Source organism: Oncorhynchus tshawytscha, linkage group LG31 (genome assembly GCF_018296145.1).
Source record: "Oncorhynchus tshawytscha isolate Ot180627B linkage group LG31, Otsh_v2.0, whole genome shotgun sequence".
Taxonomy (NCBI): Eukaryota; Metazoa; Chordata; class Actinopteri; order Salmoniformes; family Salmonidae; genus Oncorhynchus; species Oncorhynchus tshawytscha.
Window position 1 is genome coordinate 1,642,083 of NC_056459.1, and position 70,196 is coordinate 1,712,278.

Consider the following 70,196-nt stretch of genomic DNA (forward strand, 5'->3'; position numbering starts at 1 on the left):
CTCTCCTCTCTCTTGTAATGACTGCAGTGCTAACAGTACCTGCCAATATAATGCCAGCAGATCACATTCCATGCGGCTTTGCACTGTTCGTCTACATCACCATCTTCCAGATCGAGGTACCTGCCAAAACCCATCGAGATTCTGCTACCCAGCCTGACCATCTCCGATCTCATCTTCCTCGCCTTCCTGTCCTTCAAGATGAAGGAGGCTGTTGATGATTTGAACTGGACCCTCCCTTACTTCCTGTGTCCAGTCACTGGCTACCTGTTCTTCTCCACTATCTATAACAGCACTCTCCTCCTGACCCCGGCAAGTGTGGAGCACTTCCTCAGTGTGGCGTATCCCGTAAGATTTAGAGCACCAGGTAGGGTTGTCCACACAGTGGGCCTGTGTAGTTTTCTGGATCCTTTCCCTTGCCCACTGCAGATGCCAACAACACAACCTGCTATGGGAATTTCACAGATGTCCATCTTATTACCTGTCTGCTGGTACATTTAGAGATGTCCCTGGTTCTCTTTTTATTTATTTAACCTTTATTTAACTAGGCAAGTCAGATAAGAACAAATTCTTATTTACAATGACGGCCTACCCTGGACAAACCCTAACCCGGACGACACTTTGCCAATTGTGCGCCATCCTATGGGACTCCCAATCACTTTGGTTATGATACAACCTGGAATCAAACCAGGGTCTGCAGGGACGCCTCTAGCACTGAGATGTATTGCCTTAGACCGCTGCGTCACTCGGGAGCTCTTCTGTGTCCACTTCCTGATCAGCAACTTCTGCTACGTCAACTTCATCCGTATTCTGTCTTGGTTGCGCAACATCGGCCGGAAACCGGCGCCTGCGTGCCATCGGGCTGGAGTTGAGGACTCTGATGGTTTTTGCCTTCTTCTTTGGGCCATACAACACGTCCCATGTAGTGGAGATCATGCAGAAAAAAGTCTCTATTTGGCACAAGGCCATCCTGCTCACCACCTTCAATGCCTGTCTGGACCCCATTTTTTTCTACTCCTCAGCTGTTAGGAGCAGCCTCTACCTGAAGAGAATCAAGGCTAAGATCAATCCGAAGGCCACAGCCGTCCATGCTGGTAATACACCAGACCCTATGGACACCACCCACTCGTCCAGCCAGAGGTTTGGCGCTGCTGCTGCAAAGGGGACAAATGACACCTCACAGTGAATCAGTGAATAGTAAAACAGTGTTGTCCATCTGTACAATGTAAACATGAAGCATTGTTGTGTATTTTCACAATGTGATATAGAATTCTGATATCATTATTCAAATAAAATAAAATAAAATACATTTATAAAGCCCTTCTTACATCAGCTGATATCTCATAGTGCTGTACAGAAACCCAGCTTAAAACACCAAACAACAAGCAATGCAGCTGTAGAAGCACGGTGGCTAGGAAAAACTCCCTAGAAAGGCCAGAACCTAGGAAGAAACCTAGAGAGGAACCAGGCTATGAGTGGTGGCCAGTCCTCTTCTGGCTGTGCCGGGTGGAGATTATAACAGAACATGGCCAAGATGTTAAAATGTTCATAGATGACCAGCAGGGTCAAATAATAATAATCACAGTGGTTGTTGAGGGTGCAACAGGTCAACACCTCAGGAGTAAATGTCAGTTGGCTTTTCATAGCCAATCATTGAGAGTATCTCTACCGCTCCTGCTGTCTCTAGAGAATTGAAAACAGCAGGTCTGGGACAGGTAGCACGTCCTGTGAACAGGTCAGGGTTCATAGCCGCAGGCAGAATAGTTGAAACTGGAGCAGCAGCACGGCCAGGTGGACTGGGGACAGCAAGGAGTCACCATGCCAGGTAGTCCTGAGGCAATGTCCTAAGGCTCAAGTCCCCCGAGAGAGAGAAAGAAAGAATTAGAGAGAGCATACTTAAATTCACACAGGACAACGGATAAGACAGGAGAAATACCCCAGATATAACAGACTGACCTTAGCCCCCGACACATAAACTACTGCAGCATAAATACTGGCTGAGACAGGAGGGGTCGGGAGACACTGTGGCCCCGTCCGACAATACCACCAGACAGGGCCAAACAGGCAGGATATAACCCCACCCACTCTGCCCAAGCACAGCCCCCACACCACTAGAGGGATATCTTCAACCACCAAATTAACATCCTGAGACAAGGCCGAGTATAGCCCACAAAGATCTCCGCCACGGCACAACCCAAGGGGGGCGCCAACCCAGACAGGAAGATCACATCAGTGACTCAACCCCCTCAAGTGACGCACCCCTCCTAGGGACGGCATGGAAGAGCGCCAGTGACTCAGCCCCTGTAATAGGATTAGAGGCAGAGAATCCCAGTGGAGAGAGGGGAACCGGCCAGGCAGAGACAGCAAGGGCGGTTCGTTGCTCCAGTGCCTTTCCGTTCACCTTCACACTCCTGGGCCAGACTACACTCAATCATAGGACCTACTGAAGAGATGAGTCTTCAATAAAGACTTAAAGGTTGAGACCGAGTCTGTGTCTCTCACATGGGTAGGCAGACCATTCCATAAAAATTGAGCTCTATAGGAGAAAGCCCTGCCTCCAGCTGTTTGCTTAGAAATTCTAGGGACAGTTCGGAGTAATATTATCAATTTTTTGTGTTCTAGTCAAGATTCTAGCAGCCGTGTTTAGCACTAACTGAAGTCTATGTAGTGCTTTATGCAGGTATCTGGAAAGTAGAGCATTGCAGTAGTCTAACTTAGAAGTGACAACAGCATCGATTCATTTTTCTGCATCATTTTTGGACAGAAAGTTTCTGATTTTTGCAATGTTACGTAGATGGAAAAAAGCTGTCCTTGAAACAGTCTTGATATGTTCGTCAAAAGAGAGATCAGGATCCAGAGTAACGCCGAGGTCCTTCACAGTTTTATTTGAGACGACTGACGATTGTCAGTTTCTTGGGACCTAGAACAAGCATCTCTGTTTTGTTCGAGTTTAATAATAGAACATTTGCAGCCATCCACTTCCTTATGTCTGAAACACAGGCTTCCAGCAAGGGCAATTTCGGTGTTTCACCATGTTTCATCGAAATGTACAGCTGTGTGTCATCTGCATAGCAGTGAAAGTTAACATTATGTTTCTGAATGACATCACCAAGTGGTAAAATATATAGTGAAAACAATAGTGGTCCTAAAAACTTGAGGTACACCGAAATTTAGGAGGACAAACCATCCACAGAGACAAACTGATATCTTTCCAACAGATAACCAGGCCAGAACTTGTCCATGTTGACCAATTTGGGTTTTCAATCTCTCCAAAAGAATGTGGTGATCGATGGTATCAAAAGCAGCACTAAGGTCTAGGAGCACGAGGACAGATGCAGAGCCTCGGTCTGACGCAATTAAAAGATAATTTACTACCTTCACAAGTGCAGTCTCAGTGCTATGATGGGGTCTAAAACCAGACTGAAGCGTTTTGTATACATTGTTTGTCTTCAGGAAGGCAGTGAGTTGCTACGCAACAGCTTTTTCAATTTTTTTTGAGAGGAATGGGAGATTTGATATAGGCCGATAGTTTTTTATATTTTCTGGGTCAAGGTTTGGCTTTTTCAAGAGAGGCTTTATTACTGCCACTTTTAGTGAGTTTGGTGTATAGATATCCGTTTATTATGTTCAACATAGGAGGGCCAAGCACAGGAAGCAGCTCTTTCAGTAGTTTAGTTGGAATAGGGTCCAGTATGCAGCTTGAAGGTTTAGAGGCCATGATTATTTTCATCATTGTGTCAAGAGATATAGTACTAAAACACTTGAGTGTCTCCCTTGTTCCTAGGTCCTGGCAGAGTTGTGCAGACTCAGGACAACTGAGCTTTGGAAGAATACACAGATTTAAAGAGGAGTCCGTAATTTGCTTTTTAATGATCATGATCTTTTCCTCAAAGAAGTTCATTACCTTATCACTGCTGAAGTGAAAGCCATCCTCTCTTGGGGAATGCTGCTTTTTAGTTAGCTTTGCGACAGTATCGAAAATACATTTTGGATTGTTCTTATTTTCCTCAATGAAGTTGGAAAAATAGGATGATCGAGCAGCAGTGTGTCACGACTCCCGCCGAAGTTGGCTCCCCCGCCTGTTCGGGTGGTGCTCGGTGGTCGTCTTCACCGGCCTACTAGCCGCCACCGATCCCTTTTTCCTTTCGGTTAGTTTTGTTTCATTAGTTACACCTGTTCCTATTTTGTGTGTTCTTGATTTGCTTCCCAATTTAGCGTGGGGAACCCGCCCCTTTGTTGTTGTGCGGGATTATTTTGGTGTTCACATTTGTGTCGTTGGTGTTGTTTGTGCTCCGGACCGTTGTTACCCTGTGTTTTGGGTTGGTCAGTGTTTTGCATCCTGTGTGTTTGGGCATTTACTTTTGGTGCCGGATTAAAGTGCATCTTTCCCCTGGAACTCTCTGCGCCTGATTCCTATCTACACACCTAGTCAGCCGTGACAGAATCCCGCACCTCAACAATGGGATCAGCAGGAGCAGCCACACCTCCTCTCCCATCGATGGAGGAGAGGGTCCTCCATAACACCACTGTTCTTCACCGGATTTGGTCAGCCATGGATCAGATGATGGAGAGGATGGACCGATGGGAGAGGAGTGGCCTTCCCACCTCATTTCCAGCGCCCCCTCCACCAGTACCACCTACCCCTGCTTCAGCATCCAGCTCCGGGGCCCTGCGTTATTTAATTTAGGTTATTTCCGGACCTCTTAATGACTAAGTTTCAAGTCAGCAAAGAACAATACCACAACACACTTGTATGTATTGGTGTTCGTGTACGAGTTAAATGTGACACTGAAACCAAACATGTATGTAAGGGAGAGTGGGGTAAATTGAGCCACCCTTGTTTCTAGGAAACCATACACAAAATTATAATTTTACCAAATATTTAGGAAGACGTTTCATGGAGTCTGTGAAGGAAGAAACCACATGGAAAAAATGGTAAGCAAGTTAGGTCCAAAAAAACAGATTTTCACCATGTAAAACAAATTTATTGTGTTAGAAGTTTCATAATGCGGCTCAACTAACCCTGTCCCGTGGCTTAACTTACCCCATACCCAGGGTAAGTTGTGCCAAGAGGCCACAAGCTATGTTCTGAAAAGTGTAATGTTCACATGAATTCTGTTTATTTCCATGCATACACAACATCCTGAAATAGAGTATATCTAGATATCTTTGTTAGAAAGAATACTATACTTCCTATGATGGAGTGATGCTGAATGTAAAAACTGGCTCAACTTAACAAATAGTAGACGGCCAATAGAATAAGGTAGACGGGTGAGTTATGATTGACAGGAGTTTTAAGGTCCTATAACTAGGCCCAAAGAGAGCTAGTAGAGAGGGAAAGGGTTCCTTTTTGGTTTGGATTTTGATACTTTGCATTTCGTGACTAATTTGCTCTCACTTTCCACCTCCTTGAGCAAAACCACTTCCAACTCCCTAGACCAGGGTAAAACAGATTACTGTTTCATTTGATCTGATTGTCTGGTTACCATAATGTCTTAGTGACCCTGGGATACTGAATAGGTGACTTTGAAGAAAATTGCGAAAGGGACTGTATCCTGTCTAATTATTGATACCTCAGGTTAGTATATTCAGAATGTTACGTTTGAGTATTCTAATGACAAACTCACCTCCATGGATCTTAAAAATATATAGCCACAAAGACCCCAAAGTCATCCGACTGATCCTCAAACGTACTGGCAGCACAAATGATGCTGATAGTCAGACTGACAAGTGCCTGTGATGTGGTATGCTGCGAAATACTTATTAAGACTTATAAATATCATTATGTAATTTCATTGCTTTTCTCTATTTTCATTAGTTGAAAATGCTGGTTCCAGTCATTTATGAGCCTGTATAGTGAATGCAGTGTAAATGTGATTGACTCACATCACCAACCCTTTGTTATTAATAGCCAGTCAGTCACTTAGAATATCATCAGGACTAGAGTATGCGAGACTTGACTCTTGAATAACTTTTATTGATGGGAGTTTAAAAAAAATGTTGTAGTGTGAATGAGAGACATTTGTCTTCACAAAATGTAACAAACATTTTTGTGTCTCGTGTTTTCTTTTAAGCATACCACATGATCAAATGAGTCCCTAACATTGGTGCAACTCTTTAACGATTGACTCTGCCATCTGGTGGGCAGAAACGGATGATTCCCAAATGATTTCTATATCTAATATTTTCACAATCAAAGCACAATGATTTAATGGCTGACCAACTGTATCTGCCATGTCTTTTTATACTGATCTTAAGGATCCACCCCTTTAAAAAAATATAATCGCCTAAAATGACATACCCAAATCTAACAGGACCTGAAGCAAGGATATGCATATTATTGATACCATTTGAAAGGAAACGCTTTGAAGTTTGTGGAAATGTGAAATTAATGTAGGAGAATATAACACATTAGATCTGGTAAAAGATAATACAAAGAAAAAAACATGTTTTTGTTTTTTTGTCCATCATCTTTGAAATGCAAGAGAAAGGCCATAATATATTATTCCAGCCCAGGTGCAATTTAGACTGACCAGCAGAGCAGTGTATGCACAGCAGTGTATGTGCAAAGTTTTAGACTGATCCAATGAACCATTGCATATCTGTTCAAAATGCTGTATCAAGACTGTCCAAATGTGCCTAATTGGTTTATTCATAGATTCGTACTGCAATAAAATAGGAAAAACGCCAAGGGGGATGAATACTTTTGCAAGGCGCTGTATGTAAAATGGCAGCGGGGCAGAAAATGGCGCCGGAGCAGAAGGCAGACGTTTACGTGCCCCCAACCGATTGTGTTTTTTTTGTTTATCTGCATTGTTTGTAACTTATTTTTGTACTATTTTTGTACATAATGTTGCCGCTAACCATCTCTTATGACCGAAAATAACTTCTAGACATCAGGACTGAGATTACTCACCACTGACTAGCAGAATCCTTTTTCTTCTTTCACGACTCTGACGAGCCTACCGGACGAGCTAAACTACTTGTATGCTCGCTTCGAGGCAATTAACACTGAAACATGCATGAGAGCACCAGCTGTACCAAAAGACTGTGTGATTAATCTCTCCACAACCGATGTGAGTAAGACCTTTAGACAGGTCAACATTCACAAGGCCGCAGGGCCAGACGGATTACCAGGACGTGTACTGTGAGCATGCGCTGGACCAACCACGTGTCTTCACTGACATTTTCAACCTCTCCCTGACCGACTCTGTAGTACCAACATGCTTAAGCAGACCACCATAGTGCCTTTGCCCAAGAACACTAAGGTAACCTGCCTAAATGACTACCGACCCGTAGCACTCACGTCTGTAGCCATGAAGTGCTTTGAAAAGGCTGGTCATGGCTCACATCAACACCATCATCCCAGAAACCCTAGACCCACACCAATTTGCATACCGCCACAACAGATCCACAGATGACGCAGTCCCTATTGCAATCCACAATCCCCTTTCACACCTTGACAAAACTAATACCTACAGTTGAAGTTGAAAGTTTATAAATATTTTCTGGAATTTTCCAAGCTGTTTAAAGGCACAGTCAACTTAGTGTATGTAAACTTCTGACCCACTGGAATTGTGATACAGGGAATTATAAGTGAAATAATCTGTCTGTAAACAATTGTTGGAAAAATTACTTGTGTCATGCACAAAGTAGGTGTCCTAACCGACTTGCCAAAACTATAGTTTGTTAACAAGAAATTTGTGGAGTCGTTGAAAAATGTGTTTTAATGAGTCTAACCTCAGTGTATGTAAACTTCCGACTTAAACTGTATGTGAGAATGCTATTAATTGACTACACCTCAGCGTTCAACACCATAGTGCCCCTCAAGCTCATAAATAAGCTAAGGACCCTGGGACTAAACACCTCCCTTTGCAACTGGATCCTGGACTTCCTGACGGGCCGATCCCAGGTGGTAAGGGTCGGTAACAACACATCCGCCACGCTGATCCTCAACACAGGGGCCCCTCAAGGGTGTGTGCTCAGCCCACTCCTGTACTCCCTGTTCACTCATGACTGCATGGCCAGGCACGACTCCAACACCAACATTAAATTTGCAGATGACAACAGTGGTAGGCCTGATCACCGACAACAACGAGACAGCCTATAGGGAGGAGGACAGAGACCTGGCCGTGTGGTGCCAGGACAACATCCTCTCCCTCAACGTGATCAAGACAAAGGAGATGATTGTGGACTACAGGAAAAAGAGGACCAAGCATGCCCCCATTCTCATCAACGGGGCTGCAGTGGAGCAGGTTGAGAGCTTCAAGTTCCTTGGTGTCCACAGCACCAACAAACTAACATGGTCCAAGCACACCATGACAGTTGTGAAGCGGGCACGACAAAACCTATTCCCCCTCAGGAGACTGAAAAGATTTGGAATGGGTCCTCAGATTCTCAAAAGGTTATACAGCTGCACCATTGAGAGCATCACTGCCTGGTATGGCAACTGCTCGGCCTCCGACCGCAAGAGACTACAGAGTGTAGTGCGAATGGCCCTGTACATCACTGGAGCCAAGCTTCCTGCCATCCAGGACTTCTATACCATGTGGTGTCAGAGGTAGGCCCTTTTAATTGTCAAAGACTCCAGCCACCCTAGTCATAGACTATTCTCCCTGCTACCACACGGCAAGTGGTACCGGAGCGCCAAGTCTCGGTCCAAGAGGCATCTATAAACAGCTTCTACCCCCAAGCCATAAGACTCCTGAACATCTAGTCAAATGGCTACCCAGACTATTCACATTGCACCCCCCCCCCTCTCCACACCACTGCCACTCTATGTTGTCATCTACGCATACTCACTGTAATTAACTCTACCTACATGTACATACTACATCAACTAACCGGTGCCCCTGCACATTGATTCTGTACTGGCACCCCTGTATATATTGTTATTTTTTACTGCTCCTCTTTAATTACTTGTTACCTTTATCTCTTATTCTTATCCATATTTTTTTAAACTGCACTGTTAGGGGCTGGTAACTAAGGATTTCACTGTAAGGTCTACACCTGTTGTATTCGGCGCATGTGACAAATAAAATTTGATTTGATTTGGTAGTAGAGTAGGGGCCTTGGCAGCAGCTAATGGGGATCCATAATAAATAAAAAAAATACACTGATGATGAATATTGCTGTAGGGACTTGTTATGCAACCTAGGAAAGATGAGTTTTAAGCGCTACATGCTTTAGCACTCGGTGGTCGTGTTCTGTGAGCTTGTGTGTCCTACCACTTCGAGGCTGAGCCATTGTTGCTCCTAGACGTTTCCACTTCACAATGACAGCACTTAAATTTGACCGGGACATCTCTAGCAGTGCAGAAATTTGAGGTGGCATCATTGAAAAGGTGGCATCATATGACAGTGCCATGTTGAAAGTCACTGAGCTCTTCAGTATAGCCATTGCCAATGTTTGTCTATGGAGATTGCATGACTGTGTGCTTGGTTTTATACACCTGTTAGTAATGGGTGTGGCTGAAATAGCCTAACTTGAAGGGGTGTCCACACTTAATTACAGTGCATTCAGAAAGTATTCAAACCCCTTGACGTTTTCTACATTTTGTGACGTTACAGCCTTATTCTAAAATTGATTAAATAGTTATTTTTCCTTCATCAATCTACACACAATACCCCATAATAACAAAGCAAAAACATGATTTTAGAAATGTTTGCAAATGTATTAAAAATACAAAAATTAAATATTACATTTACATAAGTTTTCAGAACCTTTACTCAGTACTTTGTTGAAGCACCTTTGGCAGTGATTACAGCCTTGAGTCTTCTTGGGTATGATGCTACAAGCTAGGCACACCTGTATTTGGGGAGTTTCTCCCATTCTTCTCTGCAGATCCTTTCAAGCTCTGTCAGGTTGGAATGGGAGTGCCGCTACATAGCTATTTTCAGGTCTCTTCAGAGATTTTCGATCGGGTTTAAGTCCGAGCTCTGGCTGGGCCACTTAAGGACATTCAGAGACTTGTCCCGAAGCCACTCCTGCGTCCTCCTGTGTACTTAGGGTTGTTGTCCTGTTGGAAGGTGAACTCTCACCCCAGTCTGAGGTCCTGAGCTCTCTGGAGCAGGTTTTCATCAAGGATCTCTTTACTTTTCTCCGTTCATCTTTCCCTCGATCCTGACTAGTCTCCCAGTCCCTGATTCTGCCACCACCATGCTTAACCATAGGGATGGTGCCAGGTTTCATCCAGACGTGACGGTTAGCATTCAGGCCAAAAAGTTTAATCTTGGTTTCATCAGACCAGAGAATCATGTTCTATTGGTGCCTTTTGGAAAACTCCAAAAAGGTTGTCATGTGCCCTTTTACTGACTTCTGTCTGGCCACTGTACAATAAAGGCCTGATTTGGTGGAGTGTTGTAGAGATGGTTGTCCTTCTGGAAGGTTCTCCCATCTCTACAGAGGAACTCTGGAGCTCTGTCAGAGTGACCATTGTGTTGTTGGTCACCTTCCTGACCAAGGCCTTGCTCAGTTTGGCCAGACTGACAGCTCTAGGAAGAGTCTTGGTGGTTCCAAACTCCTTTCATTTAAGAATGATGGAGGCCACTATGTTCTTGGGGACCTTCAATGGTGCAGACCTTTTTTGGTATCCTTCCCCAAATCTGTGCCTCGACACAATCCTGTCTCGGAGCTCTACGGATAATTATTTCAACCTCATGGCCTGGTTTTTGCTCTGACATGCACTGCCAACTGTGGGCCCTTGTATAAACTGGTGTGTGCTTTTCCAAATCATGTCAAATCAATTGAAGTTACCACAGCTGGACTACAATTGTCACGCCCTGACCATAGAGAGCCCTTGTTTCTCTATGGTGTAGTAGGTCAGGGCGTGACTAGGGGGTATTCTAGTTTATAATTTCTGTGTTCTAGATACATTTTTCTATGTTGGTGTTTTGTATGATTCCCAATTAGAGGCAGCTGGTAATCGTTGTCTCTAATTGGGGATCATATTTAAGTAGCTATTTTTCCCACCTGTGTTTGTGGGATATTGTTTTGTGTTTGTGCCTGTGCACCACGTTGTCACGTTTAGTTTCACTTTTCAATAAATATGTGGAACTCAACATCTGCTGCGCCTTGGTCCCGTTCTTACGACAACCGTGACACCAATCAAGTTGCAGAAACATCTCAAGGATGATCAATGGAAACCGGATGCACCTAAGCTCAATTTCGACGGTCATAGCAAAGGGTCTGAATACTTATGCAAATAAGGTATTTCTAAAAAACTGTTTTTGCTTTGTATTAGTACAAAATAGGGGTTATTCATAAAACTTCACCACAACAAACAATACACTGCTCTTTCCATGACATGGACTGACCAGGTGAATCCAGATGAAAGCTATGATCCCTTATTGATGTCACTTGTTAAATCCACTTCAATCACTGTAAATGAAGGGAAGGAGACAGGTTAAATAAGGATTTTAAAGCCTTGAGACAATTGAGACATGGATTGTGTGGGTTAGACAAAAGATGTAAGTTCCTTTGAACGGATTATGGTCATAGGTGCCAGGCAGACCAGTTTTAGTTTGTCAAGAACTGCAACGTTGCTGGGTTTTTAATGCTCAACAGTTTCCTTTGTCTCAAGAATGGTCCACCACCCAAAAGACATCCAGCCAACTTGAGATAACTGTGGGAAGCACTGGAGTCAACATAGGCCAGCATCCCTGTGGAATACTTTTGACACCTTGTTGAGTCCATGCCCTGACGAATTTAGGCTGTTCTGATAGTAAAAGGGGGTGCAACTCTATATTAGGAAGGTGTTCATAATGTTTTGTACGCTCAGTTTATTTATTTATTTTGTATATTGTTAACATTGAGTTAATTCTGAATTTATGCATCAATCCAATCTCTACTAATGATTTTACTTATTCAGAACACAGGTAATACATTTACATTAACCAAAGTTTTATAAAAAGTCAAGTTGAGGCTTATATATTTTTATACAGGTGAACAATCAAACACAAAATATGGCTAACGAGTAGTGTTACCTACTGAAATGCTGACAGATAATGTCTGAAAATTAGTATCTCATGGGACATCACATGGGATATTGTTATGGGACATCTGTTTGGTAACACATTGCTGCAACAGTCCCAAAAGAGATATTACACATTCCAACTCAACACTCAGCTGTGTTGAGCCTCCAAGTGTCAATAACTGATGGAGTAGGCTAATCGCCATGCCAATCATTAATCTGTTGCTGTCCGTTTACATTGTCACCTTCGTGATTGGAGAACCTGCCAACATCCTGGCATTCTGCAACTTTTGCCAAAAACGTGCACCACAAACCTGCCTACATTGACATCCTGCTGCTCAACTTGACCATCTTGGACCTCATCTTCCTGCCCCTCAAGATGAAGGATGATATGAACTGGAACCTCCCCTTCATCCTGTGTCCAGTCACTAGTTTCCTGTTCTACTCCACCATCTACGACAGCACCCTCCTCCAGGCCGCGGTGAGTGTGGAGCGCAAGCTTGATGTGGCCTTCCCTATCAGATACGCATCGTATGTTGGGTGGTGTCTTCACTGAACCTCAGCATCATGAACATTGTGCTATGCTCCCAGTGGATATACAATAATGGGATCGTAATGGATAATCCCCAGACAACGTTTTACCTGAACTTCACCCAAGACCAGCTCAGCATCCTTCTCCCAGTGCGTCTGGAGCTATTCCTGGTACCTTTTCCTCATCTGCCTCTTTTGCTAGGTCACCTCTACAACACCTCTACTCTCCAAGTGGTGGGGTTCGTTTGGAAAGAGAGCGAGAGTTGGAGTGATGTAGCGTTGCTCTCCAGTACCATCAATGCCTGCCTGGACCCCATCATCTTCTACTTATCTGTGTCTGTCAGAGGCATGCTCAGTCAAAGCTTCAGGAGCTTCACTGCTGCCCCCCATTGGTAGCCTTCAAGACTGATAAATACAGAGAAACATGACACCCTTGAGTGTGAATGAAGGTTTATGTATGTTTTTAGTGCAATTATGTATTCTATACAATATGTATTAGGTGTATTATGTTATGTTATGAAACTGTTGGAAAACAGTTACGCTACCAAAAGGAGTGCCACAATTATGGTACAACCATTACCCACGCCTCAACAAACCACTGTATGTACAGTTCGATTTATTTGATCTCCCTTATCACTTAAATTTTGCTCTGACCAGTAGGCAACACCCATAAAAAAATATACTTGCTCTATGGGGCTTGGAAGAAATAAATTAGAACCAGAGGCTGTAAGAGCCCAGAAGTGGGTGTGAAAGATGTCTAATATTGAGTTAATTTCATGTAACAAGCATGTAAAGCAGGATGTGCAAACATGGGGAGATTATACAGCAGTGTCACAGTGTACCAGGCTCCTCTTTCCAGTGATAGGAACTGTAAACAAGACAGGGGTTCAGTGATGCAAAAGAACTGATAAGGACCGTTTGACATCCGTTCAGCAATCATGAGCTCCCTCTCCAAACTGTAATCCACGCCAATAGACACCTGCACTCCTATGTGCTGGTCTAGATAAAATGCTCTTTTTGAGTCCTGTATATTCAGTGAACTATGTGTTGGTTATTAGTTTACCAGTTGTACATTCTAACATTATAGATACAATGGGATTGAATTCAGTTTAGTGCCTTGTTTGACGCAGCGGATCGGCAATTAGGGCTGACCCCATTTAATCAGTCAAATGGTCAATTGTTTGGTCAATAGGCTGTTGGTCGGCAGATCATTTTTTGGTTGAGCTGTCGCGTATTTATAATTTTCTTCACGGTACACAAGACACCCGTCTGATTCGTGCCCATCTCAGTGGACCAATCCAGTGTGATGGAGTTTGCCATCTTAGTGTGACGTCAAAGTCCATACAGTGCCTTCAGAAAGTATTCACACTCCTTGACCTTTTCCACATTTTGTGACTGGCCTACACACAATACCCTATGTGAAAGTGAATGATGTTTTTCCAAAACGTTTACATTAAAAGCTGAAATGCCTTGAGTCAGTAAGTATTCAACCCCATTGTTATGGTAAACCTAAATAAGTTCAGGAGTAAAGATGTTTAACAAGTCACATAATAACTTGCAAGTATTCACTCTGTGCAATAGTGTTTAAAATGATTTTTGAATGACTACCTCATCTCTGTACCCCACACATACAGATAATTGTAAGGTCCCTCAGTCGAGCAGTGAATTTCAAACACAGATTCAACCAAAGGGAGGTTTCCAATGCTTTGCAAAGGGCACTTATTGGTAGATGGGTAAAAATAATAAAAGCAGACATTGAATATCCCTTTGAGCATTATGAAGTTATTAATTACACTTTAGATGGTGTATAAATACACCCAGTCACTACAAAGATATAGGCGTCCTTCCTAATTCAGTTGCCGGAGAGGAAGGAAACCAGTTTTCACCATGAGGCCAATGGTGACTTAAAAACAGTTAGAGTTTAATGGCTGTAATAGGAGAAAACTGAGGATGGATCAACAACATTGTAGTAACTACACAATACTAACCTAATTGACAGAGTGAAAAGAAGGAAGCCTGCAGAGAATACACATATTCCAAAATATGCATCCTATTTGCTACAAAGCACTACAGTAATACAGCAAAAAAATGTGGCAAAGTAATTCACTTTTTTGTCGAGAATAAAGTGTTATGCTTGGGGCGAATCCAATACAACACATTACTGAGTACCACACTCCATATTTTCAAAAATAATGGTGGCGACATCATGTTATGTGTATGCTTGTAATCGTTAAGGACTGGTGAGTTTTTCAGGATAAAAAAATAAACAGAATGGAGCTAAGCACAGGACAAATCCTAGAGGAAAACCTGGTTGAGTCTGCTTTCCACCAGATACTGGGAGATGTATTCATCTCTCAGCAGGACAATAATCTAAAACACAAGGCTAGATCTACACTGGAGTTGCTTATCAAGAAGACAGTGAGTGGACGAATTACAGTTGACTTAAATCTACTTGAAAACCTATGGCAAATCCTGAGAATGGCAATGATCAAGAACCAATTTGACAAAGTATGAAGACATTTGAAAATAATATGGGAAAATGTTGCACAATCCAGGTGTGGAAAGCGCTTAGAGACTTACTCAGAAAGACACACAGCTGTAATCTCTGCCATAGGTGCTTCTACAAAGTATTGACTTAGGGGTGTGAATACTTATGTCAATTAGATATTTCTGTATTTAATTTAATACATTTACAAACATTTCTAAAATCATATTTTCATTTTTTCATTATGGGGTAGTGTGTAGATTGGTGAAAAAAAGTAAGAGAGTTTGAATTCAGCCTTTAACACAACAAAATGTGTAATAAGTCAAGGGTTATGAATACTTTCTGAAGGCACTAATTGTGCTACTGAAATTGTATATGGTTAAGTTATGTAAGAACAATGGTGTAACACTAATAAAAATATTTTATAACAAATGTGTTTTCCTGAATTGTATGGTGTTTTACTAATAACATATATGCCAAACATCCCCTTTCATTCAACTGTGTATCCGGCAGATTCTTTCCAGACGGCACATGCAAATGAGCCTAATCATAGCCTAAGATCTACCTACCGGTACATAGTGTCTACGGCCTACTTAAGACAAACAAAAAGTAGAATGCAAATAGTGCAAACAGCGGTTTGCTCATAGTTCAACAACGAATATGACATACCACTTGAAAACAGTAAATTAGAATGCAACTATGGAGTAGGCTAAAACATTGACAGGTTTTATATGCTTGACAGCGGCTGCTGCAGTGGCACTCCCCAAGGTGCTTAACTGAATCTTCAGTGAGAGCTTTCTCCAGCGTTTTACTTGGCCTTCTTTTTGGTTCTTTATCTTATGGCTCCCTCTTGAGTAATTTGTGTCTTAAAGCATCAGACATGCTCAATGCATATAGTAGAATTTATTAAAACACATTGGGTGTGTCTATATATGGAAAAATACATGTTTAAAAATGTTTGACCAATCGATTGGTCGAAAGAACAGCTGACTCTTGGTGGACCAAGAGTTTTCTTCAGTCGGGGACAGCCCTATTGGCAATACAAGACAAATTGACCTACAAGTTCAAAATTACATGGCAACTATATTCTCCCTGCTAGCTCATGCTTCTGAAACTAAAGTCTGTTGTCCATATTTGTTTCAGTTATATAGTATATTGTTGTCCATATCTGTCTCAAAGGACCACTCTTTTTCATGGTACTTCGAGCCAGATAGGGATAATTATAGCGAGCAGTAAACATTAGGTTAGCCACTCCCCTGGATAAGGTGTTTTAAACAGACAAGATTGCCCCCACGTTTTTTTTATAAGGGGGTAAAGGATTGCTTCACCATGTCCGAACAAATATTTTTTTAAATGTAAATAGTATGTTATACAAGTGTCCACTTTAACGATTTCACTTGGTTTTGAGAAACTTAGACCACCCGAAATAGATTTTCTCATTGCTCGTTCTGCAGTATAGGAGCTACGGAAAAATACATAATTTTTTAGAAATGGCCACACTCTCAGTATAGTGATGCAGGTCTTTAGATGTTGTACACTTCGGAATAACACAATTTCAACTTTATCCGCAACATTATATTCAATTTGATTAGACTCAAGCCATTTCCCCTACCAGCTCTGCTGAGCGGGCTACACGGAAAAGCAGCATACTGCAGAACGAGCAATGAGGAAGTCTATTGCGGATGGTCCAAGTTTCTCAAAACCAAGTGAAACCGCTAGCGTGTCTGGACCCCTCTATATAACATGCCCTTTACATCAAAACAGATTTGGTAAAGGATTGGTTCAGAAATTCTTTAAGACTGCAACTCAATTCCAAACCCACCTCCTGCCTCTATCCCCAAGGCACTAGTGTAGGCGTAAAAGGATATGATGCAAGCAATGCGGAAAATGTCACCTAGCCAATCAGAATGCAAGGTGGCGCAAACACCACATTGCTTACCTATCCAATCCAAGTGTAGGGCCTAGGGATCGACTTGGAATTGGGCATATAGCTCTTGAAAATGCACCTCCACCTTACTACAGAACCAATCCAATGATTGTGTCAATGCTATGGTATAAACATTGAAATGTTATTGTACAATTGGAATAAATCTTGCCAGTGGTTAGAATGCCATGCTGTGATTGCTTTCAGTGGAGATAAAACAAGGATGCTGAGAACCTTCACTCACAAACAATTCCTTAAAGCACTGCTGACCTGGGATGTGCTACAATTATTCTTCATAGCACTGGTTCCCAAACATATAAATTACTGGAGGAGATGGTGAAATTCCATAATAGACAACTCTCCCTTAGATCCTCAATATTTAGTTGAGTTACCCAGTGTCCCAAATTTGAATTGAATGCCTGTAAATGAACATCCCCTATCATAGAGACTCAGGGATATGTATCATCTTATACATGGCAACGCTGACACATGCTCCAATTAATGTATTGAATTCCGGTAAGTGACCTATCACAAGCAGATACATACCATGATTTCATGCCCAATATGCATCATTACCATATAGTGAGACTGATATTCAGGTTAAATGATTTACTGTGCACCAGATGGGACAATACAAGAGATAAGAGGAATTAAAGCAAGGAAGAGGGGACTGAAATTTATTTGGGAACCAATATTATATATTGTCCTAATGACCTGAGCTATGCTATCACCTACTGCCCTGATCGTCTGCGATGTCAGGCCTAGTGTTAATACAACAACCATACCTTTACATCGCAGGCCTTTAAAACAGCTTAAATCAATATTCTCTTATCTACCGCCACTTGACAATGAAACAACCCTTTGAAATGGTGTGCATCAAAGGATGAAGGTGCCTGATGTCTACCATGGTTTGTAATCTCTAAGGGAAAATGGAACAGCAAAATTCAGCCCTATATTTGCACTATGATTGTAAACTAATACATTAAATGACAAACAAAAGGATTCATTCATGTCAGACACGGTAGTATAACTCACAACAAATTCCAAAAAAAGTAATGGAAAACTGCAGCAGGTTAAAACAGAATAAATGTGAATTGTCATTGTCCATAACAAAAACAGAGTTTGGTGAATGTACGACATTTGAAGAGTTGGCTATTCTTTGAGCAGAAGTGGGGAACTAATTTAGTTACAGAGTCATGAATTTCAGCTTTCAGCCTTGGAAGAGTGTGTGTGGGGGTTGGAGGGGGCTTGATCAGTCAGCAGTCCACTTCTTCCTCTCAAGCCCTCTGTTCTGTGTGTATGCGTGGCAATTTCTGATGATGCATACACGTGAGCATGTGTACTTTCATGCATTCTATAAGTATTTGTATTTTACCAGTGTTCCAGTGAGTAAGTAAGAGTGTGTGTGTCCAGTAGATCACTGTGGTGTCGTATCTCCATTGATCTCTATGCCGTGCTGTTGTAGCTGAGCTCGAAGCAATGCATTGTCATTCTTCATCTCCTCAATCTATAACATGACAGAACGTCGCAATTAAACAATGTTAACAACCAACTGCCAACACTACCAAATGTAAGAAGACTCTTCAATGTAGGCCTTTTACAGGAAGGCCATAAAGATCATCAAGGACAACAACCACCCGAGCCACTGCCTGTTCACCCCGCTATCAACCAGAAGGCGAGGTCAGTACAGGTGCATCAAAGCTGGGACCGAGAGACTGAAAAACAGCTTCTATCTCAAGGCCATCAGACTGTTAAACAGCCACCACTAACATTGAGTGGCTGCTGCCAACACACTGACTCAACTCCAGCCACTTTAATAATGGAAATGGATGGGAAATGTAAAATATATCACTAGCCACTTTAAACAATGCTACCTAATATAATGTTTACATACCCTACATTATTCATCTCTTATGTATATGTATATACTGTACTCTATATCATCTACTGCATCTTTATGTAATACATGTATCACTAGCCACTTTAACTATGCCACTTTGTTTACATACTCATCTCATATGTATATACTGTACTCGATACCATCTACTGTATCTTGCTATGCCGCTCTGTACCATCACTCATTCATATATCTTTATGTACATATTCTTTATCCCCTTACACTTGTGTGTATAAGACAGTAGTTTTGGAATTGTTAGTTAGATTACTTGTTGGTTATTACTGCATTGTCTGAACTAGAAGCACAAGCATTTCGCTACACTCGCATTAACACTCTGCTAACCATATGTATGTGACAAATAAAATTGGATTTGATTTGATTTATATTCATACATAGGCATGAACAATTATCAAACAAATGCAAACAGGCTGAAACGGGGAGGGACTAAAATAAATTTAAGCAAGTATCTTTTTCGTTGCAACATTTTTCTGGTGTAAAATGTTTTGCTACAATGTGAACCAATGAATACACCCGACGTGTTGACGAAACAGACAGCATAGTGGAATGTGCGAGTTACATATATAAGTGTGTACCTGTTGTTTGAGTAGCTCGTTGTCTGCCTGAACTCTCAACACCTCTTTGAAGCTGTCCTGCAATCTCTGGTTATTCTGTCTCAGCTCCCGGATGTAGTCACACGCTTTCGACAGGATCCCTCCTTTACTCTGGAGAGAAGAGGTTGCACATTACTTCTATTATAAGAAACCGTGATTTTGAACAATCTGCCATTGCGGATCAGATTCTCAGACACAGATTAAGCCTAGTTTTGGACTAAAAACCTATTTCAATGGAGAGTTTCCATTGAGCATGTTTTCTAGTCCAGGACTAGGCTTAATCTGTGTCCTGATAATGTTGGTTCTATGGGACTTAATCTCTATAGGCAAATTGACCACACTCACTGCTCCAGTCTTGGTACTGTCTATGTTGCAGTCTGGGATGATCTTTGAGAGGGTGACAATCCAGTTGTTGATCTTGTCTCTTCTCCGTCTTTCCACTGCAAACACAATAATCCCATATTTTAATTGTCAAAGCTACAGCATGAGCCATACTCCTGTGGTGGTAGAATTTGGGGTGAGCTGTTGTAACTTCAAGGGATACAGTGCATTCGGGAAAGTATTCAGACCCTATTATTAGACCCTAGTATTCATGCCCTTGACTTTTTCCATATTTTGTCATGTTACAGGCTTATTCTAGACTCTTCCTAGAGCTGACTGCCCCGGCCAAACTGAGCAATCGGGGGAGAATGGCCTTGGTCAGGGAGGTGAACAAGAACTCATTCTGACAGAGCTCCAGAGTTCCTCTGTGGAGATGGGAGAACCTTCCAGAAGGACAACCATTTCTGCAGCACTCCACCATTCAGGCATTTATGGTAGTGGACAGATGGAAGCCACTCCTCAGTAAAAGGCACATGACAGCCTGCTCGGAGTTTGACAAAAGGCACCTAAAGAACTCTCAGACCATGAGAAACAGTATTCTCTGGTCTGATGAAACCCAGATTGAATTCTTTGGCCTGAATGCCAAGCATCACGTCTGGAGGAAAAATGGCACCATCCCTGTGGTGAAGCATGGTGGTGGCAGCATCATGCTGTGGGGATGTTTTTCAGCGGCTAGGAGACTAGATGAACCTGCTCCAGAGCACTTAGGACAACAACCCTAAAGCACACAGCCAAGACAATGCAGGAGTGGCTTCGGGACAGGTCTCTGAATGTCCTTGAGTGGCCCAGCCAGAGCCTGGACACAATCAAATATTTCTGGAGAGATCTGAAAATAGCTGTGCAGTGACACTCCCCACCCAACCTGACAGAGCTTGAGAGGATTTGCAGAGAAGAATGTGAGAAACTCCCCAAATACAGGTGTGCCAAGCTTGTACCCAAGAAGACTCAAGGCTGTAATCGCTGTCACTGAGTAAAGTAAGTGCTGAGTAACGTGAGTAAAGGGTCTGAAAACTTATGCAAAATGTCCATTTCCATTTTTGTGTGGAAGATTGACGAAGGGGAAAAAACAATGTAATCCATTTAAGAATGGCTGTAACATAACAAAATTTGGAAAAAGTCGAGGGGTCCCGAATAGTTCCCGAATGCACTGTAAATGAGAAGGTTGAGGTAATTACAGGAAGTTAACGAATTATTAGATTGGTAATAAGTGAAAAGTTAGTTGTGATACTGTATGTATTAGCAGGAATCAGAATACACATAGTTGAATACATTGAATACACATAGTTTAGACTACTTTACAGCAGGAATCGGTTGGATTGCATTGAAGGTACGGTTAATGAAGTTGGTAGAATTGTGTCGGTTGAGAGGTGTAGTTGGATAAAGAGAGATGAAATTGTATGCGTGTAATAATGGGTTACTAGAGATTTTATAAAGTAAAAAACTAAACAAAAAAAACCCGGAGAAAACAATACAACAATATAAACTTGTGCACCCACACCTAGACATACGTAGGTGGTGTAAAAAGTATTTGGAGAAATGTTCAGTGGCCCCTTTACGGATCATTTGATAATGATAAGGTTAAAGCACTGTATGACAGTCTAAAGGGTCTGTGAAATAAAGTCTTAAACAAAGGTTGGAGCATGTTCTATGCTTTTTAAACAGCTTCCAATGACAAATATCATTGCCACGATAATCAGAGCCTTCGTAAAGAATTAAAGAAATACCACTCTGGTAATACATTCTGAAACAAAACCCATGCCCTGTTCAATAGGACCATTGAATGTTGAACATGATTTTCTGTATTCACCCATGCAACCTTTTAAGTTAGACTTGGTAGACTTGTTTAACTTATGGCTACAATTTATTGTACTCCTGATGGAGTTTTCGTTGATATCCCCAGCAATGAAGTTCTATACCAATCCGCGAGTAGGCTAAATTGAACCACTCCACAAGACAGAGTGGGAAACTGGCTCGGTCTCTCAGTCGATTCTGTCTCAGGTACCAGAAACCTTATGGACAGAGCACTTCTTTGACAGTGGACTGTTAGGCAGTGCTAGCCCAGTTATAATAAATGTTGATCCCAGATAGAAACTCAAGTCTCAAGAGTTACCTTAAATAATGTCTCTCCATTTCTGAATTGGCCGATGTATTTTATAATTTCGGTCATATTAAATCTCAAAATAATAGACAGTTAATGAGTGTGAGGCAGAAAGTGAATATCCAACGGAAATTGGTAATAAATATATAGAGTAACATTGCTAAGGTAGACTAAAATGTAAAAGGGGGACAATGGCATCATCCCCCATCCATTAAACCTTACAATAGGGGTAAAAGCAAAACATTGTTCGAGAGTGATCCGTAGTGATTGACATGTTTTTTTTTAATCAGGAAGAGTATAAGGATCCTAGTTGAAGGAAATGGATATGGAGACTACTGAAACTAACAAAGACAGTGATAAAATTGAAAGATTGATGGTACTCGTGGTTTATCAGTTGATGCTAAATGTAATGAGTGTTGACAGTATGTGAATGATGTTATTAGTGGCTTTCAGATAGCACTCTAATAATGCCATATCTTAATAATTTGAAGGAGCTAAGGTTCCAATACAAGATCACATAACGAACAGAGGGATTAAGCCTCGGGTCAACACCATTTACACAATATACTCAACTGAACAAAAATATAAAAAACACAACATGCAACAATTTCAAAGATTTTACTGAGTTACAGTTCATAAGGAAATCAGTCAATTCAAATACATTCATTAGGCCCTAATATATAGATTTCACATGACTGGGAAAACAGATATGCATTCGTTGGTCACAGATTTTTTTAAATTAAAAAAATTAAAAGAGGGGCATGGATCAGAAAACCAGTAAGTATCTGGTTTGACCACCATTTGCCTCATTCAGCGTGACATCTTCTTCACGTAGAGTTGGTCAGGCTGTTGATTGTGGCCTGAAAAATGTTGCCCCACTCCTTTTCAATGGCTGTGCGAAGTTGCTGGATATTAGCCGGAACACGCCATTGTACACGTCAATCTAGAGCATGCCAAACATGCTCAATGGGTGACATGTCTGGTGATTATGCAGGCCATGAAACAACTGGGACAATTTCAGCTTCCAGGAATTGTGTACAGATTCTTGTGACATGGGACTGTGCATTATAATGCTGAAACATGAGGTGATGGCAGCATAAGAATGGCACAACAATTGTCCTCAGGATCTCGTCATGGCATCTCTCTGTGCATTAAAATTGCAATCGATAAAATGCAATTGTGTTTGTTGTCCGTAGCTTATGCCTGCCCACACCATAACCGCACAAGCCACCATGGGGCACTCTGTTCACAACGTTGATATCAGAAAACCGCTCGCCCATACGACGCCATCTGCCCAGTACAGTTGAAACCTGGGATTCATCCGTGAAGAGCACACTTCTCTAGCTTGCCAGTGGCCATCGAAAGAGAGCATTTGCCCACTGAAGTCTGTTATGATGCTGAACTGCAGTCAGATCAAGACCCTGGTGAGGATGACGAGCACGCAGATGAACTTTCCCCGAGGCGGTTTCTGACAGTTTGTGCATAAATTCTTCAGAAACCCACAGTTTCACCAGCTGTCCAGGTGGCTGGTCTCAGACAATCCTGCAGGTTAAGAAGCTGGATGTAGAAGTCCTGGGTTGGCGTGGTTACACGTGGTCTGCGGTTGTGAGGCCAGTTGAATGTACTGATAAACTCTCTAAAACGATGTTGGAGGCGGTTTGTGGGAGAAATTAACACTCAATTATCTGGCAACAGCGCTGGTGGACATTCCTGCAGTCAGCCTGCCAATTGCAAGCGCCCTCAAAACTTGAGCCATCTGTGGTATTTTTTTGTGTGAGAAAGCTGCGCATTTTAGAGTGGCCTTTTATTGTACCCAGCACAAAGCGCACCTGTGTAGTGGTCATGTTGTTTAATCAGTTTCTTGATCAGCCACACAGGGATGTAAACGAATTTGTGCACATTTTAGAGAAATACGCTTTTTGTGCGCATGGAACATTTCTAGGGCCTTTTATTTCAGCTCATGAAACATGAGACAAAAACTTTACATGTTGCATTTATAATTTAGTTCAGTGTTATTATACAAAAAATGTTTTTCTTAATGCTCCTCATTTTTCTCTCTTATGCCCATGGTAAATCTGAACTTTTACTTTCAAGTTTCCATTTGCCCTATAAATACTTTCTGTAATCAGTTTACCTTCATTGTGTTGTGCTCTCCTTCTCTCATCCCTAGGTGCCCGTGGACCATCCATCTTCCTGCAAAGAGACAAAGACAAATAAATTATAACATTATGTCCCCGTTAAGCACTGTAAAATACACACTTATAAAAACAAACAAATTGACTGTGTATTCATATACATTACGCAAATGTAATAATTTAGTCAGTCATTTAGCAGACGCTCTTATCCAGAGCGACTTACAGTAGTGAGTGCATACATTTTCATATTTTTTTTGTACTGGCCCCCTATGGGAATTGAACCAACAACTCTGGCATTGCAAGTGCCAGGCTCTAGCAACTGAGCCACACGGTACCTGCATGAATCCATCATACTATCAACAAATGATCTATTGATAAGCAACTGCTTGTTAATGTTAGGGCTATGGTTAAAGTAAGGCTTAAGTTTAGGGTTAGGATAAGGGATAGGGCTAGGGTTAGTAGATTGTGATCTGAAATGTTACTGACTGCAGAGTATCTATGGATGGACTATCCAAATAAAGTATTCCCAAGACGTTTCTTCGCCCCATTGAAGAGGACTCCTTCGGTGAACCTATAACACAAAGTTATATACACACACACACTACACATCACTTTCACCTGACAGGTACACTAAGACATATGATTCATCACGACTTGTGGATTCACTACACATCTGCCAAGGATGGGAGGAGAGGGGGTTAGTTTTAGAGGATGCGAGCAAAAGTTATCCTCACCAGTTTGAACTGCCATGCTGTAGTATCTCATTTTCACCGTGGTCTCTGGGGATGGCAGGCAAGTGGGACAGTTGTTTTCTCATGTTTTGATTTCTTTTGAATGTTTTCTCATGATACACGCAATCACAAACCAATCATGCCAAAATTGGCAGGTAAATACAAAGAGGTGATAATTTCCTGAAGGTTTAGCTAGGGAAAGTCCATTCCAATGTGGAGTTGGGAGGGAGAAGTGAGATGAACCACATAGATGGAGGAGCATTGGGGAGTGATGAATGTGTATGGAACACTAAACTGTGTGGCAGGTGAAGCCGTACTCACGTGGTGTAGGTTTGTGTGCGAGGGGCAATGGTCCTTGGCGTGCCATTTTGCAACACATCAGGTGGGCTCATCATCACATAGAACTGACCTAGTGTCAGAGGTAATACAAATCAGGGATTTATAGGATTCCCAAGAAAGACTATTGTGACTTAATGTCTCTGGCCCTATTGAGATAAAGACAATAGTCAAAACTATATTCAGTCAAATACATGTATTTTTACAGACAATTATTTACTTTTGCATGTGGGACATATTTTGGAGATATACCATCACAAGGCAACAGATAGACACGCGAGAGAGTGAAGGGAGGACCACCCTGTGAACTCCGTGAGCTAGCAAGACAACTATTTCATTGTTTTAGCTATTGCTTTAAAAAGCTGTTGTAATGCAGTAAACCAAAGTGATGAACTCTTAGCTAGCCCCGCATCCCAGACCACCGTGAGGACAGCATTGGATTTGTTTTTGGTTCAACTATCATTGGATGATTTCTGCTTTTTCTCTCCGCTCAGAGCCTCGACAGACAGATGCTGTGAGAGACTGAGCTCTGGATGATTTTAGTAATGTTATCTACTGGTTGTGGTAAAACAAGCGATGAACTGTAGCTATATAATTAGCTACATTTGGACCAGTCTCCATTATTCGAGGAGTACTGTGTTTTAATCCTTTTCAGAAGAGGGACTTTTTATCTACAGTGTTTGAATGGGACAGCCATTGGCCCGTTCACTTCTCATCAGTCACGATCTGGATTTAGGGCTGTGAGTATCAGGTCCTTACTAATTAAGTGTACATAGATGTAATTTAAATTATGTTGATCATTTTTGGTTAATAACTTGATTCAAGCTTGATTTTGGATCAATTCAGTTTCAATCCGTCTTGACTTTAATAATAAAGAATGACTACATCTTGTTTGTTGTGATCATTCTTTATCATAGTTCAAGGGGATATCTATTTGTGCTTTTTTCCCCTGTAAATATATATCTTTAGGGTTACATTACTTATTAGGTGGAGTCACTGCACTACATTATTTATGGTTATACACACATTAACCTTCACATTATGACTACAGACCACATAGCCCAACACCAAGATACTAGGTTAAAAATGATTGGAACTCAGAAGAGAGGGTTACAAATTATTTATTTTATTTTTTTATTTTATATGTATACAGTATATCTTTGTTCAATACCATAACATTAAGTGAGCTGCACTAGTGAATGGGTACACTATATGTGGGTTTCATACTAGGATTGGTGGCTACTCACCTCCGGCCTGTGTGAGTGTTGAGTCAGCCTGCACCGACACTGCTGTGGCTGCCCCATCACTGACACTGACAGTGGCAGCAGGGAAATAGGCAAAACGCGTTTCCCCACCCACTGTCTCCCCCGCTGGACTACCCCCATTACTGAAGGGGTTCTGAATGACAGCCTAGAGAGAGAGAGAGCGAGAGAAAAGGCAAATTAGACAGCACTACTCCCCTAAGATGATAGGGTATGCCATGACAACACACACACCTGTGCCACTGCTTGCTGTACTCCAGTAAATGCAGCAGTGGAAACCACACTGACTGCCCCAGTCCCGTCACCTGCTGCCTCTAGCTGGTCATCTGTCACTTGGACCACACGATAGGTCACCTGGAGTGAAGAAAGTCAAGGGGAGAGGTCCGGACAGGAGTATGGCAAACATTTCAGATATATGGTTTATTCTGATTCTTCGCCAAGTACATTTGACATGTACCAGGAATTTGACCTGGAGAAATGGTGCTGACAGAATATAACAGACAAAATAATTTACACAATCTACAGATTCTTCTTGTCATTTGTTCATCCAGACAAGGGGGATTTTGTGTTACTGTGGTAGTAAGAACTGTGTGTGTTCAAAATTAGCTAGGTCATTGATTGAGCTCACCTGTCCTCCACTGTTCTCTGTGCGGAACTGGTATTGAACATTATGATCCGCAAAAGCTGCGGCCTGCTGTACACTCTCTATGGTAGCTGCAGTCTGCTCCTCCGTCCCCACACCTTTTGAGAAAAACACACTAGCACGTTAGAACTCACACTTAAGCTCTCTCTCACACACACACACACACACACAAATTCCATAATTATCCGTTTGAACTGAGTAAATTTCACACACCTACCTTCCAGTTGGAGAATCTCCTCTGTTTCCTGTTTCTCGTGACTGACGGAAAGAGAAGGGATTTTTTTGTTATAACACTCATATTCAATTGATCAGCTGTGTGCAATAGGCTAATTAATAATAGTCCAGCAGATAAGAATGTAATATACCAAGATCGTTCCACTTTATGATACAAGTATCAAACTTGATACACTAATACTAAATACCTTAACGAACATTTTAAAGATTGGAGGCAGTCTGGGAAGCATGTCAGTCAACCAGTGCGGCCATTTTAATAAATGGCTGCCAATCGGATTTCCTGTTAAAAGAGAATAGGGTAAAATCACTCCAAACAATGTTTTTATCTGCCCACTATATAAACCCCACAGATAAGACAATAATTCTGATCATAAAATAGCTTTAAGACCTTCATGGGGGTCATATTAAGGTTATTTTGATCATAGTCCAGTGTCTACGGGAAAAATTGTGGACTTTGTGATACAGCCACTAAAATACACACACAGCTGGGACATGTCTAAAGAAGTATTTTTGGCTAGAGCCATCATATATTTTGTCCATTACCCCCTGGCGACCGAAGGCCACCAGGACATAATACATTGCCATGGGATTTTACATAAAGAGTGACGTGTACAGGGAAGGTTTGCTGTAGTTTTTCTTAAAATTGACACAAAACATAATATTATATTATATTATAGTGCCTTCAGAAAGTACTCATACCCCTTGACTTATTACAGATTTTATTGTTGCTTAACTCCATTCGGTTTATTTTTTATACTGAAAAACTCCAATCCTTAACGTTTCCAAGCATACAAATTATGATTGAAAATATGGAGTGGTAGTCACTAATGTGTTGTATTGGATTTGACACAAACATAACACTTTGAATTGAGGACAGAAAGTGAATTGCTTTGCCACATTTTTTACAGTATTACTTTAGTGCCTGATGCATGTTTTGGAATATTTATTTTATTCTGTACAGGCTTCCTTCTTTTCACTCTGTCAAATTAGGTTACTTTGTGAAGTAACTACACTACCGGTCAAAAGTTTTAGAACACCTACTCATTCAAGGGTTTTCTTTATTTTTACTATTTTTCTACATTGTCGAATACTAATGAAGACATCACAATTATGAAATAACACATATGGATTCATGTAGTAACCAAAAAAGTGTTAAACACATCAAAATATATTTTATATTTGAGATTCTTCAAAATAGCCACCCTTTGCATCAATGGCAGCTTTGCACACACAGCTTTGCATTCTCTCAACCAGCTTCACCTGGAATGCTTTTCCAACAGTCTTAATGGAGTTCCCACATGTGCCGAGCACTTGTTGGCTGCATTTCCTTCACTCTGCGGTCCGACTCATCCCAAACAATCTCAATTCGGTTGAGGTCGGGGGATTGTGGAGGCCAGGTCATCTGATGTAGCACTCCATCACTCTCCTTCTTGGTCAAATAGCCCTTACACAGCATAGAGGTGTGTTAGGTCATTGTCCTGTTAAAAAACAAATGATAGTCTCACTAAGCCCAAACCAGATGGGATGGCGTATCGCTGCGGTAGCCATACTGGTTAAGTGTGCCTTGAATTCTAAATAAATCACAGACAGTGTGACCAGCAAAGCACCCCCACACCATAACACCTCCTCCACCATGCTTCACTGTGGGAAATACACATACGGAGATCATCTGTTCACACACACCGCGTCTCACAACGACACGGCGGTTGGAACCAAAAATCTCACATTTGGACTCATCAGACCAAAGGAGAAATTTCCACCAGTTTAATGTCCATTGCTCGTGTTTCTTGGCCCAAGCAAGTCTCTTCTTCTTATTTGTGTCCTTTAGTAGTAGTTTCTTTGCAGCAATTCAACCATGAAGAACTGATTCACACAGTCTCCTTTGAAAAGTTCATGTTGAGAAGTGTCTGTTACTTGAACTTTGTGAAGAAATTATTTGGGCTGCAATTTCTGAGGCTGGTAACTCTAATGCACTTATCCTCTGCAGCAGAGGTAACTCTGGGTCTTCCATTCCTGTGGCGATCTTCATGAGAGCCAGTTTCATCATAGTGCTTGATGGTTTTTGCAACTACACTTGAAGAAACTTTCAAAGTTCTTGACATTTTCTGTATTCACTGACAAAGTAATAAAAGTAATGAGGGACTGTCATTTCTCTTTGCTTATTTGAGCTGTTCTTGCCATAATATGGACTTAGCCCTATTTGGACCATCTTCTGTGTATATCCCCCCCCAGTTGGAAAGAAGAAGGAAAGAAATTCCACAAATTAACTTAAAACACACATGTTAATTGAAATGCATTGCAGGTGACTACCCCATGAAGCTGGTTGAGAGAATGCCAGAGTAGCTATTAGAAGAATCTCAAATATAAAATATATTTAGATTTGTTTAACCCTTTTTTGGTTACTACATGATTCCATATGTGTTATTTCATAGTTTGATGTCTTCACTATTATTCTACAATGAAGAAAACAGGAAAAATAAAGAAAAACCCTTGAATGAGTAGTTGTTAAAAAACTTATGACCGGTAGTGTACAATTTTACTGACCCATCCTCGGTTGTTTTCTCCTATCACAGCCATTAAAATCTAACTGTTGGCCTCATGGTGAAATCCCTGAGTGGTTTCCTTCCTCTCCGGAAACTAAATTAGGAAGGACCACTGTATCTTTGCAGACTGGGTGCATTCATACACCATCCAAAGTGTAATTAATACACCATCCTCAAAGGGATATTCAATGTCTGCTTCTATTATTTTTACTCATCTACCAATAGGTGCCCTTCTTTGCGAGGCATTGGAAACCTCCCTGCTCTTTGAGGTTGAATCTGCGTTTGAAATTAACTGCTCGACTGAGGGACCTTACAGATAATCTTATGTGTGGACTACAGCGATGAGGTAGTCATTCAAAAATCATGTATAGCACTATTATTGCACAGAGTCCATGCAACTTATTATGTGACTGGTTAAGCAGATTTTTACTCCTGAACTTATTTAGGCTTGCCATAAACAAAGGGGTTGAATACTTGTTGACTCAAGGGCTTTCAGCTTCACATTTTTTATTAAAACATACAAAAAAATCTCAATGTAATCCATTTTAAATTCAGACTGTAACACAGCAAAATGTCAAAGGTTGTAAATACATTCTAAAGGAACTGTATATAGTTGAAGTCGGAAGTTTACATATACTTAGGTTGAAGTCATTAAAACTCATTTTTCAACCACTCCACAAATTTCTTGTTAATAAACTATAGTTTTGGCAAGTCTGATAGGAAATCTACTTTGTGCATGACACAATTGTTTACAGACCAATTATTTCACTTATAAAACTCACTGTATCACAATTCCAGTGGGTCAGAAGTTTACATTCACTAAGTTGACTGTGCCTTTAAACAGCTTGGAAAAATCCAGAAAATTATGTCATGGCTTTAGAAGCTTCTGATAGGCTATTTGACATAATTTGAGGCAATTAGAGGTGTACCTGTGGATGTATTTCAAGGCCTACCTTAAAACTCAGTGCCTCTTCGCTTGACATCATGGGAAAATCAAAAGAAATCAGCCAAGACCTCAGAAAAAAAAATTGTAGACCTCCACAAGTCTGGTTCATCCTTGGGAACAATTTCCAAACGCCTGAAGGTACCACGTTCATCTGTATAAACAATGGTACGTAAACACCATGGGACCACGCAGCCTTCCTTACCGCTCAGGAAGGAGACCCGTTCTGTCTCGTAGAGATGAACATAATTTGGTGCCAAAAGTGCAAATCAATCCCAGAACAACAGCAAAGGACCTTGTGAAGACGCTGGAGGAAACAGGTACAAAATTATCTATATCCACAGTAAGACAAGTCCTATATTGACATAACCTGAAAAGGCCGCTCAGCAAGGAAAAAGCCATTGCTCCAAAACTGCCATAAAGAAGCCAGACTACGGTTTGCAACTGCACTGGGGACAAAGATCGTACTTTTTGGAGAAATGTCCTCTGGTTTGATGAAACAAAAGTAGAACTGTTTGGCCATAATGACCATCATTATGTTAGGAGTAAAAAGGGGGATGCTTGCAAGCTTAAGAACACCATCCCAACCGTGAAGCACAGGGGATGCAGCATAATGTTGTGAGGGTGCTTTGCTGCAGGAGGGACTGGTGCACTTCACAAAATAGATGGCATCATGATGGAGGAAAATTATGTGGATATAATGAAGCAACATCTCAAGACAGAAAGTTAAAGCTTGGTAACAAATCGGTCTTCCAAATGGACAATGACCCCAAGCATACTTCCAAAGTTGTGGCAAAATGGCTTAAGGACAACAAAGTCAAGGTATTGGAGTGGCCATCACAAAGCTCTGACTTCTATCGCATAGAAAATTTGTGAGCAATGAGGCCTACAAACCTGACTCGGTTACACCAGCTCGGTCAGGAGGAATGGGCCAAAATTCACCCAACTTATTGTGGGAGGCTACCCGTAACGTTTGACCCAAGTTAAACAATTTAAAGGCAATGCTACCAAACACTAATTGAGTGTATGTAAACTTCTGATCCACTGGGAATGTGATGAAAGAAATAAAAGCTGAATTATATAATTCTCTCTACTATTATTCTCACATTTCACATTCTTAATTAAAAGTGGTGATCCTAACTGACATAAGACAGGGAATTTTTACTTGATTTAAATGTCAGGAATTGTGAAAAACAGTTTAAATGTATTTGGCTAAGGTGTATGTAAACTTCCGACTTCAACTGTATCATTGCAATCAATAAGCTTCAGCGAACACCCATATTACTTTTTTAAAAGCGTTCACATGTCAACTACTAGAACTAACTAATTTGTTTTGCACACATTTTCACCACTTTTCTACAAAAAATGTAAGGATATGTATACATGTCATCTTATTTTGTTTTCCAGACCCCCCTCAAACATTTTAAGCCATCATTGGGCTGTATGTACCAATTATTTTAGGAGATGTGAATCGTGATTGGAGCAGCATACTACTGAAATGTACTTGATCAGCCAAGTTGATTTCACCTGTTGACTCTCTCTCAATGCCACACACTTGTCACATTATAAGGCCTGCCCTGATAAACCCCCCCCCCCAAAAAAAGTTAGGAGCCCAAGTCATAACATTATGATGTCATAATTTCCTTATTTGAGATACGGTGCATTCGGAAATTATTCAGACCCCTTGATTTTGTCAGGTTGGATGGGGAGCGTCGCTGCACAACTATTTTCAGTTCTCTCCAGAGATGGTTGATCAGTTAAGTCCGGACTCTGCCTGGGACACTCAAGGACATCCAGAGACTTGTTCCAAAGCCACTCCTACGTTGTCTTGGCTGTGTGCTCAGTGCGTTGTCCTTTTGGAAGGTGAACCTTTGCTCCAGTCGGAGGTCCTGAGCGCTCTGGAGCAGGTTTTCATCAAGGATCTCTCCGTGTGCCTTTCCAAATCATGTCCAATCAATTGCATTTGGACTTCATTATGGGGTATTGCATATAGATCGATGACGGAATTAAAAAATATATATTTTAGAATAAGGCTGTAACGTAACAAAATGTGGAAAAAGTCAAGGCATGGTGCCTTTGGTTTAATAGATTCGTCCTTATCACCTTTACATTATGTAATGCAACCTGCTTATAATGTCTTCTTTGTTGCAGAACCACAAACAAATCCAACTTCACCATGTCCAACCACATGTCCTTAATACATATTGGAACATTGGTGTCTGCTTGCTCCCTGACATTATCAGAGTATCCCTGGTGAAATCTATCCAAAAAGTTCCCATCTTGGGTGTCTTGGGGGGGACCGCCAGGGGGGTAGGACAAAATCTGTGATGGCACTTTAGCCCAAAAATACTTATTTAGACATGCCCCAGGTGTGTGTGAAATTTGGTGGCTCTATCAAAGTCCCCCCCTATAACCGCTGGTCTATGGTCAAAACAAACTTGATGTGACCTCCATGAAGGCCTTAAGAGTACTTTATGATGATAATTGTCTATATTGCCTTACCGGTTTATATAGTAGGTAGATTACATTACAAATCCATTTTTATATTGTTTGGAATGACTACCCTATTTTTCTTTGAACAGGACATCCAGATTAACTGACAAGCTTCCCATACTGCCTCCAGTCTTTAAAAATGTTCCTTAATGTTTCTAGTAGTAATGTACCAAGTCTGATACTTTTATCATACAATTGAACAATTATTTAACCTATTCGCTGGACTATAAGTGACTGTGTGTACTAGTGGTGCATGAGTCAGCCATTTGTTCACCTGCCCGCAGTTGCTAATAAGCCATCCGCAACCAGCAGACTATATATGAAAAAGTGAAAATCGGCAGCCCGCACCCGACCCTAACCCGTTAATATAGAAAATGCACTGTAGGAAAGGCAGAACTATTTTTTTGACGGGGGTGAAGGATTTGTTGTGACTGATTTTGATATGTTTCTGCATATAATTTCAACCAATTTAGTAGGCTATTTGTTACATTAACCTCTTGTCATTATATAATTTTTTTACACCCCTTTTTCTCCCCAATTTAGATCGTCTCATCGCTGCAACTCCAACGGGCTCGGAAGGCAAAGGTTTCGTCATGCATCCTCCGAAACATGACCCGCCAAACCGCGCTTCTTAACACCCGCCCGCTTAACCTGGAAGCCAGTCGCACCAATGTGTCAGAGGAAACACAGTTCAACTGACGTCAGGCTCCAGGCACCCAGCCCACCAGAAGAACTCGCTAGAGCACAATGATCCAAGTAAAGCCCCCCTGGCCAAACCCGGACGACGCTGGGCCAATTGTGCGCCACCCTTATCGGACTCCTGATCACGGCCGGTTGTGAAACAGCCCAGGATCGAACCCAGGTCTGTAGTGACACCTCTAGCACTGCGATGCAGTGCCTTAGATTGCTGCGTCACTTGGGAGGCCCCATTTCTGTCATTACGTTGCCCTAGATAACTAAATAAACCCTTGCTCACCAGAATAATGTCACAAATGATTGAAGCATTCAATCTATCTAGTTGACATCGGTAAAGTTACATAATTTCTGGTTCTTTCGTGGAGCAAAGATGCTTTGGGACTGGGATGAACATTTTTGCTATGTCGTCTTGTAATATGAGGTTACATAATTGGTCAGGCCAATGTACACTGTCACCAACAACTGTTCGGGGAAGAGAAAAAAAATAATGTTTGTACACTTGTTTACATAGATATGCTTCTTAATAAAAACCTATTTGAAACAATCCAATACACTTTGAATTATCATGGCGTTTCATTATTATTCAGGTTATTACTTATTAAAATCAACAAATTAAAGAAGTGCCAGGTTGGAGAGAATCTATTCATCCAAGCCAAACAGAAATCTTATCAGAAACATTTTGGGTAATTTTCACAGATTTTTCTTTCCTTACAACCGGTTGTTGCATTTTCATTAGGGATGTGACAGTAATTGAATAACCGTGTAACTGACGGTTATGGATGAAGCCCGCCGTGAAAATAAAATAACCGTCAAAACTGTTTAAATAGGTCTACATGCATTTGAGGATTTATTTTATGTCAACTTCATTTTCATGTAGATTAACATGACCTAATAGCGGGAGTGTTGACTTATGACAAAAGCAATTGTTTTGCTAACTTAGTCTGGCTATTAAACGTACTGTGTCTCCTCTTTCCAACTTTCCTTTGATGTTTGAGCAGCTCATCCCTAGATGTGCGGGGTGTAGAGCACTATAGGCAACAAAAAAAATGTATGTCTGGACTTTCTTTTATTCAATGCACATTTTCATTGCTTGCTAAGTAAATAAAATCGGCCTTTAGACAAACTTTTAAAAAAAATTTAAAAAAATGTTTTTTTTTAAATTACTTCATTAATTATTCAACAGCAGTCGACAAGATTGTTCTGGCTCTGTGGCCTAAAATGCTCAAATTTTGTGTCAAGTGGACACGTGCCATCCTCTCCAACCTGGCATGGTATTATTTGATACAGAATATTTTCTTAATTGATAGACTGGCCAATATACCACCCTAGACGAGACAAAAAAAAATGCCACCCACATATCCCCACAAAGTAGAATACCGTTAATCTCTGTCATTTGGTTACATACATTTCTGTTAATGCAATGTATTAATTACAGTAATATACCCATCTCATTGTCAGAGTGGAAATGTTGTTTGCAGAGCTCACAACCTGCTACACTTGTGAGAAACAAGTTTTGGTTTATTTCATACCATAATTTACACGCTCCATGTGAGAGTAATGAGCATGTGTCTGGTTTCTCTATCCTGTTAGTGTTGATGGCACGCAAGTCCTGAGCACACAAAAGTATCTGGCCTGCTTAACGTAAATGTCAAATGTAGGAAAGTGCCCAGTTGTGCTTCTGTCATTTTTTAAAATTTTCTTCACCTCACACAGTAAGACAATGAATTCCGTAGAAGTATTATAATAATATTTAATATTTTACATGCATTCTTTCCAACACTCTCCCCTTTGATAATCAGTATCGCTGATAAATATGCTGCTGCGTGTATTTGTTTCTTTTAATAATTGTCAATGTCATCTTCATGCTATAGCATAGCTGTCCCCTTCATACTTTCCTTGTCAATTCATTATCTTCTAGCCTACTTTTGGTAGACCTAGGTTTTTTAATACATTTAAGGAAAGGCAAAATATTTGCTCTTGAGTCTGACATGCGTTGGTGGCTTTGATTGACGTGTGCTTTTACAGGGGTGGGTGTGTGAGTTTGCTGACTCTCTATAGGCCTATATGTCCATTTAGAAAGTTTCCTTAAGTATCTTGTCTGGACACCATCTCTTTATTAAAAAGTAAATGCTCCTGTCCTGATTTAATATTGTTGAATACCAATTTTTAGGAGCTTAGGCTACATTATTTCTCTGATTACGGTGTCCTCTCTTTGAAGAACATATGCCAATGACAGCAACAGGGTTTGTGACGTTATGTGAATATTTTGGGAAAAGTGGGAGAAAGCCCATCAGAATTTGTTTGAATGGTTTTGTGTGTTGAAATAGGATCTGCATTTATTTTTTTTATATACAGAAAAGCCAACCTATGATGAAAATTACAGGCCTCATCTTTTCAAGTGGGAGAACCTGCACAATTGGTGGCTGACTAAATAGTTCTTTGCCCCACTGTACTGTACTCTATACCATCTACTGCATCTTGCCTATGCTGTTCGGCCATCGCTCATTCATATATTTTTATGTACATATTCATGTTCATTCCTTTACACTTGTGTGTATAAGGTAGTTGTTGTGAAATTGTTAGGTTATATTACTTGTTAGATATTACTGCATGGTCGGAACTAGAAGCACAAGCATTTCGCTACACTCGCAATAACATCTGCTAACCATGTGTTTGTGAAAAATAAATTTGATTTGATATGTCTTTGTTTTGACTCTGTTAATGTTGTCAATACGAAAATGCGCAGCCTATTTTATGTGGTTGGAATACTATCAGCTTTTATGACGCTGATAAACATATACCGTCTGTGAAGGTGCTAACTGTGCATTCACATTCTTTCAAGATGCTAAAATAAATACGGTTAAAGTTGGAAGTTTACATTACACCTTAGCCAAATACTTTTAAACTCAGTTTTTCACAATGCCTGACATTTAATCCTAGGAAAAATTCCCTCTTAGGTCAGTTAGGATCACCACTTTATTTTAAGAATGTGAAGTGTCAGAATAATAGAGTGATTTATTTCAGCTTTTATTTAATTCATTACATTCCCAGTGGGTCAGAAGTTCACAAATCTCATGTGAGTGCATTCCATCTATTGGCACAATGGACAGTTTTTAACATCTCATCACATGTTTTATGATTCTGATTATCTGGACCAGTCCAGTGACTGCTGTGAAAGGACAGCTGACAACATAGGAAAGTCTGTGTGACAGCTTGGAGAGACAGCTGACCGGAGGGAATAGACCCCACTGGGGCTGTCATGGGCTAGCTGTCATGGGCTAGCCATGTTGGCATTCTCCGACGCTGCTTCAGTATGTTGGAAACACCCGCTAAGTGCTACTGAAAGTCAACAAAGGAACATACACCTAGAGCCTGCGAGAGCTGGGGCGCAAGATGGCTCAATGACTGATCACACAGTTACGGACCCAGGAACGGAAACGACTACGAGTAGGAACACAGACATGACAACCATAACAGCAGCAGGACACACACTTCAGGTGTGCAGCTGTGGTTGGGAGAGAGTAACATCGGCAAGGGGGTTAAGGATCCATCAAGGGAGGAAAAGGTGCTTGGGAGAGCAGAGACCGGGACCTCGCATTGACCAGTACTTCTTACAAAGCAGCCAGTCAAATCAGTCGAATGAAGCACAGCGACAGGACACAAACCAAAGTTCGCAGAGCATCAGCACCCTTGTAATGGAGGAGGATAACACAAGCACAGAAATGCCGGTGGATGAACTAACCCAACCACAGAGACCTCTAAAAGAGGAAAAGATCAAAGGGCACAGACCGAGTGTGAAGTGGCCCAAAGCTGTTGAAAAGAGAGAGTGGGAAACAATCAACAACGACCTGACAAAAATCTTGGAACAGGTAGGAACAGCAGAGAAAAAGCTTGAAAGGATGGGAGACATCTACCACTACGGAGAAGAGCGCTTTGGAGTAAACGAAAGGAGAAGTGGCAAGACACCATCCGCGCCAGCCAAATCTAGGAGGCAGCAAGAGATCGAGATACTTGTCAGAGAGAGAAGGCAGCTGAGAAAGCAGTGGAAGAAGGCCTCTGATGCAGAGAAAGAAGGTCTCATGCTACTCCAAGCAGACATTAAAATGTCGGCTGGCAACCTTGCAAAGAGCGGAAAACTTAAGGAAACTTCGTAGGAAGAAGGAACACTCAAGAACACGGTTCTATAAAAAAAACGTTAAGTTTGTCAAAGACCTCTTCGCAAAGGAAAAGAAAAGTGCAGAATCCTAAAAACTCCAAAGCCAGAACTGGAAGAACATCTGGAAAAGGTGCACCAGGACATGAAAAGGCATGAGCAGATAATCATCCCACCAATTCAACCACCAGAATTCAATCTGGACACTGACCCTCCAAAATGGAAGGAAGTAGAGAACGTTGTCCGAAGAGCAAGAGCGGCCTCGGCTCCTGGGCCTAATGGAGTACCATACAAGCTCTACAAGAACGCCCCGCATGTTCTACGCTTTCTTTGGAGGCTCATGAGGATAGTGTGGCAGAAGGAAATAATACCAAAGGCATGGCGAAGGGCTGGTGGTGTGCTAATCCCGAAAGAGAAGGATGCGACAGACATCAGTCAATTCCGACCAACCTCCATTCTCAACGTCAAAGGGAAGATCTTTTTCAGTATAATAGCACAGAGGCTGTCTACTTATCTGGAAAGGAACAAGTACATTGATACATTTGTACAGAAAGCGGCATTCCTGGTTTCTCTGGTTGCCTGGAACATACTAGTATGATTTGGCACTAGATCCAAACAGCTAAGAAGGACAAGAGAGACCTCTATGTCATCTTCCTCGACCTGGCCAATGCCTTTGGCTCAGTTCCCCATGAACTCCTCTGGGAATCCGTCAACATTTTCCACGTACCAGAACCCATCACTACACTGGTAAAGGCCTATTTCCAAGACCATGACTTCACAACAGCGCTTGGAAGTAGGCATAATGGCAGGCTGTACAATTTCACCTCTGGCCTTCACTATGGCCATGGAAGTCATCATCAGGGCACTGAGATGGGTGGTCGGCGGTGAGAGAACTAAGGAAGGGCTCTGTCTCCCACCTATCCAAGCATACATGGATGACATGACTACACTGACCACCACTGCAGCATGCACCAGGCGGCTACTTGCAAAACTGCAGGATAACATCAAGGGGGCCCGGATGAAAATCGAGCCAAGCAAATCTCGAAGCATCTCCATAGTCAAGGGATAGCTTAAAGATGCGAGTTTCTGCATTGGAGATGACCAGATACCAACGGTGTCTGAGCAACCCGTCAAGAGCCTGGGTTTGATGGTACAACAAAAGCCTCCGGGATAAAGATCAAGTGCAGCAAGTAAGGCAGGACATCGCTGACGGTCTTGAGAACATCAACAAGACCCAACTGCCTGGAAAGCTCATGCTTTGGGGCCTACAGTTTGGACTTCTCCCCCAGGTAATATGGCCACTCACCGACTATGAGGTCCCAATAACAACAGTGGAGAAGATGGAGCGAACCATTACCTCATACGTGAAGAAATGGCTGGGTGTCCCACGATGCCTCAGTAACATCGGCCTCTATGGCAAACAGGTCCTTGAACTACCTCTTACAAGTCTAACGGAGGAGTACAAGTGCTCTAAAGTAAGACTTCAGATGACATTGAAGGACTCCAAAGACCAGACCATTAGCAAGGCTGCACCTCCTCTACTAACTGGATATCATCCAAGGCTGTGCAGCAAGCAACATCAGCCCTGAGACACCAAGACATTGTGGGGAATATCCAGCATGGAAGAGGAGGCTTTGGCCTGGCAGCAAGCAAACCAACGTTCCATAAGGCAACAACATCTGAACGCAGGAAGCTGGTGGTCGAGGAGGTGCGCAGACAGGAGGAGACTGCAAGAAGTGCAAAGGCTGTCTCTCTTGCTAAACAAGGGCAATGGACATGGAGGGAAGGCCTAGAGAGGAGAAAGATCCACTGGAGTGAGCTTTGGCAAATGGAGGCAAGCAACATCAACTTCATCCTAAGAGTTGTTTATGATGTGCTTCCATCACCAAAAAACCTACAACAATGGTATGGCGAGGACTCAACCTGCCCCCTCTGCCCAGCTCCAGCAACTCTCAAGCATATAATGACAGGTTGCAAGACCAGCCTCTCACAAGGCTGCTACACCTGGGGGCACAATCAGGTCCTCAAGAGCCAGGCTGCAGCACTTGAGACCAAGAGGAGTGCAACCAATTCATTACCTCCAAAAACAAGCAATCCCATCAAAACAACAATATTCATCTGGGAGGGACAGAAAAGGCCCAAGCATCCTCCTACAAAGCCAGAAACCTAGCCATGGCCGGGACTGGGAGATGCTTGTCGATATTGGCCAGCAACTCATTTTTCCACCTGAAATTGCTTCTACCAACCTTAGGCCAGACATGGTACTCTGGTCCCCTTCATGAAAGGCTGTGTACATCATAGAGCTCACAGTCCCGTGGGAAAACTCTGTTGAAGAGGCCTAGGAGCGTAAGAAACTGCATTACACAGAGTTGGCAGCATACGCAACTCAGCATAGCTGGAATGCAAAAGTCTGGCCAGTTGAAGTGGGATGCAGAGGATTTGTGGCTTCTAACACCATCAGGTTGCTGAAAGAACTTGGAATCCATGGACAGGCTCTGGGGCAGACCGTCAGAGCAGTTTCTCAAGCAGCTGAAAGAGGCAGCCAGTGGATCTGGATCAAACAGAAGGACCCTTGCTGGGCTATAACTTCATGACCCCCCCCACCCCCACATGAGAACCCAATTCAGATCCCTACAACTTGAGGAGGGCATATGAGGTATGCGGTCAGCTGTAGGGCTGGCTCAGGGAAGAGGACGCCCCTGCCTTGCATAGTCCCGTGGGACATCTTAATTGGGCATGGGACACAAACTAAGGCTTGATCACCCTTTAGCTGGCCACCTTTGATGAGGGTGTTTAGTGATTAAAGGCCGAAACACCCACTGATTCGAAGGCACACTACTGAGGATGTGTCCCAAAATTGACATCTTAACCCAGTCTAAGACATAAACCTCCCATGCCACTCTGTCAACATCACGGCAAATCTCATGTGAGTGCATTCCATCTATTGGCACAATGGACAGTGTTTAACATCTCGTCCCGTGTTTTATGATTCACACACTCAATTAGTATTTGGTAGTATTGCATTTAAATTGTTTAACTTGGGTCAAACGTTACAGGTAGCCTTCCACAAGCTTCCCACAATAAGTTGGGTGAATTTTGGCCCATTCCTCCTGACAGACCTGGTGTAACTGAGTCAGGTGTTTAAGTCTCCTTGTTCGCACATGCTTTTTCAGTTCTTCCCACAAATTTTCTGTAGGATTGAGCTCAGGGCTTTGTGATGGCCACTCCAATACCTTGACTTTGTTGTCCTTAAGCCATTTTGTCACAACTTTGAAAGTATGTCTGGTCTCATTGTCCATTTAGAAAACCCATTTGCGACCAAGCTTTAACTTCCTGACTGATGTCTTGAGTTGTTGCCTAAATATATCCATATAGTTTTCCTTCCTCGTGAAGCCATCTATTTTGTGAAGTGCACCAGTCACTACCGGAAGCAAAGCACCCCCACAACATGATGCTGCCACCCCCGTGCTTCATGGTTGGGATTGTGTTCTTCGGCTTGCAAGCTTCCCCCTTTTTCCTCCAAACATAACAATGGTCATTATGGCCAAACAGTTATATTTTTGTTTCATCAGACGAGAGGACATTTCTCAAGAAAGTACGATCTCTGTCCCCATGTGCAGTTGCAAACCGTAGTCTGGCTTTTTTATGGCAGTTTTGGAGCAGTGGCTTCTTACTTGCTGAGCAGCCTTTCAGGTTATGTCAATATAGGACTTGTTTAATTGTGGATATAGATACTTTTGCACCTGTTTCCTCCAGCATCTTTACAAGGTCCTTTACTGTTGTTCTGGGATTGATTTGCACTTTACACACTAAAGTACGTTCATCTCTAGGAGCGGTATGACGGCTGCGTGGTCCCATGGTGTTTATACTTGCGTACCATTGTTTGTACAGATGAACGTGGTACCTTCAGGCATTTGTGATTTGCGCCCAAGGATGAACCAGACTTGTGGAGGTCTACCATTTTTTTCCCCGAGGTCTTGGCTGATTTCTTTTAATTTCCTCATGACGTCAAGCGAAGAGGCACTGAGTTTGAAGGTAGGCCTTGAAATACATCCAATTGACTCAAATTATGTCAATTAGCCTATCAGAAGCTTCTAAAGCCATGACACCATTTTCTGGAAATTGTTTAACTGTTTAAAGGCAGTCAACTTAGTGTATGTAAACTTCTGACCCACTGGAATTGTGATACAGTGAATTGTAAGTTAAATAATCTGTCTGTAAACAATTGTTGGAAAAATTACTTGTGTCATGCACAAAGTAGATGTCCTAACCGACTTGCCAAAACTATAGTTTGTTAACAAGAAATTTGTGGAGTGGTTGAAAAGTTTTAATGACTTCAACCTAAGTATGCAAACTTCCGACTTCAACTGTACATTAATTATTCATTTTGGTTGCCTATCCTGACGTGAAGTTTGTTCTATAGATAGTATGACTCTGATGTGTGCCACAGAAGGTATCCGACTCTAGCCACAAAATTAAGGAAATTATTAGGGGGAGATTTCGGCAGGCAAGAAAATGGCCTTTCTAATTTCCTTAATGTTGTGGCTAGAGTCAAATACTTTCTGTTGCACACATCATAGTCAAATATTTTCTATAGAACAAACTTCACGTAGGCAAACAAAATGTATAATTTATATGTGTGTTATATTAAACATAGAGGAGGGAGTAAAATGTAGGCAAGCAATAAACATTTCAGAACAACTACTAGCTGAATAAGACATGGGAGAGATGGCAAATTTTGTCAAAGAGATTTCGTTATAGACTCATACACTTGAAACAAATAGCCAAACCAAAAACTGCAGATATTACTAGTGCCTCCCCCGCGATCAAACCGACATAAAAAAATCAAATGAAACGCAGCCTAACGTGATTAGAAATCTCAACTAGCAAAGAAGTCGCAGCAATTAAGTGAGTGCGCAAAGAGGGGGGGTTCTGGCCTGGGGAGATTTGGCACAACACCGGCAATGGTATCATCCTCTTTTACCACTTCAACAAATATTTCCCAAACAATACTTTTCTTGCCCTCCCTTCTCTTATTTTCCACTCTACATTTCGCAGCTTTTTAATATTGAATTAAACTCCGACATTCTGCTTTTTGCCTCCAAAAATCAGCATTACCTTTTTCTGCCCGTTGGCGTGTTGGGTATTTAGCGTGCGTAGTTAGGCCCTAAAGTTTAGGCTTACGCAGCAATAGCCAAATATAATTAAAGAAAACCTCAAGGTAGCCTATAGATATAAATTGCATAATATTATACCTTTATGGACTTTTTTTATGTATTGTTTTCTCTTTATTCAACCCGCCTGCCTTTCATCCACACAATATTTAGCCTAACGACCCTAAAACAGTCAGCCCTGCGGATATAACAGGAGACTGCGGGGTTAGGAGTCAATCCGTGCATTACTGTGTACTTCTTATACCCTGACTCTACCGCTCGCGTTGCAAAATAAATTTAGGAATATTTGTTATTCAATTATTGCACCCACACTGCTTGTGCACGTCTGCTTTGCCAAGGGCTAAAATAGAAGTAATTCCTATTTCTGAAGCAGATTTCGCTGCAAGTCCTGCCTCTCCCATCTCCTCATTGGTTTATAGAAGCAGGTACCGACATGCCATCTCCTCATTGGTTATACCCACGTGGGTGATTGAAAGATGAACGGTTTTGCCGGTTGTCATGGTAATACTATGAAAGTGTAGATGCCAATCACCATATAAGTTCAAAGATGAAAAAGCTTGGAAGGGGGAGAGATGACTAGAAACCGGTTGACCGTTTGATGTGTGGATTAATTGTCGGAGTAGAAGACCTTGTGCATTTCAGGTAAAATAGCAACTCAATGTTTATATCCCAGGACAAATTAGCTAGCAACAGCAACCTACCTAAATAGGACAAATTAGCTCGCAAGTGCAAGCTAACTAGCCATACATGTTTAATGCTTTTCGACCCGTACCCAAATTAATGTTCAGAGTTTGTTTTGATATTTTAACCTGCGTGTCGTGATCGCGTTTGGTGTAGGGGGGCAAAATAAATGTATACACGTTAGCGCACGCGCGCAGCCAGTTTGTGTTCCGTGTTACTGTGCACTGATATAAGTAGCAAGAGGTGTCCCTTGCGTTGTGTTAGCGGAAAAAAAGGTGACATTCGAAAAGTGTACTCATCACCATACTACACTCCATATTAGCTGACGGTTTTTTGTAATCAGATTTGCATGCATCAGCAGGTCAACACTAGACTTTCCCTCCACTTCGAAAACGTTGACAAATTGGTAACGGCCACTTTTAATCCTTCGAACTGAAGGCACAGCTCAAGACCGTGCTGTTCAGAAAAGCTTTTTAAGGACGCGCCTTGGGTGTGAGAACGCGCTTTATAAATTATATAAATTATTATTAAACCAATAGTGGAATATTGCACAATAATATAATGGAATCATTGAAACAAATGCATTATTCAAATGTAGCCAGTTTCATGTAACCCATAATTATCATTGCTGTTCATCATGGGTTGCAAACAAACAAAACACAGGAGGATAATGTAGATGTTTCTACTGACGTAACACTGAGAAGTATAGAAGTTGTGTATATAAATCGTGCATTATTATGAATCTTATTTTGATGCATTTCTCAACAACAACAAAAAGCGACATCATACATTTTCTAATCACATCACTGACATTAAAACGGTTGTAATAATTTGACAGTTACAGCTACACAATTGACCTACACGACTGTCGCTGGTCTCGCTTGACTGAGTCGAGTAAATAAACCATAGCAATAATAACGGAATGGAAAGCACGACATATTAGACAAACACGTCAAAAGATATTGGTCTTATGCATTGGATTTACAAAACGAAATATATTACAGGAAATAAAACATTTGTTCATATAGCTAGCGCTAATGTGTTAAAGATGGTGCCTAGGCCTGTGAAGCTATTGTGAGCGGTGAGCGTAGAATGCGTTTTCTTACCCTGTAGAGCTGTCCAAACTCTGTTCATGCATATCCATGAAGGTTACAGTTTAAAATGTGATATTCAGCGACACTGAAAAACGGAGTTGGAAGTACTGATCACGGGGACAAACAAGGGTCATGTGAGAAAGACTGTCCAGAACACGTGAGGTACCGACTGGGCAAACAGTTAAAATGGAGACCGCTGCAGAGCTGGAAGGGTGGTTTCGTTCTGTGTGTTCTTTTGACTCTATCACGTCCCCCTCTTCTTGGAAAATGCGAGATTCGGGTGTCAGAATTGGCTACTGTAAAAGCTTCTAACGACATTTACCGTCGGATTTATAGATGGGAATTTGGCAAATATTTCCGTGATTAACTGGTTTATTTCTATAAATGTTTTATTTGTTGTTCCCTGGTTGGGCTATTTGCACTCGTAGTGGTGTTAAATGTATCCATCCGCAAGGCTGCGTCTAAAGTTGCCTTGTCGTTGTGGATAATAAAGTATGGAGTGGAGTCTATTCTAAACACGGGTTGACTCTTGATTCCGCAGAACTTGTGAAATTAAAGTATTGTATCCGAATAGTTCTAGCTCAGCCTTGAACAAAAGTTTGTGTAGTCAGTGCTGGACTGACTGAAATCGGTTCCGGTATTCATGTTGGGTCTATGTACCGTTTATATTTAGGTGCAGGAGCTCCACAATACTTTTGAGCTAATATTCTATAAGAGAAACAGAAGCTCAAGGAGTATAACATTTGGGGTGCTGGTACTCAGCTCCGGTGAGCTCATGGCAGAGTCAAGCACAGTGTCTAGTGCAATTGAAATCAGCAGCCTAACTTTACTAATGAGCATGTTGTGCACATGCACTGGGACCCCTTGAGCTCCACAGCCCCACATTACCAAAAAAGTTTCTGTCAAAGAAATACTGCGTCTAAAAGACGTTTTTTTTTTTACTGCAGTAATTTTGCTGTGTAACTGCAGTCAGAGTGCAGTATAATTACAGAACGCTGCAGTTATTCCACAATTACTGTGTCCACAATACCACAGTCGACTGTAGTTACTGCACTTTTATTGCAGTTTTAAAACTGCTATATTTTTTTGTAAGGGCCTACAGACATTGTTTTGGGGGGTTGTGGGCCTGTCATGCCAAATAATGGCCCCCAGCCAAAAAGTGTCCCACGGTCACTTTCATTGCTGTATCAATGGTATGATGATCTAATGATTTGAATTTTGGAGATCATTACAGTCTAAAAGATGTTCTTTTCATCCCTGCTATGCAAATAAGGCTGATTTCCACAAAAATGTAGCTGTTTAAACGAGTTGTGTTTAGCTAATAAAATGAAAACATTACTTCTAACTACTTTTGGGCATCTTGTTAACATTACAACAACATAACATCCATGTCTTAAACGTTACTACATTTCGGAAATAGCTCAGAGAAAACGTAATCTGCTTGACACATTAATGTTACTTACCTTACAGATTACAAAGTCAGTATTTTAACCTGCCCTATTATTACACTGAAATAATATAATTTCTTGCATAGCACATTAGTACACCCTTGATGTTGAATATATATGTATCTATTGTAGGTCCTAGGATATTTATTTATTTTAAAAAAAATACCTTTATTTAACTAGGCAAGTCAGTTAAGAACAAATTCTTATTTTCAATGATTGGCATTGGAACAGTGGGTTAAATGCCTTGTTCAGGGGCAGAATGACAGATTGTTAGCTTGGGGATTTGATCTTGCAACCTTTCGGTTACTAGTCCAACACTCTAACCACTAGGCTGCTGGAACTAATAAATACCCTCAAAGGAAACCTTACAACTTACAATAATGAACACCTGGTGAAACAGCTGTGAAAACCAAGCTGGTAGTATTTAAGATTTTTATATATAAACATTGATATGTTTTGGGTACATTTGTGCCATTTTTTTTTACACTCACATGGCAATCATAAACTAAAATACTAAATTCTGGTGCGTGGGATATAGAGGAGGTTGCTGTGTGGGTGGGAAGTTATGCCTGTCACTTGTTTTCAACAGGCAGCCAGTCTCGGAAGGGGGACTTGAAGAGAGAGGCTGAAAAGTCCAGTGTTATCTCACATATTATGTGCCCAGTATGATAGAGCAAGACCACTTTCTTGGCATATAATAACATGACAATAAGAGTATATGTAGATGATGTAAGGAAAAGTTGGAGGGTGGTTGGTAATGGAGGACATCAGGTGGATCCAGGCCTGGGTGTTGAGCAGAACCCCTAGGTCCTGGAGAACAGGAGCAGTTTTTTTTTCTCGTTTTTTTCACCTTTTTCACCTTTTTTTCACCTTTCACCTTTACCTTTTTTCACCAGACAGGCTAGTTGAGAACAAGTTCTCATTTGCAACTGCGACCTGGCCAAGATAAAGCATAGCAGTTCGACACATACAACAACACAGAGTTACACATGGAATGAACAAAACATACAGTCAATAATACAGTAGAAAAAAAGAAAACAAAGTCTATATACAGTGAGTGGAAATTAGGTAAAATAAGGGAGTTAAGGCAATAAATAGGCCATGGTAGTGAAGTAATTACAATATGGCAATTAAACACTGGAATGGTAAATGTGCAAAAGATGGATGTGCAAGTAGAGATACTGTGGTGCAAAAGGAGCTAAATAAATAAATACAGTATGGGGATGAGGTAGATAGATGGGCTGTATACAGATGGGCTATGAACAGGTGCAATGATCTGTGAGCTGTACTGCCAGCTGGTTCTTAAAGCTAGTGAGGGAGATGGGAATCTCCAGCTTCAGTAATTTTTGCAGTTCATTCCAGTCAGTGGCAGCAGAGAACTGGAAGGAAAGGCGACCAAAGGAGGAATTGGCTTTGGGGGTGACCAGTGAGATATAACTGCTGGAGCGCGTGCTACGAGTGGGTGCTGCTATGGTGACCAGCGAGCTAAGATAGGGCGGGGCTTTACCTAGCAGAGACTTGTAGATAACCTGTAGCCAGTGGGTTTGGCGACGAGTATGAAGCGAGGGCCAACCAACGAGATCGTATAGGTCGCAGTGGTGAGTAGTGTATGGGGTTTTGGTGGCAAAACGGATGGCACTGTGATAGACAACATCCAGTTTGCTGAGTAGAGTGTTGGGGGCTATTTTATAGATGACAGCCAAAGTCAAGGATTGGTAGGATGGTCAGTTTTACGAGGGTATGTTTGGCAGCATGAGTGAAGGAAGCTTTGTTGCGAAATAGGAAGCCGATTCTAGATTTCATTTTTGATTGGAGATGCTTAATGTGAGTCTGGAAGGAGAGTTTCCCGTCTGGAGGTTAGTTAACACAGTGTCCAAAGAAGGGCCAGAAGTATACAGAATGGTGTTGTCTGCGTAGAGGTGGATCAGAGAATCACCAGCAGCAAGAGCGACATCATTGATGTATACAGAGAAGAGAGTCGGCCCAAGAATTGAACCCTGTGGCACCCCCATAGAGACTGCCAAGGGTCCGGACAACAGGCCCTCCGATTTGACACACGGAGCTCTATCAGAGGAGTAGTTGGTGAACCAGGCGAGGCAATCATTTGAGAAACCAAGGCTGTTGAGTCTGCCAATAAGAATGTGGTGATTGACAGAGTCGAAAGCCTTGGCCAGGTCGATGAATACAGCTGCACAGTAATGTCTCTTATCGATGGCGGTTATGATATCGTTGAGGACCTTGAGCGTGGCTGAGGTGCACCCATGACCAGCTCGGAAACCAGATTGCATAGCGGAGAAGGTACGATGTGATTCAAAATGGTCAGTAATCTGTTTGTTAACTTGGCTTTCGAAGACCTTAGAGATGCAGGGTAGGATATATATAGGTCTGTAGCAGTTTGGGTCTAGAGATGACCGCGGCAGCATTCCAATCTAGTTAAAGGGAACATGGTAGGAGACAGACGTAAACAAGCAAACACACAGGTTAAACTTTACTGTGAGAAAATTTGATGAATTAGTGCAGGGTTGTAAATGGGAGATATGCACTTTTCAACAGTTTTGGAAGGTATAGCCTACCGTAAGCTGGTCCCCAGGTCTTGCCATCATTTCTTCCTTCTTCCAAACCAAGTAATTTGCCAATCACAAATTTGAAAGACTACAGTATATGCAATAATTGTTTATACAATTGCATTGTTTACCTCAGTCAACAGTTGCGGCTCCTGTCCGTACTCGGTGAGGCCTGGATGCTGTTGTTGTGTGCAAAGAGAATTACCTTCAAGTTGTTCTCCCACCGTTCCTGGTACCCTTCAAGGGACTTGCCCATGGCAGTCTTGAGGGTCTGGTTGGTCCAGTCATCCAAACCTGGAGAAGGGAGTGGAAAAGCGATATCTATTGACAATGCAAGATACTGAAATATGTATGATTATGTACCATGGAAAAACAAAAACAAATTGTAAAAAATAAATAAAACAAACCATGGTGACAGAATATAACCTATTACAGCGTTCATGACCTCTGTCACTCAAGATGACCTCAGGAAAACCGTGGGTGTTGAAGATGTCCATCATCGCCTTGAAGGTGGCCTCGCCAGTCTCGTCCTTGATAGGTATCATACAAAACGGAAATACATTTTTGGTTACAAGGACCCTTTTTAATAGGTTGCAGAAGGGGATTTAGAGTTTAAGCACATTCTCTTGCTTTACTGACCTTAATGGTGTGGCCTCCACGCACTTGGTAAAGTGATCGTTCGCCGTCAGACACTAGCTGTTGCCACCCCAAACATTTAAAGTGTTAGAGAGAATATCACTTTATTCTTACCCATATCTGTGTCATACAGTATGCAGATTTTCATATTTGTAAGGATACTGACACACACACACACACACACACATTCTATAATATTGATCTCTGCTGTGGTCAACCATTACAAAACAATTTACAGTGGGGCAAAAAAGTATTTAGTCAGCCACCAATTGTGCAAGTTCTCCCACTTAAAAAGATGAGAGAGGCCTGTAATTTTCATCATAGGTACACTTCAACTATGACAGACAAAATGAGAAAAAAATCCAGAAAATCAAATTGTAGGATTTTTTATGAATTTATTTGCATATGATGGTGGAAAATAAGTATTTGGTCACCTACAAACAAGCAAGATTTCTGGCTCTCACAGACCTGTATGATAAACGCCCTGGCCTTAGTATTTTGTGTTTTCTTTATTATTTTGGTCAGGCCAGGGTGTGACATGGGTGATTTATGTGTCTTGTCTTGTCTAGGGGTTTATTAGATTTATGGGGTTGTGTTTAGTAGAGTTGTCTAGGAATGTCTATGGTTGCCTAGAGTGGTTCTCAATCAGAGGCAGGTGTTTATCGTTGTCTCTGATTGGGAACCATATTTAGGCAGCCATATTCTTTGGGTATTTTGTGGGTGATTGTTCCTGTCTCTGTGTTTTGCACCAGTTAGGACTGTTTTCGGTTTTCCACGTTTTCTTGTTTAGTATAAGTATATTGTTCACGGTATCATCTTTATTAAAGATGTTTATAAATAACCACGCTGCGTTTTGGTCCGCCTTTCTTTCACCAGAAGAAAACCGTAACAGAATCACCCACCACAACAGGACCAAGCGGCGTGGTGACAGGCAGCGGCAGCAGGAGCAGCGAAGTCAGGTCTATACGACTTGGGAGGAAGGTGGGCGGTCAACCCAGGGAGAGTGCCGGAGCCCATCTGGGATTCGCTGGAGCAGTGCGAGGAGGGTTATAGGAGAATGGAGTTGGAGAGACGAGCACGGCGGCGTGGATGGAAGCCCGAGAGTCAGCCCCAAAAATGTATTGGGGGGACACAGGGAGTATGGCGAAGCCAGGTAGGAGACCTGCGCCAACTTCCTGTGCTTACCGGGGGGCTGGAGAGACCGGGCAGGCACCGTGTTATACTGTGGAGCGCTCGGTGTCCCCAGTGCGGGTGCATAGCCCGGTGCGGTACATACCAGCTCCTCGTATCGGCCGGGGTAGAGTGGGCATCGAGCCAGGTGCCATGAAGCCGGCACTACGCATCTGGTCTCCAGTGCGTCTCCTTGGGCCGGCATACATGGCACCAGCCTTACGCACGGTGTCCCCGGTTCGCCTGCACAGCCCAGTGCGGGCTATTCCACCTCGCCGCACTGGCAGGGCAACCGAGAGCATTCAACCAGGTAATGTTGGGCAGGCTCGGTGCTCAAGAGCTCCAGTGCGCCTGCACGGTCCGGTCTTTCCAGTAACACCTCCACGCACCAGCCCTCCAGGGGCAGCTCCCCGCACCAGGCTTCCTATGCGTGTCCTCGGCCCAGTACCACCAGTGCCAGCACCACGTACCAGGCCTGCAGTGCGCTTCGTCTGTCCAGAGCTGCCGGAGTCTCCCGCCTGTCCAGCGCTGCCGTAGCCTTCCTCCTTGCCAGCGCAGCCGGAGTCTCCCGCCTGTCATGAGCCGCCAGAGTCTCCCGCCTGTCATGAGCCGCCAGAGTCTCCCGCCTGTCATGAGCCGCCAGAGTCTCCCGCCTGTCATGAGCCGCCAGAGTCTCCCGCCTGTCATGAGCCGCTCCCGCCTGTCAGTCTCCCGCCTGTCATGAGCCGCCAGAGTCTCCCGCCTGTCATGAGCCGCCAGAGTCTCCCGCCTGTCATGAGCCGCCAGAGTCTCCCGCCTGTCATGAGCCGCCAGAGTCTCCCGCCTGTCATGAGCCGCCAGAGTCTCCCGCCTGTCATGAGCCGCCAGAGTCTCCCGCCTGTCATGAGCCGCCAGAGTCTCCCGCCTGTCATGAGCCGCCAGAGTCTCCCGCCTGTCATGAGCCGCCAGAGTCTCCCGCCTGTCATGAGCCGCCAGAGTCTCCCGCCTGTCATGAGCCGCCAGAGTCTCCCGCCAGCATGGAGCCGCCAGAGTCTCCCGCCGGCATGGAGCGGCCAGAGTCTCCAGTCGGCATGGAGCGGCCAGAGTCTCCAGTCGGCATGGAGCGGCCAGAGTCGCCAGTCGGCATGGAGCGGCCAGAGTCGCCAGTCGGCATGGAGCGGCCAGAGCCGCCAGTCGGCATGGAGCGGCCAGAGCCACCAGTCGGCATGGAGCGGCCAGAGCCGCCAGTCAGCCAGGCATGGAGCGCCAGAGCCGCCAGGGCATGGATGCCAGAGCCGCCAGTCGGCATGGAGCGGCCAGAGCCACCAGCCTGGATCTGCCAGGCCAGGATCCGCCAGAGCCCAGGATATGCCCATTCAGCCAGGATCCGCCAGAGCCGCCATTCAGCCAGGATCCGCCAGAGCCGCCAGTCAGCCAGGATCTGCCAGAGCCACCAGTCAGCCAGGATCTGCCAGAGCCATCAACCTGCCTGAGCTTCCTCTCAGTCCCGAGCTACCCCTCAGTCCCGAGCTACCCCTCAGTCCCGAGCTGTCCCTCAGTCCCGAGCTGCCCCTCAGTCCAGTGGAGCCCTTTGTTAAGATTAGTAGGCCAAGGTCGGCGGCGAGGGTCGCCACTCTAAGGACGCTAAGAAAGCAGACTATGTTGGAGTGGGGTCCACGTCCCGCGCCAGAGCCGCCACCGTGGATAGACGCCCACACAGACCCTCCCCTATGGGAGTCCGCACCTTTGGGGGGGAGGACTGTCACGCCCTGGCCTTAGTATTTTGTGTTTTCTTTATTATTTTGGTCAGGCCAGGGTGTGACATGGGTGATTTTATGTGTCTTGTCTTGTCTAGGGGTTTATTAGATTTATGGAGTTGTGTTTAGTAGAGTTGTCTAGGAAAGTCTATGGTTGCCTAGAGTGGTTCTCAATCAGAGGCAGGTGTTTATCGTTGTCTCTGATTGGGAACCATATTTAGGCAGCCATATTCTTTGGGTATTTCGTGGGTGATTGTTCCTGTCTCTGTGTTTTGCACCAGTTAGGACTGTTTTCGGTTTTCCACGTTTTCTTGTTTTGTATAAGTATATTGTTCACGTTATCATCATTATCTTTATTAAAGATGTTTATAAATAACCACGCTGCTTTTTGGTCTGCCTCTCTTTCACCAGAAGAAAACCGTAACACTGTAACTTCTTCTTTAAGAGGCTCCTCTGTTCTCCACTCGTTACCTGTATTAATGGCACCTGTTTGAACTTGTTATCAGTGTAAAAGACACCTGTCCACAACCTCAAGCAGTCACACTCCAAACTTCACTACGGCCAAGACCAAAGAGCTGTCAAAGGACACCAGAAACAAAATTGTAGACCTGCACCAGGCTGGGAAGACTCTGCAATAGGTAAGCAGCTTGGTTTGAAGAAATCAACTGTGGGAGCAATTATTAGGAAATGGAAGACATACAAGACCACTGATAATCTCCCTCGATCTGGGGCTCCACGCAAGATCTCACCCCGTGGGGTCAAAATGATCACAAGAACGGTGAGCAAAAATCCCAGAACCACATGGGGGGACCTAGTGAATGGCCTGCAGAGAGCTGGGACCAAAGAAACAAACGCCTACCATCAGTAACACACTATGCCACCAGGGACTCAAATCCTGCAGTGCCAGACGTGTCCCCCTGCTTAAGCCAGTACATGTCCAGGCCCGTCTGAAGTTTGCTAGAGAGCATTTGGATGATCCAGAAGAAGATTGGGAGAATGTCATATGGTCAGATGAAACCAAAATATAACTTTTGGGTAAAAACTCAACTCGTCGTGTTTGGAGGACAAAGAATGCTGAGTTGCATCCAAAGAACACCATACCTACTGTGAAGCACGGGGGTGGAAACATCATGCTATGGGGCTGTTTTTCTGCAAAGGGACCAGGACGACTGATCCGTGTAAAGGAAAGAATGAATGGGGCCATGTATCGTGAGATTTTGAGTGAAATCCTCCTTCCATCAGCAAGGGCATTGCAGATGAAATGTGGCTGGGTCTTTCAGCATGACAATGATCTCAAACACACCGCCCGGGCAACGAAGGAGTGGCTTCATAAGAAGCATTTCAAGGTCCTGGAGTGGCCTAGCCAGTCTCCAGATCTCAACCCCATAGAAAATCTTTGGAATGATTTGAAAGTCTGTGTTGCCCAGCAACAGCCCCAAAACATCACTGCTCTAGAGGAGATCTGCATGGAGGAATGGGCCAAAATACCAGCAACAGTGTGTGAAAACCTTGTGAAGACTTACAGAAAACGTTTGACCTTTGTCATTGCCAACAAAGGGTATAAAACAAAGTATTGAGATAAACTTTTGTTATTGACCAAATACTTATTTTCCACCAGAATTTGCAAATAAATTCATAAAAAATCCTACAATGTGATTTTCTGGATTTTTTTTCTCTTTTTGTCTGTCATAGTTGAAGTGTACCTATGATGAAAATTACAGGCCTCTATCATCTTTTTAAGTGGGAGAACTTGCACAATTGGTGGCTGACTAAATATCCACTGTATCAGGGCAAAATTTGAATTGGGACACTTTCCGATCATGTATCATGGTGAAACAACTTTGATGGGCTTCAACTCCGGCACCACAGTCTTCACCCTCTCAAACTTCTGGCAGGCTTGAGGTACTGACCTATAAGCACAAAGTGACAAATTGAAACTTTGTGTCCTCTGATATGACATTAATTGATATCATAATAATTTCAAATACAATAGAATGTGTTTGATAAACAAAAGATTATTTCACTTGCCTCTGTCCACCTCCTTGACAAATCTACGTCTGAAGAAGCTTGGGTTGATTTTGTCAAACTTGCCCTTCACTCTGAAATGGCCAGCATGCATCTTGGTCAGTACGGCCTCCTCCTCCTACTTTAGTAAAAATCACTGTCCTTGAGATATAAGCTGTTTTTCAGTCTCACAGTCTCCGCTTTGATGCACCTGTACTGACCTCGCCGTCTGGATGATAGCAGGGTGAACAGGCAGTGGCTTGGGTGGTTGTTGTCCTTGATTATCTTTTTGGCCTTCCTGTGACATCGGGTGGTGTAGGTGTCCTGGAGGGCAGGTAGTTTGCCCTCGGGGATGCGTTGTGCAGACCTCACTACCCTCTGGAGAGCCTTACGGTTGTGAACAGAGCAGTTGCCGTACCAGGCGGTGATGCAGCCCGATTGGATGCTTTAAATTGTGCATCTGTAAAAGTTTGTGTGTTTTTGGTGACACGCTGAATTTCTTCAGCCTCCTGAGGTTGAAGAGGCGCTGCTGCGCCTTCTTCACCACTCCGTCTGTGTGGGTGGACCATTTCAGTTTGTCCGTGATGTGTACGCCGAGGAACTTAACTTTCCACCTTCTTCTCTTCTGTCCCGTCGATGTGGATAGGGGGCTGCTCCCTCTACTGTTTCATGAAGTCCACGATCATCTCCTTTGTTTTGTTGACATTGAGTGTGAGGTTATTGTCCTGACACCAGACTCCGAGGGCCCTCACCTCCTCCCTGTAGGCCGTCTCGTCGTTGTTGGTTATCAAGCCTAGCACTGTAGTGTCGTCTGCAATCTTGATGATTGAGTTGGAGGCGTGCATGGCCACGCAGCCGTGGGTGAACAGGGAGTACAGGAGAGGGCTGAGAATGCACCCTTGTGGGAACCCATTGATGAGGATCAGCTGAGTGGAGACGTTGTTACCTACCCTCACCACCTGGGGGCGGCCCGTCAGGAAGTCCAGGACCCAGTTGCACAGGGCGGGGTCGAGACCCAGGGTCTCGAGCTTGATGACGAGTTTGGAGGGTACTATGGTGTTAAATGCTGAGCTGTAGTCGATGAACAGCATTCTTACATTGGTATTCCTCTTGTCCAGATGGGTTAGGGCAGTGTGATTGCGATTGCGTCATCTGTAGACCTATTGGGGCAGTAAGCAAATTAGAGTGGGTCTAGGGTGTCAGGTAGGGTGGAGGTGACATGGTCCTTGACTAGTCTCAAAGCACTTCATTTAGTCATTTAGCTCTGTTACCTTCGCTTTCTTGGGAACAGGAACAACGGTGGCCCTCTTGAAGCATGTGGGAACAGCAGACTGGGATAAGGATTGATTGAATATGTCCGTAAACACACCAGCCAGCTGGTCTGTGCATGCTCTAACTTCCGGCATCGACAGAGATGCTCGCTTCGCGTTCCTAGGAAACTATGCAGTATTTTTTTTTATGTGTTATTTCTGACATTCTTACCCCAGGAAATATTAGCTTATATTACATACAGTCGGGAGGAACTATTGGATATAAGAGCAATGTCAACTCACCAACATTACGACCAGGAATACGACTTTCCCGAAGTGGCTCCTCTGTTTGGTCCACCACCCAGGACAATGGATCGGATCCCAGCCGGCGACCCAAAACAACGGCGCCGCAGAAGGGGCAGACGGAGCGGTCAGGCTCTGGTCAGTCTCCGTAGACGGGCACATCACGCACCGCTCCGAGCATACTACTCGCCAATGTCCAGTCTCTTGACAACAAGGTAGACAATCTGAGCAAGGGTTGCCTTCCAGAGAGACATCAGAGATTGTAACGTTTTTTGTTTCACGGAAACATGGCTAACTCGGGATACGTCATCAGAGTCGGTACAGCCACCCGGCTTCTTCATGCATCACGCTGACAGAAACAAACATCTCTCTGGTGAGAAGAAGGGCGGGGGTGTTTGCCTTATGATTAACGAGACATGGTGTGATCATAACAACATACAGGAACTCAAGTCCTTTTTTTCACCTGACCTAGAATACCTTACAATCAAATGCCGACCGCATTATCTAGAATAATTATCTTCGATCATAATCACAGTCGTGTATATCCCTCCCCAATCAAACACATCGATGGCCCTGAAAGAACTTCATTCGACTCTATGTAAACTGGAAACCACATATCCTGAGGCTGCATTTATTGTAGCTGGTCATTTTAACAAGGCTAATCTGAAAACAAGGCTCCCTAAATTTGATCAGCATATCGAATGCGCGACCCGGGCTGGCAAAACCCTGGATCATTGTTATTCTAACTTCCACTACGCATATAAAGCCATCCTCCATTCGGAAAATCTGACCCGTCTCCATTTTGTTGCCTCCAGCCTATAGACAGAAACTAAAACAGGTAGCGCCTGTGCTCATGTCTGTTCAACGCTGGTCCGAACAATCGGATTCCATGCTTCAAGATTGCTTCGATCACGTGGACATATTCCGCATAGCGTCGGACAATAACATTGATGAATATGCTGATTTGTTGAGCGAGTTAATTAGCAAGTGCATCGGTGATGTTGTACCCACAGCGTCTATCAAAACATTCCCTAACCAGAAACCATGGATTGATGGCAGCATTCGCCGAAAACTGAAAGCGCAAACCACTGCTTTTAATCAGGGCAAGGTGACCGGAAACATGACCGAATACAAACAGTTTAGCTATTCCCTCCGCAAGGCAATCAAACAAGCTAAGCGTCAGTATAGAGACAAAGTAGAGTCGCAATTCAACGGCTCAGACACGATAGGTATGTGGCAGGGTCTACAGTCAATCACGGACTACAAAAGGAAAACCAGCCCCGTCACGGACCACGATGTCTTGTTCCCAGACAGACTAAACAACTTCTTTGCTCGCTTTGAGGACAACACAGTGCCACTGACACGGCCTGCTACCAAAACCTGCGGGCTCTCCTTCACTGCAGCCAACGTGAGTAAAACATTTAAACGTGTTAACCCTCGCAAAAATCAAATCAAATTTTATTTGTCACATACACATGGTTAGCAGATGTTAATGCGAGTGTAGCGAAATGCTTGTGCTTCTAGTTCCGACAATGCAGTAATAACGAGCAAGTAATCTAACTAACAATTCCAAAAAAAAAACTACTGTCTTATACACAGTGTAAGGGGATAAAGAATATGTACATAAGGATATATGAATGAGTGATGGTACAGAGCAGCATAGGCAAGATACAGTAGATGATATCGAGTACAGTATATACATATGAGATAAGTATGTAAACCAAGTGGCATAGTTAAAGTGGCTAGTGATACATGTATTACATAAGGATGCAGTCGATGATATAGAGTACAGTATAAACGTATGCATATGAGATGAACAATGTAGGGTAAGTAACATTATATAAGGTAGCATTGTTTAAAGTGGCTAGTGATATATTTACATAATTTCCCATCAATTCCCATGATTAAAGTGGCTGGAGTAGAGTCAGTGTCATTGACAGTGTGTTGGCAGTAGCCACTCAATGTTAGTGGTGGCTGTTTAACAGTCTGATGGCCTTGAGATAGAAGCTGTTTTTCAGTCTCTCGGTCCCAGCTTTGATGCACCTGTACTGACCTCGCCTTCTGGATGACAGCGGGGTGAACAGGCAGTGGCTCGGGTGGTTGATGTCCTTGATGATCTTTATGGCCTTCCTGTAGCATCGGGTGGTGTAGGTGTCCTGGAGGGCAGGTAGTTTGCCCCCGGTGATGCGTTGTGCAGACCTCACTACCCTCTGGAGAGCCTTACGGTTGAGGGCGGTGCAGTTGCCATACCAGGCGGTGATACAGCCCGCCAGGATGCTCTCGATTGTGCATCTGTAGAAGTTTGTGAGTGCTTTTGGTGACAAGCCGAATTTCTTCAGCCTCCTGAGGTTGAAGAGGCGCTGCTGCGCCTTCCTCACGATGCTGTCTGTGTGAGTGGACCAATTCAGTTTGTCTGTGATGTGTATGCCGAGGAACTTAAAACTTGCTACCCTCTCCACTACTGTTCCATCGATGTGGATGGGGGTGTGTTCCCTCTGCTGTTTCCTGAAGTCCACAATCATCTCCTTAGTTTTGTTGACGTTGAGTGTGAGGTTATTTTCCTGACACCACACTCCGAGGGCCCTCACCTCCTCCCTGTAGGCCGTCTCGTCGTTGTTGGTAATCAAGCCTACCACTGTTGTGTCGTCCGCAAACTTGATGATTGAGTTGGAGGCGTGCATGGCCACGCAGTCGTGGGTGAACAGGGAGTACAGGAGGGGGCTCAGAACGCACCCTTGTGGGGCCCCAGTGTTGAGGATCAGCGGGGAGGAGATGTTGTTGCCTACCCTCACCACCTGGGGGCGGCCCGTCAGGAAGTCCAGTACCCAGTTGCACAGGGCGGGGTCGAGACCCAGGGTCTCGAGCTTGATGACGAGCTTGGAGGGTACTATGGTGTTGAATGCCGAGCTGTAGTCGATGAACAGCATTCTCACATAGGTATTCCTCTTGTCCAGATGGGTTAGGGCAGTGTGCAGTGTGGTTGAGATTGCATCGTCTGTGGACCTATTTGGGCGGTAAGCAAATTGGAGTGGGTCAAGGGTGTCAGGTAGGGTGGAGGTGATATGGTCCTTGACTAGTCTCTCAAAGCACTTCATGATGACGGATGTGAGTGCTACGGGGCGGTAGTCGTTTAGCTCAGTTACCTTAGCTTTCTTGGGAACAGGAACAATGGTGGCCCTCTTGAAGCATGTGGGAACAGCAGACTGGTATAGGGATTGGTTGAATATGTCCGTAAACACACCGGCCAGCTGGTCTGCGCATGCTCTGAGGGCGGCTGGGGATGCCGTCTGGGCCTGCAGCCTTGCGAGGGTTAACACGTTTAAATGTCTTACTCACTTCGGCTGCAGTGAAGGAGAGACCGCATGATTCCGTTGCAGGCCGTGTCAGTGGCACTGTATTGTCCTCAAAGCGGGCAAAAAGTTATTTAGTCTGCCTGGGAGCAAGACATCCTGGTCCGAGACTGGGCTGGGTTTCTTCCTGTAGTCCGTGATTGACTGTAGACCCTGCCACATACCTCTTGTGTCTGAGCCGTTGAATTGAGATTCTACTTTGTCTCTGTACTGGCGCTTAGCTTGTTTGATAGCCTTGCGGAGGGAATAGCTGCACTGTTTGTATTCAGTCATGTTACCAGACACCTTGCCCTGATTAAAAGCAGTGGTTCGTGCCTTCAGTTTCACACGAATGCTGCCATCAATCCACGGTTTCTGGTTAGGGAATGTTTTAATCGTTGCTATGGGAACGACATCTTCAACGCACGTTCTAATGAACTCGCACACCGTATCAGCGTATTCGTCAATGTTGTTGTCTGACGCAATACGAAACATCTCCCAGTCCACGTGATGGAAGCAGTCTTGGAGTGTGGAGTCAGCTTGGTCGGACCAGCGTTGGACAGACCTCAGCGTGGGAGCTTCTTGTTTTAGTTTCTGTCTGTAGGCAGGGATCAACAAAATGGAGTCGTGGTCAGCAAGGCTGCCGGCCCAGACAAATTTTGAGGTTTTGCTTGCTTGTATGACATCAGTGATATTTATAATGTCATCTTTCAAAACACATTGTCCTCATAAATGTTCAGCATATCCCTCACTCAGACAACAAAACATTAGCAAAAGTTGCTGGGTACGATTGTACAGGGCTACATAACAATATCCTGTATTTTATTGCAGCAATGCCTTCAGGAACGTCTGGGATCGGAATGAATGGAGCCAGGCTCAGACAGATTCTGACAACTGGAGTCTTTGTTTGCGCCGGAAGCCATCGCTCTATTTAAATACGCAGCCTGTGCTCCAGGTTCTGAACCAAGGGTCTGAATGAAGATGTTCAACTCGATCATATTGTTGCTTATGTAGATGGCAGAACTCACGGCCTTGTGGTGGAGACACGGGAACTCGATGAGTCAGCATTGTGGCATCTTCGTTGATACCATGCTGCGTCTCTGGCAGAGTATGTGGTGACGAGGATGACATATGACAGGTATGTAATTGGAGTCCACCTTATAGTTGATGCATAATTTTGCTATTGGAATACAACATTTGATCAATAAAAAATGACCTTTATTACTTGGTATTTTCCAGAACACTTGCTCTCCACTGCCACTTCGGCGTTGATGCCCTCACTGACAAAGACATTGAGACAATTTTCTTTGATTGTCTTGAAATTGATTGTCTTGATGAGTCTCTCAACTACAATTTGCATGACTAACAGTACCCTTTCACTTAACTATTATATTGCATTCCGAGAGCTTTCCCTACGGCACAGTCACAAATGACCGGATGAGCAAGTGGCTGGATCCTTCAGGATGAGACAAGAAGGGTCCAAGTTTGCTCATCCTGCAGTCTCCAAGTGCCAAGAGGCCCTCATAAGGAAGATATACAGAGTCATCGCATGGCAAGGACTTTGACGCAGGCACCTACTACTTCATCTCAACAGTTATGTTCTGTGAGGTAATGAAATGTGCTATTGGATGTTTCTGTGTGTTATAAGTGTAAATTTTTCAGCCAATGCACCATCTCTGTGTGCATTATCTTACAGGTCACAGTATGGATTCTGCAGAAGGGGTTCAGTTGGGCAAAACACATATTGCCACCCCATGACTTTTGAACATTTTATTTCACTATTTTGTTGCATCTGCATGTTCATTTGAGAGGCAGAATCTAAGGGGTTAAGTGGGCCATAACGGAGCTAGCCAAAGTTCCCTGCCTCAACAGATGTACATTGTGTTCAACTGTAATCATCCTTTGTGTGGTTAGGAAGGTTTACCCTAAAAAGTATCGGTCCTGTATTGTATCGAAGCCCATGTACCCGAAATATGTCTGGATGTAACACCAGCACATTGTTCTTACAGTATGTCTCGCTCATGTCAAACCAATCTCGTCAATGTGTTATAGTTGCACATAGGTTTTCCTAACTTTTTTGTTTTTTTAAGATATCCTATATTTCTTATTGTCCTATTACTGTTTAGGGGTCTGCTTCTTGTTACTTTGTTAGCACTTATTCTTAGCTCAAAGTAGGCTACTGCTTTTTTAACTCCTGTAATAATAGTCAGACACGCACTGTACAGTATACTCTAATTATTTAATGCACTCATTTGATTTGCTTTTAAGTGTCAAACACCTGATATAAGACAGCATATCGCTGAGATGTGATAAAACCTGCATATATTTATGCAGGTTTTACATCTAATGATTTAGGTCTGATATCTGCCAGGGGGAGGATGATGGTTTTCTTTTGGATAGCCTGTAATGTCTCTTCCCCTTATACCCTGAAATAAAATGTTCACTCAAATATTTCTCTGTCAATTTCTGTTATCAACCTAAGAATTAAGCATTTGGCCATATATGACAAAGGACTTCTCCTTGTTCTCACAAAACAGTCAAGTCTTCAGTTCCACATTATGACAATAGAGGCCACTCAAGTGACAAAAGACAGCAAAAACAGATTAATTGGAGAAATTAGAGTACCTTGGGTAGATAAATATTTGGTAGTAGTGTTACTTGATTTGGCTTCACCACAAATTAGCATTGCATTTATTTGCAGTGCTGCCATTTACTTTTCACTCAAGGATTGCTCCAGCTGAGCCTACAGTACCACTGTACTGTTGGCTTTGGGTAATGTGAGAGGCAGTGGATAAAGCTTTTTATTTTTATTTTTTATTTTTTATATAGTTATAAGCTAACTAGTTGTGGACACAAGCTAGTTGTGCTAGTGCAGCCTATTATGTAATGCCCAGAATGGCAGATTGCTAGCTCAATACATTTGTTTATCAAAAGTAACAAGAGGATTTGTGAAACAGTTGTTTATACTTTTGCTAAAATCTAGCTTTTACAGTGCCTTCGGAAAGTATTCAGACCCCTTGACTTTTTCTAAATGTTAAGTTACAGCCTTATTCTAAAATTGATTAAATATTGAGCGCTATGGAGCAGGTTTTCATCAAGGATCTCTGTACTTTGCTCCGTTCATCGATCCTGACAAGTCTCCCAGTCCCTGCCGCTGAAAAACATCCCCACAGAATGATGCTGCCACCACCATGCTTCACAGTAGGGATGGTGCCAGGTTTCCTCCAGATGTGACGCTTGGAATTCAGGCCAAAGAGTTCAATCTTGGTTTCATCAGACCAGAGAATCTTGTTTCTCATGGTCTGAGAGTCTTTACGTGCCTTTTGGCAAACTCCAAGCAGGCCATAATGTGCCTTTTACTGAGGAGTTGCTCTGTCTGGCCATTCTACCATGAAGGCCTGATTGGTGGAGTGCTGCATGAGATTGCATATGACTCAGTTTCCCTACCAGAAAACATTCGATACTGTAAAGTGTTGTCTATTCGCATACACAAATTCAGGTGGAAACTGAAGAGCTGATAGCTTGACAGCGAGCTGATGGCTTAAGTGTCGGCTGACATGATCACAGTTTATGACTGCACTAGGTTATGGAGAAAACCACATGAGTACATGCATCCATCAAGCCGCATGTCAACATTGCAGGCTGGTTGTGGTGGTGTGATGATGACGTTCTGTAGTCCCGTAATACAGACAGCTCCTGGTGTTCAGTCTGCGTAAACGTTCATCTGGAGACAATCGAGCCCTTCCCAGTAGCTTGGGCTCTGGAGGAGGCGGGTTGACCGCCCTCGGCAATTCTCGTGAGCACTTGGGTGTCTTTGGAGTTTCTCAGGAACTGCCTTCTGGGTTTTCTGGGAGTCCGGGAGTCGAGGTGGGAATCGAGTGTGAGTGAAAGCGACGCAACGGATTTCCTCTCCCTCCTACGTTCTCGTAGCCGCCCATCGATCCAGATGGCCGAGGCTATGGGGGAGTTGAGGTCCATGGGCAACTCCCAGGCTGTGAGCTCATCTTTGATCACCTCCGATAATCTGTGAAGCACATGTCGAACAATGCTTCCGGGTTCCAGGCACTCTCAGCCGTCAACGTGTGAAAATCCACCGTGTAGTCTGCCACACTATGGGAGTCTTGTGCTGGAGCAGTTTATGAGCAGCCTCTCTCCCAGACAACGGAGACTTGAACACCTTCCATACTTCTGCCACAAACTCCTACAGACTGAGGCAGACGGCAGACTGTTGCTCCCACACCGCCGTAGCTCAGGCAAGTGCCCTCCCGGACATCAGCGTTATGATGCACGCTATCCTCGAGCGGTCCGAGGGGAACAAAGAAGGCTGCAGCTCGAAGACGAGGGAGCACTGGGAGAGAAAGGCCCGGCAGGTTCCAGAATCTCCAGCGTAATGCTCCAGATGATGTAAGCAGGGATCTCGGGAACTGGAGTAGGCTGGTGGCGGGCCTGCTGAAAGTCTGGAGAAATAATGGTGTGGCTTGCTGCCTTGTAGAGAATCCGCTGAATTTCTCCAGCAATGTATCGAACACCTGGTCATGGCATTCCGCCAGGGTCAGGAGTCCCACTATAAGGCATTGCAGTAACTCCTCGTGTCTTCCATTGGTGGCTCCTTTCTGGGAGACAACATTGTGGAGCGGGTCTGCCTGCTGAGTGGCCAGTTCGTACTATCAGAACTCAGGATAAGACCCAGATGCAGATAGTTAGAATCACATATGTTTATTGGCCCAAACAGGGGGCAGGCAAAAGACAGGTCAAGATCAGGAATAGGTCCGTCAATAATGTACAGAACAACAGGCAGGCTCTGGGTCAGGGCAGGCAGAGGTTCGTAATTGGGTGAGTCAGGCAGGTACAGAACGACAGGCAGACTCTAGGTCAGGGCAGGAAGAATGGTCAGAACCGGGGAAACTAGGAAACATAAACTTGAGAATGCAGGAAGACGTGAAACACACTGTTATTAAGACATGCCTCTTATTAAGACAAGATGAACTGGCAACAGACAAACAGAGAACACAAGTATAAATGCACAGGCGATAATGGGGGAGATGGGCGACACCTGGATGGGTTTGGAGACGAGCACAAAGACCGGTAAAACCGATCAGGGTGTAACAGTTTGGATAATGTGCTATTCATTTTTTTGCTAACTTGCTGCTGCGCATGTGTATTTTGTGGAGTTGTATTAGTGTGACATTGGGGATGTTTTTGTCATTTCCCAGTTCTTGGCATTAGTTTTTTTCAGGAAATGTTAAGTTTTCCCAGGACAGTCCCAGGATCCTAGTTATCCATGTTAATCCCTAGTGTCCTGTCCAGTCACTAGATCTCATTCCAATTGAGCATCTGTGGGAGGAAATGGAACAAGATATTTGAAGTAGAGATCCACTACCAGCCAACTTCTAGTCAACATGGGCCAACATACCTGTGGAACGCTTTTGACATCTTGCCCTGACGAATTGAGGCTGTTCTGAGGTTAAAATGGGTAACTCAATATTAGGAGGGTGTTAGGTGTGCCTAATGTTTTGTACACTCAATGTATGTCTATGATTCTGTAAGATCATAGTACACCAAGCCTATGTCCTCCATTTATAAGAACACAAATTAGTCTACAATATAGGCCTAGAATTCTGAAACAATCTGAAACAAAAGTGGTTCAAAGATGGCATAGCAGTCGGATGTGTGTCTTGTCCTGTCCCATGCAAATATCGTTTTCCCCGTTTTTTTTGTATATATTTCGTATATATTTTAATCTCACTTTCCATCTACACACTGAATATACTCTCCTGCAACCCGTCTCACCCAATGTGGTACGGATCTGCTATTTTTATACTTTAGAACCAGATCCCCCATCAGAAGCTAGCCAGCTAACTAGCTACTAGCTAGTAGTCAGTTAGCCACTGCTATCGGTCTTCACCGTTAACTCGGACACCAGCCAGTCTCAGCTCGGTCAATACCTGCCAGTCTGCACAGCGCGATATCAACCCAGAGCATATTGGACTGCTTTTTCTCTACCACATCTCCGGATTCCTACCGCAAGCTCTGAACCTTTACACTGGATCATTGCAGCTAGCTAGCTGCAATCCGAGTGGCTACTCCTGGCTAACATCTCTGTCCCGAAGCAAGCACCAGTTAGCCTTGATCTAGCCTCGAGCTAAGCCCATCTCCTGGCTAGCCGAAGAGGTCCACCAGCCAATTCTTGGGCTACAATACCTCTTTTGCCAATTGGCCTGGACCCTTTACTGCTGACACGGAGCCCCGCAGATCCATCACGACTGGTCTGCCGACGTAATCGTCCGAGGTGGTCTCAACAGTCTCTTCCGTTACGACATCGCCGAAGGCCCTTCTGCTAGGCCCGGCCCGCTAGTTGTCTGAATCGCCGTGTCTCCAGCTTGCCTAGTGTAGTAGTGACTACTGAATCGGCTCCCTGACTCACCTATTGCTACTCATTGGATGATGATCACTCGGCTTCACATGCCTCTCCCTAATGTCAATATGCCATGTCTATTGCTGTTTTGATTAGTGATTATTGTCTTATTTCACTGTAGAGCCCCCTGCCCTGCCCAATATGCCTTAGATAGCCCTTTTGTCCCACCCCTCACACATGCGGCAATCTCACCTGGTTTAACTGGTGCCTCTAGAGACAAAACCTCTCATCGTCACTCAATGCCTAGGTTTACCTCCACTGTACTCACATGCTACCATACTCTTGTCTGTACATTATGCCTTGAATCTACTCTTCCACGCCCAGAAATCTGCTCCTTTTACTCTCTGTTCCGAACTCACTAGACAACCAGTTCTTATAGCTTTTAGCCGTACCCTTAACCTACTCATCCTCTGTTCCTCTGGTTGTGTAGAGGTTAACCCAGGTCCTGCAGCCCCCAGCACCACTCCCATTCCCCAGGAGCTCTCATTTGTTGACTTATGTAACTGTAAAAGCCTTGGTTTCATGCATGTTAACATCAGAAGCCTCCTCCCTAAATTTGTTTGATTCACTGCTTTAGCACACTCCACCAACCCTGATGTCCTAGCCATGTCTGAATCCTGGCTTAGGAAGGCCACCAAAAATCCTGAAATTTCCATACCCAACTACAACATTTTCCAACAAGATAGAACTGCCAAAGGCGGCGGAGTTGCAATCTACTGCAGAGACAGCCTGCAGAGTTCCTTCATACTATCCAGGTCTGTGCCCAAACAATTTGAGCTTCTACTTTTAAAAATCCACCTTTCCAGAAACAAGTATGTCACCGTTGCCACTTGTTACAGACCCCCCTCAGCCCCCAGCTGTGCCCTGGACACCATAAGTGAATTGATTGCCCTCCATCTATCTTCAGAGTTCGTACTGTTAGGTGACCTAAACTGGGATATGCTTAACACCCCGGCCGTCCTACAATCTAAGATAGATGCCCTCAATCTCACACAAATTATCAAGGAACCTACCAGGTACAACCCTAAATCCATAACCATGGGCACCCTCTTAGAAATCATCCTGACCAACTGGCCCTCTAAATACACCTCTGCTGTCTTCAATCAGGATCTCAGCAATCACTGCCTCATTGCCTGCATCCGTAATGGGTCCGTGGTCAAACGACCACCTCTCATCACTGTCAAATGCTCTCTAAAACACTACAGCGAGCAGGCCTTTCTAATCGACCTGGCCTGGGTATCCTGGAAGGATATTGACCTCATCCCGTCAGTAGAGGATGCCTGGTTGCTCTTTAAAAGTGCATTCCTCACCATCTTAAATAAGCATGCCCCATTCAAAAAATGTAGAACTAAGAACAGATATAGCCCTTGGTTCACCCCAGACTTGATTGCCCTTCACCAGCACAAAAACATCCTGTGGCGTTCTGCATTAGCATCGAATAGCCCCCACGATATGCAACTTTTCAGGCAAGTCAGGAACCAATATACACAGTCAGTTAGGAAAGCTAAGGCTTGCTTTTTCAAACAGAAATTTGCATCCTGTAGCATTAATTCCAAAAAGTTTTGGGACATTGTAAAATCCATGGAGAATAAGAGCACCTCCTCCCAGCTGCCCACTGCTTCTCCTTCACCCAAATCCAGACAGCTGATGTTCTGAAAAATCTGGATCTCTACAAATCAGCTGGGCTCACAACAATCTGGACCATCTCTTCCTAAAATTATCCGCCAAAATTGTTGCAACCCCTATTACTAGTCTGTTCAACCTCTCTTTCGTATCGTCTGACATCCCCAAAGATTGGAAAGCTGCCGTGGTCATCCCCCTCTTCAAAGGGGGAGACACTCTAGACCCAAACTGTTAGAGACCTATATCCACCCTGCCCTGCCCTTCTAAAGTCTTCGAAAGCCAAGTTAACAAACAGATCACCAACCATTTCGAATCCCACCGTACCTTCTCCACTATGCAATCTGGTTTCCGAGCTGGTCATGGGTGCACCTCAGTCACGCTCAAGGTCCTAAACGATATCAAAACCGCCATCGATAAAAGACAGTACTGTGCAGCCATCTTCATCGACCTGGCCAAGGCTTTCAAACTCTGTCAATCAATCGCATTCTTATTGGCAGACTCAACAGCCTTGCTTTCTCAAATGACTGCTTCGCCTGGTTCACCAACTACCTCTCAGATAGAGTTCAGTGTGTCAAATCGGAGGGCCTGTTGCCCGGACCTCTGACAGTCTCTATGGGGGTGCCACAAGGTTAAATTCTTGTGCAAATACTTTTCTCTGTATATATATATATCAATGATGTCGCTCTTGCTGCTGGTTATCCACCTCTACGCAGATGTTACCATTCTGTATACATCTGGCCCTTCTTTGGACACTGTGTTAACAAACCTCCAAACGATCTTCAATGCCATACAACACTCCTTCTGTGGCCTCCAACTGATTTTAAATGCTAGTAAAACTAAATGCATGCTCTTCAACCGATTACTGCCCGCACCCGCCCGCCCGACTTGCATCACTACTCTGGACAGTTCTGACTTGTGGACAACTACAAATAGCTAGGTGTCTTGTTAGACTGTAAACTCTCCTTCCAGACTCACATTAAGCATCTCCAATCCAAAAGTAAATCAAGAATCGGCTTCCTATTTTGCAACAAAGCCTCCTTCACTCATGCTGCCAAACATACCCTCGTAAAACTGACTATCCTACCGATCCTTGACTTCGATGATGTCATTTACAAAATAGCCTCCGACACTTTACTCAGCAAACTGGATGTAGTCTATCACAGTGCCATCCGTTTTGTCACCAAAGCCCTATATACTACCCACCACTGCGACCTGTATGCTCTCGTTGGCTGGCCCTCGCTACATATTCGTTGCCAAACCCACTGGCTCCAGGTCACCTAGGTAAAGCCCCGCCTTATCTCAGCTCACTGGACACCATAGCAACACCCACCAGTAGCACTCCAGCAGGAATATTTCACTGGTCATCCCCAAAGCCAACACTTCCTTTGGCTGCCTTTCCTTCCAGTTCTCTGCTGCCAATGACTGGAACGAATTGAAAAAAATCACTGAAGCTGGAGACTTATATCTCCCTCACTAACTTTAAGCATCAGCTGTCAGAGCAGCTTACCGATCACTGTACCTGTACACAGCCAATCTGTAAATAGCACACCCAACTACCTCATCCCCATATTGTTATTTATATTCTTGCTCTTTTGCACCCGTATCTCTACTTGCACATCATAATCTGCACATCTATCACCCAGTGTTATTGCTAAATTGTAATTATTTCACCTATATGGCCTATTTATTGCCTTACCTTCCTACTCTTCTACATTTGCACACAATGTACATAAATGTTTCTATTGTGTTAATGACTGTACATTTGTTTATGTGTAACTCTGTGTTGTTTTTGTCACACTGCCTTGCTTTATCTCGGCCAGGTCGCAGTTGTAAATGAGAACTTGCTCTCAACTGCCATACCTGGTTAAATGAAGGTGAAATAAAATAAATAAAATAAACATTCAGTGTGCAATCTTTCTCACGATTTGATTACATACACTAGTTTATTAAAACACATATCTTTATTGGTGTTAAGGTTCTCTTCTTCCTCTTCCTCTGAAAAGGAGGTGTAGCAGGGATCGGACCAAAATGCAGTGTGGTTATTTGTATACACCTTCAATAAAGATGAAAACACAAACAGTATACAAAAACCTAAACAGCCTATCTGGCGCAAACAAACACAGAGACAGGAACAATCACCCACGAAACACTCAAAGAATATGGCTGCCTAAATATGGTTCCCAATCAGAGACAACGATAAACCCCTGCCTCTGATTGAGAACCACTCCAGGCAGCCATAGACTATTCTAGACAACCCCACTAACCACAATCCTGTGACCTACAAAAACCCCAAGACAAAACACACCACATAAATAACCCATGTCACACCCTGGCCTGACCAAAATAATAAAGAAAACACAAAATACTAAGACCAGGGTGTGACAATTGGTTTCCAAGTGATTGCTTTGCTTCCCTTGCTTGTAGCACTAGGGAGGACTAGGCTACTTCTTTCCTCTTGTCTATGAGTCATAGCTACAGTTGCTCTCCACCACAGTCTGCAGAATTCCATTGCCTAGTTATTATGGCTTTACTGGAACTAAATATTGTCTTGAAATAATCATCAATGTAAATACCCATTTGCGTTTTTAATCACATTGTTTGTGAGGGATTATTTTGGGTTTATATTGAAGTGTTCAGCTGCCACGAATAGGGATGACTTCTGACTGCATAGCCTACCATCAAATATTAAATGTTTTCTATAACCT

The 70,196-nt window shown here is 43.3% G+C and overlaps 1 protein-coding gene and 1 pseudogene across 3 annotated transcripts; one reads left to right on the forward strand and one right to left on the reverse strand.

Annotated features, from left to right (window-relative positions):
• The first annotated feature begins 12,172 nt into the window (after window positions 1-12,172).
• LOC121841536 lies at window positions 12,173-12,895 on the forward strand (annotated as a pseudogene).
• A 4,607-nt stretch (window positions 12,896-17,502) lies between these two features.
• usf2 (upstream transcription factor 2, c-fos interacting) lies at window positions 17,503-45,455 on the reverse strand. 3 transcript variants are annotated; one of them, XM_024396245.2, is made up of 12 exons: window positions 45,026-45,455; window positions 27,435-27,516; window positions 27,220-27,260; window positions 26,988-27,100; window positions 26,594-26,713; window positions 26,345-26,507; window positions 25,083-25,170; window positions 24,765-24,809; window positions 24,030-24,088; window positions 19,762-19,856; window positions 19,399-19,527; window positions 17,503-18,415 (listed from the first exon to the last, which is right to left on the reverse strand). In XM_024396245.2, exons 1-12 carry the CDS (start codon window positions 45,051-45,053, stop codon window positions 18,326-18,328), a joined length of 1,053 nt encoding a protein of 350 aa, XP_024252013.1. In that variant the 5' UTR covers window positions 45,054-45,455; the 3' UTR covers window positions 17,503-18,325. The 3 variants fall into 3 exon arrangements, with proteins under 3 accessions (XP_024252013.1, XP_024252014.1, XP_024252015.1); XM_024396246.2 differs by lacking the exon at window positions 27,435-27,516; XM_024396247.2 differs by lacking the exon at window positions 27,435-27,516 and having other exon boundaries at window positions 27,216-27,260.
• Window positions 45,456-70,196: the final 24,741 nt, after the last annotated feature.

Excerpts from the sequence above, each read along its gene's own strand:
- usf2 (XM_024396245.2), bottom strand. The coding sequence starts at position 45,053 with ATGAACAGAGTTTGGACAGCTCTACAGG. Across the intron at positions 26,508-26,593 it reads TACAGCAAGCAGTGGCACAG|GCTGTCATTCAGAACCCCTT; the intron begins GTGTGTGTGTTG and ends CTCTCTCTCTAG. Across the intron at positions 25,171-26,344 it reads AACACTCACACAGGCCGGAG|GTCAGTTCTATGTGATGATG; the intron begins GTGAGTAGCCAC and ends CTCTGACACTAG.